We start from the raw sequence: 72,089 nt of genomic DNA, 5'->3' as shown, positions 1-72,089 counted from the left end.
GTATTAAAAGAATTTTAAAGTCGATTCTTAGGAATACCTCCATTCGGCATTTCCAATGTGCGAACTCCCCCTCGAACTTTGGTGGGATGAGGCTTGGTCTGGCCATTGATTTTTCTTCGGTTGACGATTAGTCCTTCGAAAGCATTCTCACTCTGATACCAATTATAGGGCTCCTAACGACCGGCTAGAGGGGGTGAATAACCCTACACAAGTAAACTCAAACCCTTCTCGATGTTTCAAAATAAATTAAGAAAATGCAAATTTAATAACAAAAAGTAAAAGCATATACTAAAAACAGAGGCAATAGAATTTACTAGGTTTGCAATCAGAGGATTACTAATTTTAGACAAATAAAGTTCACTCAAATTTCCTTTAGGAGGAGTAGCCTCTTTTACAATGTTGACAGCTTACAAAAGTATTAGAACAGAAAAAAGTCATTTGTGTAACGTCCGCCCTTCCCACCACTTAGAAAGGGGGAGAAGGACGGGGTTACTTGAAACATACATACGTGCATATATGGCAGCGGAAGTATATAAATCTTTTTGTACCTTTTTTTGAAACAAACTAGACTAACTAAAGCATATAATCATGTTATCATAGAAGCATGTCCATTATCATAGAGCATATATCCAAACATATCATGTGAACCATGTATTAGCATTCATAACTTGATCTAACATCTACTACTTACGTGATGCATGATGTTTTACTTGAATAAAGCATACTAACATGGAACATGAAAACATAAGTTCATAGTGGGTAACCACCAATAAGTATCATCCATCAAACGTTATATAGAAAAATAAGATCACACGTAAAATTTTAGAATATATAAGCAATAAGCAGATCTATTCCACCATGTCACTGCCACACACATTCTTGCCCTTCCTGCTGCTCCCTTTTAGTTCAACCATTCTTTTCCTTTATCTGTAGTACAAGGGAAATTAAACTATAAGCACATAGGTTTAGTGAGATTCTTTCCTACTCACAAAACATAAATCATGCATCTAAACATAAAGTGGTGACATGTTCATTTAACCAACATCCAGATATAAATTTGCATGCTAGCATAAAGTAGAGTCACTCATGTAAGTAAATCATAATATGGCATGTGAGAGCTCATACATAAAGTAGTAGCGTGATCATCTAGGCATCATAGACATATTTTTTCAAAAAAACATCTTACTAAAACATAAAGAAAACATTTAGCATGAATAGGTATATGCAAGATATCCTTTTGAAAACATGTATCATGAAATGAGAATATGCAAGATGTCCTTTGAAAACATATATATCATATAAATACTTAAACATAATCTCATCATAAGGGCCCGGCTTTGTATCACATACATGAATTTGCGCGCATCCTAAATAGATCTGAGATAGCTAATCCCGAACCTATTAGGAACTAGGCTCGTTTCCTTGACCATCGACCTAGGGGCACTTAGGAGCTCATCCCTTACTAGGCCCGTTTCCTTGACCATCGACCTAGGGGCACTTAGGAGCTCATCCCTTACTAGGCCCGTTTCCTTGACCATCGACCAAGGGGCAACATAGGAGCCCATCCCCGGTACAAGTTATACAGAGTAAAATAACATATCATGTTTCTTATCATATCATAGCATATCATGTTCTTGTCATATCATGTTCTTGTCATATCATGAAGAGTGCTCTTAATCCCAACTTAAGGAAAGCATCTCTTAGGCTTTCCATTATACATAAGCCTTGCATAACATAATGACATAAAGTGCTCATAACATATAGCATATCATAGAGAAAACATACATGATGGCATAAGTGCACATAACATTTAGCATATCATAGAGAAAACATATATGATGGCATAAGTGCACATAACATTTAGCATATCATAGAGAAAACGTAACATGATGGTACAAGTGCACATAACATACAACGTGGTGACATAAAATCCATATCACATCATAAGGAGTCATTATCATGCATGGTTGGGGTTTTGATCTTCCTACAAACTCTAAATCATAACTTGGCCGAAACTTGTAAGCATGATTCTAGTTTTCTTTTATCAACTTAAAGCATGAAACTTTCATACCATACTTAGTATAGCAAGAGAGACTCCTAATAGGCATAAATGAGGTTCTAACCCTAATGTTCAACCCTTGGCCAAAACCTCTAGAAGCATGATTCCAAATTTTAAATGCAACATAAGGCATGGAACTTAAACTAACAATATATATAAGATCATATATCATGAGGAAGCATAAACCAGCATAGTTAGGTTTCAAAACTTTTCCCTAAACCTTTTATCCATTATTGGCCGAAACCTAAAGGTAGGGTTCTAGGTTTTTAACCCAATCATGAAGCATGAAAACTTAAACTAGCCATATATCAAAGATCATACATCATGAGGAAGCATAAACAAGCATAGTTAGGTTTCAAACTTTACCTTAAGCCTTTCATCCATTCATGGCCGAAACTTAAAGGGTAGGGTTCTAGGTTTTTTAACCCAACATGAAGCATGAAAACTTAAACTAACCATATATCAAAGATCATACATCATGAGGAAACATAAACATGTTGGTTGCTACTCGAAAAGCCTAGAGGTTCCACTGTACAAAAATTTTGTACAAAGGTCTGAACCTTTTCCTAGCTACCATGTGTTCTTTTAAATTAAATTTTGGATCGCCTGCGGAACTTAACACGTTTGATCCAAAACTTAATCTATTTGTTCTTTTAGGTTTTGACTTGGATCTCCTGCGGAACTTAACACGTTCGACCCAAATCACCTTAAGTTATTAATTCCATTAAATATTAATTTCCATAATTGGTTCCCAGTACTGACGTGGCGAGGCACATGGCCTTCTTGGATATGGGAGCAACCACCACCGACTAGACAAAACCTTTTATAGAAATCTAATATTTAATTTCCTAAAATAACTTTAGGTTAACCGAAAAGAACAATCAAATCACAAGGAAAAATAAAACAAAAGAACACAACTTCGAAAAACATATTCGAAATACTAGAATCGTAAGCCTCTTGTATTTGGTATTATTTCCAAAAATAACTAGTATGATGCGGAAAGAAAAAATACTAGTTATACCTTTTAGAAAGACCTCTTGATCTTCTACCGTATTCCTCTTCTAACCTCGGACGTTGTGTGGGCAACGATCTTCCGAGATGAGAATCCACCAAAGCACCTTCTTCTCCTTTCTTCAAGTTTCGGCCAAGCACAAAGCTTCCAAAAGATGAAGATCTTTTTCCACCAACCAAGCTCCAAGGGATACAAGCTTTCTCTCCTTCTTCTTCTTCTTCTCCAAGTAGTATCCGGCCACCACAAGAGCTCCAAGCAAATAGAGAAGGTTCGGCCACCACAAAGAGGAAGAGAGGAAGAGAGGAAGAGAGGTTGGCCGGCCACAACACCAAGGAAAAGAGGGAGAGAAATAATAGAGGTTGTTCACCATGAAGCCTTCTCTACCCCCTCTTTTATAATCCTTGGTCTTGGCAAATAAGGAAATTTAATTAAAAACTTCCTTAATTCTTTTGTCATGAAAAGGAAAATTTTATTTAATTAAAAATAATTTTCCTTTTCTCAATTTACATGGCCGGCCACACCAAAGCTACAAACAAGGAGAGTTTTAATTAATTAAAACTTCCTAATTTGTCTCCAGAAATTTATAAAATTTCTCCAATAATTTAATCCCTTCATGATTGGTTTATAAAAAAGAAATAAATTAAAATATTTCTTTTAAACATGTGGATAAAAAGAAAGTTATCTCTAAAAATTAAAATCTCTTTTAATCTACAAATAAGGAAAGATATCAAATCTTTTCTCAATCTTTTGTAGAAACTAATAAAAGAGAATTATTAATTTTTAAACTTTTCTTTTAAATCATGAACATGGTTAAAAAGGAAAGTTTTCTTAAAACTTAAAATCCTCCTTTAATCAACAAATAAGAAAAGATTTCAAATTTTAAACTCTCTTTTAAACATGTAGATGATTTACAAATAAGGAAAATTTTTACCAAAAATTAAAACCATCCTTTTAAACTACAAATAAGGAAAGAGATTAATCTCTTCTCTTAATCTTTGTAGAAAACTATAAAGGAAATTTTAATTTTAAACTCTCTTTAAAATCATGATATCCACATAAGAAATAATTTTAATAAAATCCTTTTTAATATTCTAGTGGACGACCACCCAAGCTTGGGACCCAAGCTTGGCCGACCACCTACATGACTCATCCACTTGATCTTGGCGGCCTAGCTTGGGTTCCAAGCTAGCTTGGCCGCCCCATTGATGGGTAAGAAGGTGGGTATGTGGGTATAAATCTCTATATACTAGAGGCTACGATAGGGACCGAGAGGAGGAATTTATTTTGGTCTCCCGATGAATCCGTGTTCGCCCTAACACACAACTTAATTTCATCAATAATAATTCATTCCACTAAAGAACTATTATTGAACTACCGCACCAATCCCAAATTACATTTTGGGCTCCTTCTTATTATGAGTGTTAGTCCCTGTGTTTAAGATATCGAATGTCCACTAATTAAGTGAGTTCTTGACAACTCATTTAATTAATATCTAAGTCCAAGAGTAGTACCACTCAACCTTATTATCATGTCGGACTAAGTCCACCTGCAGGGTTTAACATGACAATCCTTATGAGCTCCTCTTGAGGACATTATCAACCTAGTATCTCTAGGACACAGTTTCTTTCTATAATCAACAACACACACTATAAGTGATACCATTTCCCAACTTATCGGGTTTATTGATTTATCGAACTAAATCTCACCCATTGATAAATTAAAGAAATAAATATCAAATATATGTGCTTGTTATTATATTAGGATTAAGAGCACACACTTCCATAATAACTGAGGTCTTTGTTCCTTTATAAAGTCAGTATAAAAGGAACGACCTCAAATGGTCCTACTCAATACACTCTAAGTGTACTAGTGTAATTATATAGTTAAGATAAACTAATACCTAATTACACTACGACCTTCCAATGGTTTGTTCCTTTCCATCTTGGTCGTGAGCTACTGTTTATAATTTATAAGGAACCGATAACATGATCTTCTGTGTGTGACACCACACACCATGTTATCTACAATATAAATTAATTGAGCAACTACATTTATCATAAATGTAGACATTTGACCAATGTGATTCTTATTTCTATATAAATGTTTATACCAAAAGCTAGGCTTTTAGTATACACTCTAACAATCTCCCACTTATACTAAAAGACTAAGCTGCCATATCTGCTGCCATACATCTGATTCCCAACCCTTCAACATGCCCATCAAAAGCTCTTGCCTTAAGGACCTTAGTGAAAAGATCTATAGGTTATCACCTGATGCAATCTAGGCAGCAACAACTTCTCCTCGTTTATACGATTTCTCGTATTGGGTGGTACTTGCGCTCTATTGTGTTTACTTGCCTTATAGACTTATGGTTTCTTCGAGTTTGATACTGCACCAATATTATTACATTAAATTGTAACAATCTTTGGACAAACCAGAAATCATATCTAAGTCTATCTTGAGGTTATTGAGTCATTCAGCTTTTATGGCTACCTCAGAGGCTTGCCATATACTAAGCTTCTATGGTGAAGTCCAGAAAAACACCTATGCTTATCACTCTTCCATAGTTATGACTATACCTCACAAAACCCCGAGGTTGACTTATTATTATCCCTATCCGATTGGAAGCCAAAATCCATGCAACCCACTAAGACCAAATTAACTGCCTTGTAAGATAGCATATAATCTCTAGCGCCTCTAAGGTACTTTAATATATGCTTTACTGCAGTCCAATGTCCTTGTCAAGGGTTACTTTGATATCTGCTAATTATGCCCTTGGCAAAACAAATTTCAGATCTTGTGCATAGCATACATTAGGTTGTCTAACTGCCGAAGCATAAAGAACTGCCTACATGTCCTCAATCTCCTTTAATGTCATCGGAGACATCTCTTTAGATAAAGACAATCCATGCTTAAAAGGTAAGAAACCTTTTGAGGAGTTTTGCATGCTTAAAACGAGCAAGGATTTTTCCGATGTATCAATCTTGGAATAAATATATTTTTTCTTGTGATCCCTTATTACTTTGATCTTAAAAATATATACATTCTCCCAAGTCCTTTATATCGAATTATTTGGACAACCATACCCCTACTTCTAACAACATTTTGATATTGTTTCCAACTACCAAAAATGTTATCTACGTATAGTACAAGAAATACCACCACGTTTCCATCACATCTTTTGTATACACAAAACTTTATCCGTTTACTCAATAAATCCATAGGTGTGGATTACTTTGATAAACTGGATGTTCCAAGACCTTTGTATCAGTCCATAGACTGATTGAGCTTGCACATAAGATGCTCTTAGCTCTTTGCAATGAACCCTTCTGGTTGCTTTATATGGATGCTTTCTTCAAGACTTCCATTAAGGAATGCTGTCTTGACATCCACTTGCCAAATAGATAAAAGAATCTGGATAGACTTAAGCATGGCTACCAGTGAAAAAGGTTTCCTTTTTCATCAAGCCTTGCTTTGAAGGTTTCTACCTTCCTGTCTATCCCTCTTTTTCTATTATAGACCTTTTACACACAAAAGCTTTTACACCACTTGGTGGTTCTATAAGCTTCCAGATTTTATTAGAATACATATATTCTAATTCTATTATTCTTTGCTTCATATTTATCTTGGAGTGCTTCGTCATATGTCTGGAGATCAGGTTCATGTCCTTCAGGGATCGAGTTCAAAAACTCTCCCAAAACATGAATCTTTTAAGGTTGCTTAACAACCCTCCCACTACGACAAGGTATTTTCTGCAATTTGTGTATCATTTGTGATACGTGTTGCAGTTTTCTTGTGGTATCTCATCTTGTACAGTTGGTACTAGATTAGACATGTCTTTTATTATTTTCTTAAGAACAAATTTACTTATGAGCACGTGGTTCATTATATAGTCCTTTTCTAAAAATCAGTCATTGATGTTATCAATGACCTTCTGATTTTTAAGACTATAAACCTACTTTTGTTTATCTAGGATAACTTACAAACAAGTGAACTCCTATCCAACTTATCATTATCTCTCTTTAACATATATGCTGGATTACCTGAATCCGAATATGCTTCAAAATAGGCTTACGCCTATTCAGCAATTCTATATGAGTAGAGAGTTATGACTTGGAAGGCACTATGTTCACTTTCATTTTCAGAGTTTATCCTTAAAACAAATTTGGTAATTTTCTTAATAACTCATCATCTATCTAATTATTCCATAAGAGTTCTTTTCCTTCTTTCTACTACACCATTCCATTGGGGTACCAGATGCAGTTAGTTAGGATTGAAATCCAACTTCTGATAAGTGACTCCTAAAATCTCTCAAGAGGTACTTGCCACTACGATCTTCCATAGTGACTTTGTACTTTATTCCTCCGCATCAACCTTGTACTCTTTGAACTAATCAAAGTACTTAGTCTTGCGGTACATTAAGTAAATTTATTTGTATCTTGAATAGTTGTCTATAAATTAGACAAAATATTCAATACTACCTCTTGTCTGGATAGTCATAGGATCACACAAACCGAATGAACCGATTTCAACATATCTTTGACTCCATACCCTTGGACTTAAAAGCTTCTTGGTTATTTTCCTTCCAAGTAAGACTCGCAGGTTGGAAAGATTTCCACTATCAATGAACCCAAAAGTTCATCAGCTACCAATGAATCCTACTCAAGTATAACCTAGCTTTAGATGCCAAAGATATAATTGGTTCATTTCGAAGGTTGCTTTCTCTTAAAATTAGAAGATGTGTTACTAATTTCCATTTGTTGCATTGTGGGAGTTATTGGATTATAAATTGTCAACCATCATACCAGAATAGATAACTTCCCTATTTTTCTTGATAACAACTTTGTTATCAAAATAGACACAATATCTATAATAGTTTAGAAACTAAAAACTAGTTCTTTCTAAACTTGGTACGTAAAGACAATTACTTAAAATCCATATTTTATTCTTATCAAAGGATAAACATCTCCCACTGCAATAGCTGCCACTTTTATAGCAGTGCCCATGTGGACGGTGTTTTTATTTTCATTTAGTTGTCGGGTTTCTTGGAACCCTGCAATGAATTGCGAACATGATTAATGGCATATGTATCTACACTCCAGGTTCTAGTAGATAACACCACTAAACATGTTTCAACTAATGAATTAAATATACCTATATTGTTCTTAGTTCTAAGAAGACAGTCTACCTTAATGTCCAAGTCCTATTTCCAATCATTACAATTGGGACTACTAAGTCTTTTCTATAGTATAACAACTAGGGAATTGACAAACATCCTAAGAATCTCAAAAATATTTGGTCAAGATCAACTCCTTAAAATCTCCATGAATTTTGTGTATACAAAATCGAAGGAGATTTTATTCATTAATTTTATTATCTCGTCAACTTTACTTTATGACGAATAAAATTAATAGTTGATCTGTCTTTGATCAAATATTTGGTCAAAACTCTTTGAATTTAAAATAACATTGATTCCTCAAACAATATTATTTAAATTCACCAACACCTCAAACACCGTGAATTTTGCATGCCACGTTAGTGTGGACGTATACAAATTCATCATTTGTAAGAGGAGGGTTTTACCCATTGACTATCTTGTCAATATAACTTTTGACAAATAAAATTACCTCAAACACCATGAATCTTGTATGCCACGTTAGTGTGGACGATACAAATTCAAACATTTGTAAGAGGGGTTTATTAATTTTATTATATTGCCAATCTAATTTTATGACAAATCAATAGTTGGTTTCCCTTTGGTCACACAAGTGATAGTAGTGACTCCGTTGGGGAGGATACTATTAAATGTGTCTAAGTGTATACCATTACTTGACACTAAGTCCATTAATAAGATTATGCCCCTTCCGTTGGGGAAGATCACACGCCTTTAATTAATTCCAGTCATCACAAAAAGGAAGTGAGGGAGATGATGATGATGATGGCCGAGCCACACCAAGCTTGTTTGCATCACTTACAAACCAGTAATGGAGACCATGGGATTTACTTAAAAATCCCTCTCCCACTTAGTTATTTATAAATGAGGAATTTTAACTATGCTAGCCTACTAAATATGTAAACCAACATGCACACACAGCACAATATAAAAGAAATAAATAGAAAATCTAATTTTCAACTATTATGGCTTTTATCTCTAGTTGTCCTCCGTGTGTTGTCATCCCAAGCTGCTGCCATATTTGGCCACTACCACCAGGTCTAGCTGTCGCATCCATCTTGCTCCTAGTTCCGCTGCGCCTCTGGTCCTTAGAAGGTTCCACGCTTTGCAAGATTCGATCCGCGACATAAATAGAATTTTACATTTTTGATCCTATATTCCATAAAAGGAATGTACATGTATCTAGATCAAAATAAAATCCTAATAAAACTAAATACAGCTCCTGCTGTATTTTATAATACAATCATGCACACACATATAAATGCCCTTGACATGTCCAAGGGTCCAATCACACACATAATAACTATAAGTCATAATAGTTGGATCTTGCATCCACAAAGTTAGCACATCCTACTATTAACCTGCCTAAATTATGTATGACATGTGCATAATTAAACTAATATCAAATATACAGAGGCAAAACCCTAGCTCTGATACCAATTGTTGGTTGCTACTCGAAAAGCCTAGAGGTTCCACTGTACAAAAATTTTGTACAAAGGTCTGAACCTTTTCCTAGCTACCATGTGTTCTTTTAAATTAAATTTTGGATCGCCTGCGGAACTTAACACGTTTGATCCAAAACTTAATCTATTTGTTCTTTTAGGTTTTGACTTGGATCTCCTGCGGAACTTAACACGTTCGACCCAAATCACCTTAAGTTATTAATTCCATTAAATATTAATTTCCATAATTGGTTCCCAGTACTGACGTGGCGAGGCACATGGCCTTCTTGGATATGGGAGCAACCACCACCGAGTAGACAAAACCTTTTATAGAAATCTAATATTTAATTTCCTAAAATAACTTTAGGTTAACCGAAAAGAACAATCAAATCACAAGGAAAAATAAAACAAAAGAACACAACTTCAAAAAACATATTCGAAATACTAGAATCGTAAGCCTCTTGTATTTGGTATTATTTCCAAAAATAACTAGTATGATGCGGAAAGAAAAAATACTAGTTATACCTTTTAGGAAGACCTCTTGATCTTCTACCGTATTCCTCTTCTAACCTCGGACGTTGTGTGGGCAACGATCTTCCGAGATGAGAATCCACCAAAGCACCTTCTTCTCCTTTCTTCAAGTTTCGGCCAAGCACAAAGCTTCCAAAAGATGAAGATCTTTTTCCACCAACCAAGCTCCAAGGGATACAAGCTTTCTCTCCTTCTTCTTCTTCTTCTCCAAGTAGTATCCGGCCACCACAAGAGCTCCAAGCAAATAGAGAAGGTTCGGCCACCACCAAGAGGAAGAGAGGAAGAGAGGTTGGCCGACCACAACACCAAGGAAAAGAGGGAGAGAAATAATAGAGGTTGTTCACCATGAAGCCTTCTCTACCCCCTCTTTTATAATCCTTGGTCTTGGCAAATAAGGAAATTTAATTAAAAACTTCCTTAATTCTTTTGCCATGAAAAGGAAAAATTTATTTAATTAAAAACAATTTTCCTTTTCTCAATTTACATGGCCGGCCACACCAAAGCTACAAACAAGGAGAGTTTTAATTAATTAAAACTTCCTAATTTGTCTCCAAAAATTTATAAAATTTCTCCAATAATTTAATCCCTTCATGATTGGTTTATAAAAAGGAAATAAATTAAAATCTTTCTTTTAAACATGTGGATAAAAAGAAAGTTATCTCTAAAAATTAAAATCTCTTTTAATCTACAAATAAGGAAAGATATCAAATCTTTTCTCAATCTTTTGTAGAAACTAATAAAAGAGAATTATTAATTTTTAAACTTTTCTTTTAAATCATGAACATGGTTAAAAAGGAAAGTTTTCTTAAAACTTAAAATCCTCCTTTAATCAACAAATAAGGAAAGATTTCAAATTTTAAACTCTCTTTTAAACATGTAGATGATTTACAAATAAGGAAAGTTTTTACCAAAAATTAAAACCATCCTTTTAAACTACAAATAAGGAAAGAGATTAATCTCTTCTCTTAATCTTTTGTAGAAAACTATAAAGGAAATTTTTAATTTTTAAACTCTCTTTAAAATCATGATATCCACATAAGAAATAATTTTAATAAAAATCCTTTTAATATTCTAGTGGTCGGCCACCTAAGCTTGGGACCCAAGCTTTGGCCGACCACCTACTTGATCTTGGCCGGCCCTAGCTTGGGTTCCAAGCTAGCTTGGCCGGCCCCATTGGATGGGTAAGAAGGTGGGTATGCGGTGGGTATAAATCTCTATATACTAGAGGCTACGATAGGGACCGAGAGGAGGAATTTATTTTGGTCTCCCGATGAAATTAAGCATCCCGTGTTCGCCCCGAACACACAACTTAATTTCATCAATAATAATTCATTCCACTAAAGAACTATTATTGAACTACCGCACCAATCCCAAATTACATTTTGGGCTCCTTCTTATTATGAGCGTGTTAGTCTCCCTGTGTTTAAGATATCGAATGTCCACTAATTAAGTGAGTTACTGACAACTCATTTAATTAATATCTAAGTCCAAGAGTAGTACCACTCAACCTTATTATCATGTCGGACTAAGTCCACCTGCAGGGTTTAACATGACAATCCTTATGAGCTCCTCTTGAGGACATTATCAACCTAGTATCTCTAGGACACGTTTCCTTCTATAATCAACAACACACACTATAAGTGATACCATTTCCCAACTTATCGGGTTTATTGATTTATCGAACTAAATCTCACCCATTGATAAATTAAAGAAATAAATATCAAATATATGTGCTTGTTATTATATTAGGATTAAGAGCACACACTTCCATAATAACTGAGGTCTTTATTCTTTTATAAAGTCAGTATAAAAGGAACGACCTCAAATGGTCCTACTCAATACACTCTAAGTGTACTAGTGTAATCATATAGTTAAGATAAACTAATACCTAATTACACTACGACCTTCCAATGGTTTGTTCCTTTCCATCTTGGTCGTGAGCTACTGTTTATAATTTATAAGGAACCGATAACATGATCTTCTATATGTGACACCACACACCATGTTATCTACAATATAAATTAATTGAGCAACTACATTTATCATAAATATAGACATTTGACCAATGCGATTCTTATTTCTAGATTAATGTTTATACCAAAAGCTAGGCTTTTAGTATACACTCTAACAAAACAAGCATAGTTAGGTTTCAAAACTTTGCTCTAAGCCTTATATTCCATCTTGGCCGAAACCTAAAGGTAAGGTTCTAAACTTTTTAATACAACATGTAGCATGAAAACTTAAACTAACAACATATAAGAGATCATACATCATGAAGAAGCATAAACAAGCATGGTTAGATTTCAAAACTTTGCTCTAAGCCTTATTCAATCTTGGCCGAAACCTAAAGGTAAGGTTCTAAACTTTTTAATACAACATGTAGCATGAAAACTTAAACTAACAACATGTAAGAGATCATACATCATGAAGAAGCATAAACAAGCATGGTTAGATTTCAAAACTTTGCTCTAAGCCTTATATTCAATCTTGGCCGAAACCTAAAGGTAAGGTTCTAAACTTTTTAATACAACATGTAGCATGAAAACTTAAACTAACAACATGTAAGAGATCATACATCATGAAGAAGCATAAACAAGCATGGTTAGATTTCAAAACTTTACTCTAAGCCTTATATTCAATCTTGGCCGAAACCTAAAGGTAAGGTTCTAAACTTTTTAATACAACATGTAGCATGAAAACTTAACAACCATAGTTAACCACAAATCCTTATCTTGGCCGAAACTTGCAAGGCAAATTCCTAGGTTTTTCAAACAACCTTTTAACATAAAGCATACGAGAGCTACTTATACTGCCGGTGAGGGAATACTTACATCCTTTCGCTAAGAAAAATACCCTTGTTTGAGAAGTTTGCCTAAGAAGAAGATCCCCTTTAGCTTGGTTTTGGCAAATGAAGGAAAATGGTTGGGAATTTCGGTGGAAGAAGAGAGGAGGAAATAGAGAGAAGACAAAATGAAATTTTCCCTTCCTTTCTCTTATTTATGCCAAAATGAAGGAAGAAGGCAAAACCATCTTCTCATTGGGAAGAAAGAAGGAAACTCAAACTTCTCCTTCTAAGTGAAGGGGCCTTCACCTTAACTACAATCTCCCTTCTTTTCCTAACAGCACACCCATGCTGGGGCCACTGGTTATCACTTGAAATCACTTACCAAGAGGTTCAAGGTTTAAACCTTGGTTATGCCTCTTTTTGGTTCTATTTCCTTTTTATTTTTGAAAAATCTACATAAAGTCTATTTTAATTATAGAAAAATTCATAAAATTACTATGGATCCTATGGGTGTTACAATTTGAAAGTGTTGTTCTCTAACTACTGAAATCATGGCTATATTTATAGCATTGATCCGTGTGCTTAAAAGTGTTCTGGGCACCTAAGGTGGATAAAATTTTATCCGCGATGCATCGGATTACGACATCTTGGCAAAAAATAAGTTTTCTAGTTCAAGTGCCTGGACCAGATCCAGGCGCCCAGATCGGGTTGAACCAGCCCTCGACCAGGGAGCACACCCGAGGCACCCTGGCTGCCTCGGGTGATCCAGGCCCTCGGACCCGGAGCAGAGTCAACTTCCAATTGACCTTCTATCCAGGTCTTCCGCTCTAGTTCCCCTAGCTTGGGTGATTTCGCCCATTCAAAATAAGGCTCACCCGAACCCATTTTCTGGCCTTCTCAAGCAACTTCCCACTCTAGCTTCTCGTCCCTCAAAAATGTCGTGTGCCTCCTTTTCGTCTGCCAGCATACTCTTCCGCATCACCTCATCCCTCAAATGCACCAAGCCCGTCGACTCTCTCCCATGCCGTCCTTCTCGTTAGCTGCATCATTCGCTCAACTTTCTGTGCTCCTAACTTCCTGTACACTTAGACATAAGGCATTAAAAGACAACAGGAGCTAACTCTGACTTTGTTGATCACATCAAAACTACCATGAGGTACTTACACATAGCATTAAAATGGATTAGAATGATAGTATGCAAAGAAATTTTTCTTGAAGGCATGTCTAGGCTAATTCATATGTGTTCTACCTGGTGCACTATACCTAGTGGATCTGATCGAAGCTACCCCAATCGAACATGAACTAGTTAGACCAAAACTTAGTATTAAGTTCTTTTAGTTGATCATTTTTGGGAAGTTATCTTAGATGTGATTTCTTTAATAATGTCAATTGTGACTCACCACAATCTAGAAACTTACCAACTTCTTTTTATGAACTAAAAACTATATTTGAATCTAACAAGGATCAAACAACCTTTTTTAGAATTTTTTAATAATTCAAAATAATTATTTTGAAATTGCAAATGATGAAGCAAAGATATTTTCGTTTATCTTTTGGATAGGATAATCCATTTCCCAACCTTCCTCCATGTCCATATGGGCAATCATCTATTCATCAAAAATATCTAGTTCAGCCGAATAAAAAGAAGTTGAAGAGTTATACCCACCACATTCCGTGAAGAATGGATTAATCCTTTAATCTTTAGACACATCCGTTGTGAGGATGTGTAATTGCTGATGACTACTTGAAGCTGAGGTGTCATTAATTTGTGCCTGTATTGTTGGTAGGATTTTGTTCATCAGGTTTTCCCATTCTGGGGTACCTACTTGGACCGTTGGAGGAATCGTAATAGGGGAGAATTAATCAACTTCAATTGACATAATCTTAATCAATACTCAAAATATTAATAAACTTTAATTAAAATTAGATAATTAATCAAAAAAATACATTAATTAATTAAATTTGAATCTAAGAAGTGACCCTAATTAATTAAACAAAATAATGATTAATTCCAATAATAATAAAATTATAAAATATTTATTTAATAAATTCAACTAATTTTAAGCATACAAAATATTTTTAAATTAATTAATTACATAAATTAACTTAATTTAAAATTAATTAATAAAATACTTAACATTAGCTTAAAATTAAATAATTAATTAATTTAATTTTAAATTAATTAATAATATTAAATTAATCAATCCTTAAACCATTCTCATTAACTCAAGATAATAATAAACTAATCAACTTTAAATAATTAAAACTAAAATTTTAATTTAATCTTTAATTCTTAATTAATTTAAATCTAATTAATTTTCACTTATTAATTAATCTTAAATTTTTTCATAATTATTTATTAAATTAATTTTAACTTTAAAAAATTTAATTAAATTAATTTTTAATTAACAATAATTCATAATCAAATAATCCTCAACTTATTAATTATGAAATCAACTATTAAAATAAAATTTGAACTTCAATTAACTCTAAATAAATTTTAAAATTAATCAATTTAACTTAATTAACTCTAATAATTAATATAAAAGTAATAAAATAATAACAAATCAACTGAATTAATTAAATAGTAATCATTTGAAATTAGTCACCTTAATTAATTAAATTTACTTTAATTAACTCAAAATTATGTTTAATCAGCTTATTAAAATTGATTTTAACTTAATAATCCATGTTCAACTAAAATTTAAACTCAATTTTAACTCAATTCAAATTACAACAAACTCAAAATTAATAAAGTCATCTCACACTACTATAGGATTACCATAGTTAAAAATTTTAAAAGGGTGAGATGCTAAGAAAAGTAAATTGAAAATATTTTTAAAAACTTATACATCTATTTTCTTAAATGTATTTTTAAAATTTTTATTGATGATTCATTGAGCATCTTATATATAAAAATAAATTTTGATCATGACCTAAATCTTTAGATTTTTAAGTTAACCATTACTCTTTAACACATATAAGAATATCTTTCTTATGGATAATAAGAATATCCAAAAGAATGTATGATTAAGAGAGAGACTTTACTGAAAGACATACTTTTAAAAGAGGTTCAAAATTAAATATTTTTGAAATACATCTTCAAAATGGGTTTTAAAAGTTTTGAGTTTAAAAATGCTCTTTTAAAAACAAATTTTCAATATTCTTTTAAAATATTCTTTAAAATCATACTTTAGAAAATATTCGGAAATATTATGTTTTCAAAAATATTTTTAAAATTCCTTTGAAAAACTATATTTGTTATATTAAAAAACTCATTGAAATGATGTTTGTTAAAATTACTTTGCAAATATTTTTTGAAATTTTAATTTTTGTCAAATATTTTTGAAAATCACTCTTACAAAATTACTTGAAAAATTATTTTGGAAGAACTAATTCTTCTGTGAAAAATATCTTGGTTTTACAAAAATCTTGAAAAATATTTTTAATAAATATTTTACTTCATAAATTCTTTGAAAATGTCTTGAAAATATTTTTGATAGTATCTTGGAAATATTTTTGAAAATCACATTGTAAAGTATCCTGAAAATATTTTAAAATAAATTTGCAGAATGTTCAAAAATTCCTTTAGAAATTCCTTCAAAAGAATTTTTGAAATTATGAAAATAGCATTTCTCATAATTTGATTCATGTTCATTTTGAAAACCCTAAATACATCTTATTATTGTCTTTAAGAGGGTAAGCAAAATGTGTATTAAATGATTGTTGGTGCAAAACCTAAGGAGTTCCTTAGGAATCAAAGCAATTAAGTTAGTAATCTTTTTGATATATGCTAAAAGGAGATAAGAAAGGTTTAAGTTAGAACCCTATTTATTTTTGGGCATAAGACTTGATAAGTTGGGTTAAGTAGCCTAACTTAAACATACTATCAAAATCAAAATGGGGTGATTGTTGATACAATCTGTTGGAATCCTAGAGTTGTTTTGATGTGATCAACAAGTTAAGTTAGACCCTGTGGTGTTTTAATCCTATGTCTAAGTGTGCAGGAACTTAGGAGCACAGGAAGTTGAGCGAAAAATGTGGCTAGTGGGAAGGACGGTACGGGGAGAGAACCGGCGGACTCGGTGCATCCAAGGGATGAGGTGCCGCAGAAGAGTACCATGACGGACGAGAAGGGAGTGTGCGCTGGTTCCGAGGGATGAGAAGTTGGAGCGGAAGACTGCTCGGGGAGCAAGAAACGCAGCTAGTAAGAAGGTTGCCACGAGAGAGAGCTGATGGGCTCTGTGTAACCGAGGGACGAAGAGCTGCAGATGAGTACGCTGGTAGACGACAAGGAAGCACGCTACAATTCCGAGGGACGAGAAGTCAGAGCGAAAGCCTGCTCGAAAAGGTCAGAAGTTGGGTTTAGGTGAGCCCTATTCCAGATGGCCGAGATCACCCAAGTGAGCGGAAGACCTGGACCGAGGCGAACTGAGCCGGAGTAGAAGACCCGGATTGAAAAAGTCAACGAGGTTGACTTTCCCCACCTGGGGTGCCCGGAACAGTTCGGGGCACCTGAAACCATTCCGGGCGCCCGGAATGCTGATTCTATTTATAATGACATGGACGCTTACCGTTGCCTCGAGGATAAAGTTTTTTCCCCTCCCAGGCACCTGAAACCCTTCCAAGCACCCCGACCAAGGCTATAAATATAGCTTTGGTTCAGAAGCTAGAGAACAGACAAGCAATTAGAATTTTCAACACTTGTGCGCTTCATTTGTAGTTTAGCTGCTTTATTTCCTGTGCTTAAATGCTGTAAGAGGCTTCTTTGCCTGAAGGAGATAGTTAGTGCGCTTCAACTTCCTTGGATTAACAACCTCCCCGGTTGTAACCAAGTAAACCCCTTTGCCTCTTCTTTCTTGTTATATTTATTTACTTTATTTATGCAAGTGTTTATTTGAAAGTTTGAGAAGGGTTTGTTTTTAATTTTTGTAGGGTTATTCAACCCCTCTTCTAGCCGGCCAACGCGGTCCAACACAATCGACTTCAGGGTTTTGATGTTTGGTTGACAATATGTTTAATGAAGTCTAATCAGGTCAAAATTGACTTAATAATTAGCAAGGGTAGGGTGAGAAGTCTACCGAGTGACTAGTCCTAATTGTGGTTAGGCAAGGAAAGTCCTAACTATGATTAGGCAATGAAAGTCTTAGACACAGCTAAGCAAGGGAAATCTCTGCAGATCATAGAAATTAGGTAGGATTTGATAGTTGAAGGATCCGATATTGAATTCCTAGAGGGTCGATTTGATGTTGAGTCCTGGTGAGTGAAGCTAGGTAGTGAAAACCCTAAAGGAAGGTAATCCTAGGTCTTGGTGAGTGAAGCTAGATGATGAAACCCCTAGGAGGAGGTAACCTTAGGTAACGAGAAGTTTTGGAGGAGTGAACTCCAAGAAAGGTTGATCGAAGCAGTCGTCCAAACCAACAGATCTTAGTAAATCTAAGTTTGGTTTTACCATAATATTTTGTATTATTATTATTGTTGTTGGCTAATTTAGTATTGCAGTAAAAGTCTTAGTGGATAAGGTGATCATACACTGAGCAAAGAAAGTCCAAACAGGTCTAGAGGACTAAATGTTTTGAAGGTAAGTTGAAGTAAGAAACCGGATTGCAGTGATGGGGAGGTCATGTCACAGGATGGGACAAACCCTAGGTCAGTGATCTAACTAAAAAAACTGGGAGGTTTCCAAGTTGAGATCAAGACAGATCTTACTGTTTTACTCATGCATCATTATACTATTGTGCTAACTTTATATTGTAGGGATATTAATTTTATACCGTCGAACTAACTCTGTTTTACAGAAATCAAAAGGATAAGTTAATCAAACATAGGGATTGGTCAACCGAACTAGGCTGACGTAGCATAAAGTTTAGATTAGGAAGAACAGACTTGGCAGGAAGGTAGATCAGTTGATCGAACGTATGGATCAGTTAACCAAACTAGATATAGCAAGCACAGTGGCAGATTCGATCTCGATAAAAGTTGGAAACTGTAAGGATCTATTGATCGATCAAGGTGATTAGTTGATCAATTAGTTAATGCTCTTAATTACGCGAAGATCGGATCTCGGTGAAGAAGGTTGGATGATTAGTCAACGGATAGGGTGATTGGTCAACCAAAAGTATCAGTCGACCGAAGCCATTTTTAGTTGATCGAATGTGTCTTATAAAAGAACCTCGAGATCAGCATCAACAATAACTTCTTCTATGCAATCCTCTAATTGTGCTTCGACTATTCTATGCTTCAAACTACACGTGCAAGCTGTTATGCCAAGAAGTGCCAACGAGCTTCATCTTTTACTCTTTGTCGGTATACTTTACATTTCAGTTTATATTATTTACAAGAAGATAGTAGTGTGTTACTATCATTCTTTTCATTATATGAATTTCTTCTTCTGAAGTTTTCAAAAAGAGGAATTATAGTGAATTGTCTAATAGTGTGATGAAGGATCACAATTCTTGGAGTAGGAGTCGATATAGGCTCCGAACCAAATGAGTCATTTACATTGCTTTTACTTTTCTATTGTGCTGCTTACTTTGAAAAAACAAAAGGTTTTTTAAATGAGCAATATTCATCCTCCCCCCTTCTATCGTGTTTTCAATCATTCAAAAGGTAGGCAAGTTTCTAATCCAACACGAGAAGGAAGAAGAAAACAAAGCCATTGAGAAAAATCTGAGACTTCAAGATCCAATCTCTTACTTTGGAGAGGATGGAGATGTAGAGCGTGGCTTCGGATCGCTGATAGATGGCCAGAAAAATGGTAGATCTAGACATCATGGGTCTCTTCCAAAAGAAGGGCCCTCCTCCTTCTTGAATTGTGGAAGAAGACCTCCTTTTATAGGATAAGGCACGGTCTGTCACACAGACCATGTCATATAGGCAATACCAAAGGGGGGCGGAGGATGAGAAGGAAAGAAATAAAAATGCAAGGGATTAGTTAGCAGCTTGAAATAGAAAAGATAAGGAACTTATTTCACAGACTTTTGCTACTTCAAACTATTACAATTTCTCCCCTGAGTAGAGCTCAAGTTTTGCTTGATGTCTCTACTGTAAGGATTTCGAGCCGCAAAAACCGCTTTTTCACGTTGCGGAAACCCCGAAAAACTTGCCACCGGATCCGTGCGAAATTAATAAAATAAACTTGTACATGATTTTATACTCGAGATCTACATTAGATCTAAATGATAGAGAAGTTACCCTTGAAGCGATGACCTTCACGTATCCCGCTCGTCCAAGGTCCTTCAGATCTCGAGTGTGTTCAAGCGTACACACCTCTAGTAGTATCCACACGAACAAGAAGTGTTCTCGAACACTCAAGGATGGAGAAGAGAGCACCACAAGTGTGCTAGCCCTCCCTAGGGCTCTCGAGTGGCATTGGAAGAAAGGTAGGAGAAAAGATAAAGATATAATCTCAAACGCTCCTCTTATTTTTTTTCTATATGACTATCACTCTACCTTTCTTCTTGGATAAACTCACTAACTATCTTGTCTTGATTGGAGCTCTCGGCAAAAAGAGGACAAGGAGCAAGAAAGAAGTAAGGAAGATGATACAAAAATGAATGAATTAATTCAATGCCTATGAATCTACCATTCATATGGCCGGCCACACTAGGAATGCAATTAATTACATTCAATGAATCTTAATGCATTCATTTGGGCGGCCAATGAATCTTCCATTCATATGGCTGGCCACACTTGGAATGCAATTAATTGCATTCAATGAATCTTAATGCATTCATTTGGGCGGCCAATGAATCTTCCATTCATATGGCCGGCCACACTAGGAATCTTGCTCTCCCTTGATGATTTGGCAAGGATGTGTTGGCTAGCCATGCCATGAAAGATAAGTTATCCTTCATGAGGTGGCATCAAGTCAAACTTGATATTTCCACTTCCATATGGTCAAGTCAAACTTGATCACTCATCTTCCTTAGTGAGTTAAATCCAACCTAATTGACTCTAACTCAAAATGCCTAAATTAGATTACTCTTAATATAATTTTTGATTCATCATATGAACCTAATCTCCATTCACTTGTTCTTTGTGTGTGACCCAATAGGTTCTTGCAATTTTGACAATGTTTCTAAATCTTATTTAGAAACATAAGCAATGAGCGGCATCTAGCAATACATCATTGCTACCCAAGTTGCAAGAATATTGAGATCCAACATTACCTTTGTGACTACTAATTGTGACTCTCACAATATGTGACAATGTCCTTCTATCCTTGACATCTAGATTGATCAATGTGAGGCATAGACCGTGTCATCCTCTAATCAATCTAAATCTTAAATCCCAAGTAGACTCACTCAATCAAATGAGCTCAACATCTCATATTGACTCATTTGGGCATGACCATGCACTTAGTGGTCTCACTCTATCAAGAATAATGATGTCACTCCCGTCATATAGGAGGGATAGATCCCATCTACATCACTCACATTCCTCCGCATAATTTGTTACATACCCAGTAATCGCCTTTATAGTCCACCCAATTACGGGTGACGTTTGACGAAGCCAAAGTATGCAACTCCTTATTTAGGGAACCATGGTGACTTCAGGTCCAAGGACTAATAGTCATACTAATAGCCACATGAGAAAGTATATGACACTCATATAATGATTGATCCATGATACTTTCTCATGGCGGGTCATTCAGTATACATTCTCCAATGCATACCCATGTGTCAACTTGATATCTCTATATCCATGACTTGTGAGATCAAGTCATCGAGTTGACCTACATGCTAGTCTCGTCACATTAACATTGTCCCTGAATATTAATACTTAACTAGGAATGATTAAGAGTAGTGTTCCCTATATCATCTCACTATCGATTCAACCAATCGATTGATATAGGTAAGAACCTTCTACTCAAGGACGCTATTATACTTAGTTATTTGGCACCAATACAAGTAAGCATAATAACCATAAACAAATGCCTTTATATACATAAGAATATGATACAATGAGTCAATACAACAATCATCTCATGATTGGGTGTAGGGCTCTAACTAACAATCTCCCACTAGCACTAGTGTCAATCAGTGTAGGCTCTAAGGTCCAATGACCTAGTGTGACCATCATGCTTTCTATGTGCCAAAGCCTTGGTCAAGGGATCAGCGATGTTAGCCTCTGTGGGTACTCTGCAAATATTCACATCTCCTCTATCGATGATCTCTCGAATGAGATGGAAGCGCCGTTGTATGTGTTTGGTCCGCTGGTGTGAGCGAGGTTCCTTAGCTTGTGCAATCGCTCCATTGTTGTCACAATAGAGCTCTATAGGATCGGCTATGCTAGGAACCACCCCAAGCTCAGTAATGAACTTGCAGATCCAAACTACCTCCTTTGTTACTTCTGATGCAGCAATATACTCGGCCTCTATTGTAGAATCAGCGACTGTGTCCTGCTTCGAACTCTTGCAGCTCACAGTACCACTATTCAAGCAAAACACGAACCAGACTGCGATCGATAATCATCCTGGTCAGTTTGGAAGCTGACATCACTATAACCCTTTATAGCTAGCTTGTCATCGCCTCCATATATCAAGAAATATTCTTTAGTCCTTCTCAAGTACTTAAGAATATTTTTGACCGTTATCTAGTGGCTTTCACCTGGATCTGACTCGTATCTGCTCATCACGCTCAAAGCATACGAGACATCAAGACGAGTACATAGCATGGTGTACATGATAGATCCTATGGCTGAAGCATAAGGGATATGATCCATGTGATCTCTCTCCTCTCTATAAGAGGGACTTTGAGTCTACGAAAAACTCACACCATGTGACATCTGCAGAAATCCCTTCTTGGAATTCTGCATGGCAAATCGTAGTAGTACTTTGTCAATATATGTACTCTGACTTAGGCCAAGCACTCTCTTAGATCTATCTCTGTAGATTTATATGCCTAGAATACGGGTTGCTTCACCTAAGTTCTTCATTGAGAAACAATTCCCTAGCCAAGTCTTTACAGACTGCAGCAAAGGGATGTCATTCCCAATGAGTAGTATGTTATCCACATACAATACAAGGAAGACAACTGTGCTCCCTACAATCTTCTTGTAGACACAAGGTTCATCTTCATTCTTGATGAAACCAAACTGTTTGATCGCATCATCAAATCAAAGATTTCAGCTCCGAGAAGCTTGCTTTAGTCCATAAATGGACTTATGCAGCTTGCACACTCTGCCAGTATGCTGTGGATCTACAAAACCCTCAGGTTGTGTCATGTACACATCCTCGAGCAGGTTTCCATTCAGAAACGCGATTTTGACATCCATCTGCCAGATCTCATAATCGTGGTATGTTGCAATAGCAAGCAAGATCCAAATGGACTTAAACATCGCTAATGGAGAAAAAGTTTCATCATAGTCAATACCATGAATTTGCTTGAAACCTTTAGCTACCAAGTGACCGTTATAGATAAGTCCATCCATGTCAGTCTTTCTCTTAAAGATCCACTTACACCCTATGGGTTTGACGCCCTCAGGTGGATCAACCAAAGTCCATACTTGGTTGGTGTACATGGATTCCATCTCGGATCTCATGCCCTCTAGCCATTTCTCAGAATCTGGTCTCATCACAGCTTCCTGATAGGTGGTAGGCTCATACTCAATGAGCATAGCGTCATCAGGGTTAGACAAGAGAAATGAGTATCTATCAGGCTGACGACGTACCCTATCAGATCTGCGAAGAGGTATGTCTACTTGAACTGGTTTTTGCTCAACTCCTTGTGCAATAATCTCGTCATCCACAACTCTTTGTGGTTCCAGTTCAACTTCCATCAAAGCCTCAGTGCTATCGTCCATATCTTGAACTTCTTCAAGATTGAACGTACTCCCACTAGTTTTTCTAGAAACAAAATCCCTTTCTAGAAAAACCCCAGTCTTAGCCATAAATACTTTGTGCTGACTGGGAATATAGAAGTAATATCCCTTCATTTCCTTGGGATATCCTACAAAATAGCACTTATCAGATTTGGGTCCTAGTTTGTCCGAGACTTGACGTCGAACGTAAGCCTCACAACCCCAAATCCACATAAAAGACATCTTAGGATTTCTCCCAGTCCATATCATATATGGTGTCTTTATCACAGCTTTAGATGGAACACGGTTAAGTGTAAAGGCAACTGTGTCTAGAGCATATCCCCAAAAGGATATAGGAAGATCTGTGTGACTCATCATAGATTGAACCATATCTAATAGGGTACGATTCCTCCTTTCAGATACACCATTCCACTGTGGTGTTCCAGGAGGAGTGAGTTGGGATAGAATCTCACACTCAGCTAGATAGTCACGAAACTCCTAGCTAAGGTATTCACCACCTCGATCTGATCGAAGTACCTTGATGCTCTTGCCAAGCTGGTTTTGTACTTCATTCTTGAATTCCTTGAACTTTTCAAAGGATTCTGATTTATGTGTCATCAGGTACACATAGCCATATCTACTGAAGTCATCAGTAAATGTAATGAAGTACCTATGACCACCTCTAGCAGCGACATTGAAAGGGCCACATACATCACTATGTATAAGTCCTAACAAGTCTGTCGCTCTTTCGTTGTGTCCACTAAAGGGAGTTTTAGTCATCTTACCTAGTAGGCATGACTCGTATGTCTCATATGATTCAAAATCAAATGAGTCCAGCAAACCATCTTTATGGAGCTAGGATAAGCGTTTGTCATTTATATGACCTAAGCGACAGTGCTAGAGATAGGTTTGGTTCATTTCATTTGATTTGAACCTTTTGGTATTTATGTTATAGATGGGGTTCTCTAAGTCTAGATTATAGAGTCCATTAATCAGAGGTGCACTACAATAGAACATATCATTTAAATAAACTGAACAACATTTGTTCTTTATTATAATTGAAAAACCTTTCTTGTCCAAACAAGAAACTGAAATTATGTTCTTAGTAAGAGCAGACACATAACAACATTCATCTAGTTCTAGTACAAGCCCAGAAGACAGAGATAGATAGTAAGTCCCTATAGCAACTGCAGCAACTCATGCTCTATTGCCTACTTGTAGGTCTATCTCGCCCTTCGTCAATGTCCTACTATTTCTCAGCGCCTGTACATTAGTACAAATGTGAGAAGCACATCTGGTATCTAATACCCACGATGAAGAAATAGAATGATTAACTTCTATAACATGTTTACCTGAAGTAGAAATCTTATTTCTCTTCTTCTTAAGATCTTCTAGGTATCCTTTGCAGTTCCTCTTCCAGTGCCCTTCTTGTCCTTGATATAGTTGATGAAGATGTTCAACCATATCATAACCACCCATCAACTCGTGTTGCTTCTGAAGCTCAGAGTTCATGGTTGGGAGCATAAGACAGGACACATCTAATGCGTCATCTTGATACTTCTTGTAAGCATCACGGTCAGCTCGCGTGGCAGTGGCAGGAGATGCCGCGGGAATGGGCTGCTCCAGGACGTACAGTTTTCGTTCATGTGTGAGAACAATTCTCAGGTTCCTGTATCAGTCCAGGAAGTTAGCTCCATTAAGCTTGTCCTTATTAAGGACATAACGCAGGGAGAAGGTGTTCGTGTTTGACGACATGGTAATCTACAATAGAAAATGCAGAAAATAAATAATCATATTCCACTAATCATTTAATTAGGCCTTTAACTAAATGATGTTCCCACTGAATTATACAACTTTTGTAGAATCAAGTCATGGACGTGGTCAAACCACACTTACTAGATTCTAGCTATAATTCGTGCGGGACAAGATCCACATTATACTACACCTTGAGTTAGATTTGACTAAATCGCCCAAGACTTAGTATGATCGGTAGGTAACTAATTACCAATTACATCTCTATGCAATTCTTGTTTATAGGATCAAAATCCGCATGTATATTAAAACTTGAGTTATCTTTGGCTAAATCGCCCAAGAGTTAATATAAACGTGATTTTGACCTATCTACCAACCATTGGAAAATGCCTATAGTTAAACCTGATCTAATTGAGGTTAACTAGTTTTACTCAATCTAATTGAGCTTGTACTCACCCATGCGTTGATAGGCGGGACCAAGATTGTCCCTCCGCACCCTACCAAGATAATATGCGTTGCTCTGCTTTGGCAGATTCAACAACAGCATGTGATCGAGGTAGTGATGGGTATCACGGTATGGTAGCCATTTTTCGAGTTGATTCGATTATGATCTAATCTAATCGAGAATGTGTATCAAATACACATAAAGGCACTAATTTCAATAAATTAGCATACATCACATACAAGAACAATGATATATATATATATTAATTAACTATTTAATTAAATTGTGATGAGATCATAGCCCTACTACGATCTTCTCAAGCCAATGAGAATATCGGATGGTCATCCTAGGGTTAGCTGCTTCATCAAGCGCCTTCTTTGACTACCATGTGTTGACTTCAGCCTCCTCGTAACTCCTCCTTGAGTAGACCTTCCACGGCTTCAATTTTGTACATTACAAATGTGAAACTCGAGTTACATTCGAGTCTAAAACTATTTTACAACCAGAATATAAAAGAGAGGGCACGACACGTAGGTCGCATAACAAATACAACATGCACAACACAAAGATGGCGCGCGGGCCATATTATGAATTACAACACATTATTAACCAATCGTATTGGGTCTTTTGGGCCATGATCATCACAACATCACACATAATTCTAAATTATGTATTTTATATAAATTTCTGTAATTTTACTACTATTTTATCTATTTTATGAGTTACAACTTCCCGGCGGTCCTGATTAGCGATTTTCGAGCACAATCGCGGAACAAAGCCCCTTGTGGGGTTAGGGGCAGCACCCCTACTTGTGTATAACCATCGCGAGTGTTCCTAAGCAATCCTACAGCGCCTTAAGTCACTGTCCCAAACAAAAATAAATTTGTTTGGGCGAGACCTTGCCGTTCGGAAGGTTTTTCTCGGTCATCGAAGCCTACAAGTGACCAAACACTTGTTGCTTCGCTTCTACGAGAAAAATACTCATAAAAACCATAAAATTAATAAAATCATAGAGACTTACAGAAATGAAACTTTTTCATAAAACAAAAACATGTACAAGTTCACACGTGGCTCTGGTACCACTGTAAGGATTTTGAGCCGCAAAAACCGCTTTTTCGCGTTGCGGAAACCCCAAAAAACTTGCCACCGGATCCGTGCGAAATTAATAAAATAAACTTGTACATGATTTTCTACTCGAGATCTACATTAGATCTAAATGATAAAGAAGTTACCCTTGAAGCGATGTCCTTCGCGTATCCCGCTAGTCCAAGGTCCTTCGGATCTCGAGTGTGTTCAAGCGTACACACCTCTAGTAGTATCCACACGAACAAGAAGTGTTCTCTAACACTCAAGGATGGAGAAGAGAGAACCACAAGTGTGCTAGCACTCCCTAGGGCTCTCGGGTGGGATTGGAAGAAAGGTAGGAGAAAAGAGAAAGATATAATCTCAAACGCTCCTCTTATTTTTTTTTTTTATGTGACTATCACTCTACCTTTCTTCTTGGATAAAGTCACTAACGATCTTGTCTTGCTTGGAGCTCTCGGCAAAAAGAGGAGAAAGAGCAAGAAAGAAGTAAGGAAGATGATACAAAAATGAATGAATTAATTCAATGCCTATGAATCTACCATTCATATGGCCGGCCACACTAGGAATGTAATTAATTGCATTCAATGAATCTTAATGCATTCATTTGGGAAGCCAATGAATCTTCCATTCATATGGCTAGCCACACTAGGAATGCAATTAATTGCATTCAATGAATCTTAATGTATTCATTTGGGCGGCCAATGAATCTTCCATTCATATGGCCGGCCACACTAGGAATCTTGCTCTCCCTTGATGATTTGGCAAGGATGTGTTGGCTAGCCATGCCATGTAGGATAAGTTATTCTTCATGAGGTGGCATCAAGTCAAACTTGATATTTCCACTTCCATATGGTCAAGTCAAACTTGATCACTCATCTTCCTTGGTGAGTTAAATCCAACCTAATTGAGTCTAACTCAAAAGACTTAAATTAGATTACTCTTATTTTAATTTTAGATTCATCACATGAACCTAATCCAATTGGTTCATCATATGAACCTAATCTCCATTCACTTGTTCTTTGTGTGTGACCCAATAGGTTTTTGCAATGTTGACAATGTTTCTAAATCTTATTTAGAAACATAAGCAATGAGTGACATCTAACAATACATCATTACTACCCAAGTTGCAAGAATGTTGAGATCCAACATTAGCTTTGTGACTATAAATTGTGACTCTCACAATATGTGACAATGTCCTTCTATCCTTGACATCTAGATTGATCAATGTGAGGCATAGACCGTGTCATCCTCTAATCAATTTAAATCTTGAATCCCAAGTAGACTCACTAAATCAAATGAGCTCAACATCTCATATTGACTCATTTAGGCATGGTCATGCACTTAGTGGTCTCACTCTATCAAGAATAATGATGTCACTCCCGTCATATAGTAGGGATAGATCCCATCTACATCACTCACATCCCTCTACATAATTTGTTACATACCCAGTAATCGCCTTTATAGTTCACTCAGTTACGGGTGACGTTTGACGAAGCAAAAGTATGCAACTCCTTATGTAGGGAACCATGGTGACTTCAAGTCCTAGGACTAATAGTCATACTAATAGCCACATGAGAAAGTATATGACACTCATATAACGATCCATGATACTTTCTCTTGGCGGGTCATTCAGTATACATTCTCCAATGCATACACATGTGTCAACTTGATATCTCTATATCCATGACTTGTGAGATCAAGTCATCGAGTTGACCTACATGCTAGTCTCGTCGCATTAACATTATCCCTGAATGTTAATACTTTATTAAGAATGATTCAGAGTAGTGTTTCCTATATCATCTCACTATCGATTCAACCAATCGATTGATATAGGTAAGAACCTTCTACTCAAGGACGTTATTATACTTAGTTATTTGGCACTAATACAAGTAAGCATAATAACCATAAACAAATGCCTTTATATACATAAGAATATAATACAATGAGTCCATACAACAATCATCTCATGATTGGCTCTAGGGCTCTAACTGACATCTACAAAGGGGTGAGTCCCTTCTTATATAGAGGGAGGGAAGAGAAGCTAGGTGCACTATGGGACCCATCATCACGTTCTCTTGCCATCTCTTGATAAGATGGAATCTTATCACGTGGCATCTGCCTGTATATGACAAGATATAAAGTGATGGCTTTACAAGTCATAACCTATCACTTTTGACTTTTAGTACAATAATGCATAACCTTTTCAGTCATCGCTCAATTATTGGCCTATTTTATTGTATAGACAGTAGGTAGTGACTAAGTCATTTGGTTCTTCATGGTGTTGGACCCCATGGTTATTTTCATGTGATCAACCAAGGTAGTTGGATCCTGCTTTGTGTTTGATCCCTATGTCTGAGTGTGCAGGAGTGCAGGAAGTCAAGTGGAAGACGTAACTAGCAAGAAGGACGGCACGGGAAGGGAGCCGATGGGCTCGGTGCATCCGAAGGACGAGAGAGCTGCGGAAGAGTACACCGGTGGGCGAGAAGATCGTGCACGACGTTCGAGGGATGTTAAGCCGGGGAAGAAGGTTAATCGAGGAAAAGGCCGGAAATTGGGTTCGGGTGAGCCCTATTTCGGTTGGCCGTAATCACCCAAAAGAACGGAGCTTCGGAAGTCAAAGAGAAGGAAAAAGTGAGCTGGAATTCAAGCTCAAGGCACCTTCATCAAAGCTTGAAGGTGCCTTCAATGCTTGTTGGAGGCGCCTCGGACCTGGCCAATGTGGTCGTTGAGCTTTCGGATAAAGTTTTATCCGCCCACTCGATGGAGGCGCCTTGGACCTCTATTGGAGGCACCTTGAACATCCGAGATAGAATTTCCAGAGGCTATATAAAGGCCCCTGGAGGTAGGAATTAATTATCAATTGTTCAATCAACTCTATATTCATTCCTAGTAATAGTTCTAAGCTGCTAGAGTGTAAAAGGCTTCTCCGCCTTCAGTAAAGGAGACTTTTTCTAGTGCGCTTTTCTTCGCCCTGGATTAACAACCTTCTTGGTTATAACCAGGTTAACTATTGAGTCTCTGTTTTATTTCTGTCTCTTTATTTCAGTTATTTTATTATTACTATTGTATTTTTGAGTTGAAAGCACGAGGAGGGTATAATTTTTTTTTCAAGCAATTCACCTCCCACTTGCCGACCTCCGCTGAACCAACAAGTGGTATCAGAGCCCGACAACTTCAGAAGGACTAACTGCCGACTGAAGCACAAAGATCAGGACAATGGTCGGCGCGAACATTCATCCCCCGAAGTTCGACGGAGACTTCGCTACTTGGAAGCGAAAAATGGAGGTATTTTTTAAAACTAAATTTGATATATTTTTAATAATGAAGTATGGATATGTAGCGCCAAAAGATAAAGAAGAGTGCAACTAGATGAACAAGGAGCAGGCCGATTGCGTGGCCAACGGAAAGGCCGAATTTCACCTGCTCAGTGTTCTGCGATCCCAGGAGGTAAGTCGGATCGAAAGTTATGACTCTGCCAAAGACCTCTGGGATAAATTCTTAGAGCTCCACTAAGGCACCTTAGAAGAAAAGCTAGCAAGGCGCGACATCCTCCAGACCCAGCTTACGAACCTCCGAATGAACAATGGCGAGAGGGTAGTGCAACTCCAAGCAAGTATCAAAGAACTGATCATGCAACTCACCAATCTCGGATAATCGGTAACAAACTGAGACTCAATCCGATACGCGCTCAACGCCTTCCCGAAAACTCCCGAGTGGGCCTCCTTAGTAGATGCGTACTACATCTCTAAGGACTTCGAGGTAAGTACTTTAGAAAATTTATTTTCAACTTTTGAACTTCATGAAACCCGGATTGCAGAAGCCAATGAAGTGGAGAAAACAAGTCAGAACATTGCCTTAAAGCCAAGAACAAACGATTCTGACTCCGAAGCCTCGATCGACCAATCAGAAGCGGCACTACTGGTAAAGCGTTTCAATAAGTTTTTTAATTCTAATAAATTTAGATCGAAAACAAAGAGGCATGAGTGAAAGAGAAGAATGGTTCGTTGCTACAACTGCAATGAAGAGGGGCACATCAAAGATGACTGCCCAAACTTGAGGAAAAAGGAAAAAGTAAAGGAAAAGCGACAATCTTTCTCCAAACACAAGAACCTGAAAGCCACATGGTCAGACTCATCCTCTGAATCAGACGTCGAAGAATTCTCGGGGTTAGCACTAATGGCTAACCATCAGCTGGAAGAAGAGTCAAGCTCAGAAATGAGCATAGATGAAGGGGGAGGAACATCAGAAGAGGAAAGCTGCAGTGAAGGGGAGCATCACCAAGTCAAGTAAGTCAGGTGTATAATCTTACCCCTACTCAGTCCTTTCACTTTATTAAAGCCCTTTCTAAAGAGTTAGATGAATTAGAAAAGGAAAATGAACATTTTAAATTAGAAAATGCAAAACTGAAAGATGAAATTGAAAAAATGAAGATTGATGCATGTTTTAAAACAAATATGTTTCAAAAATCAAAACTTAAGATTTGTGGAAGATTAAACTGGTATGTTAAACATCATCAAGGTCAACTTAGGAAAATTTCCAAGAATTATATACCCCCTAAGTTTCTTATTAATCCAGTAGAAAGGAACCTTTATTGGGTTCCAAAAGCCTTATTAGAATAAATTTCTTTTATTATTAAAACTTCCAGCAAGAAAATTAAATGTTAAAATTTCTTTATGAGGCTTTTTCTAAGGAAGTGGTTGTTGTTCCAATAACCAAGAAGGCCTAGTGCCTCGCCATGACCTAGAAGCTGAAATATTAAAATAAAATGTTTAATTTCTGAAAAAGCATTAAAACTAGAATTAAATCATGCTTTGAAAGTTTTTTTTGCTTAGAAATTTTTTTAGAATATTGTAAAAATTCATATTCTCTTATTATTACCCCGTTTTTGTTGTGATCAAAGGGGGAGAGATAGGTACAAGTTTAGGGGGAGAGAGAGTTTAAACTCTGAGTTTAAACATTTTTTAAAAATTTTGTTTAACTCTTAATTAAATAGTTGCAATTTTATTTATTACAAATTTATGCTTAACATGTTACTTAATTACCTTTTGTCTATTTTTACCCTAACTTGAACTTGGATTGATGCACATCAAAAAGGAGGAGATTGTTGGACCCTGTGGTTGTTTTGATATGATCAACCAAGTTGGTTGGGTCCTGCTTTATGTTTGATCCCTGTGTCTGAGTGTGTAGGAGCTTAGGAGCACAGGAAGTCGAGCAGAAGACGCAGCTAGCGAGAAGGACGGCACGGAAAGGGAGCCGACGGGCTCGGTGCGTCCGAAGGACGAGAGAGCTGCGAAAGAGTACACCGGTGGGCGAGAAGAACGTGCGCAATGTTCGAGGGATGTTAAGCCAGGGAGGAAGGCTGCTCGAGGAGAAGGTCAAAAATTGGGTTCGGGTGAACCCTATTTCGGTTGGCCATAATCACCCAAAAGAACGGAGCTTCGAAAGTCGAATCAAAGGAAAAAGTGAGCTGGAATTCAAGCTCAAGGTGCCTTCATCAAAGCTTGAAGGCACCGTCAATGCTTGTTGGAGGTGCCTCGGACCTGGCCAAAGTGGTCGTTGAGCTTTCGGATAATGTTTTATCCGCCCACTCGATGGAGGTGCCTTGGACCTCTATTGGAGGCACCTTGAACATCCGAGATAGAATTTCCAGAGGCTATATAAAGGCCCATGGAGTTAGGGATTAATTATCAATTGTTCAATCAACTCTGTATTCATTCCTAGCAATAGTTCTGAGCTGTTAGAGTGTAAAAGGCTTCTCTGCCTTCAGTAAAGGAGACTTTTTCTAGTGCGCTTTTCTTTGCCCTGGATTAACAACCTTCTTGGTTATAACCAAGTTAACTATTGAGTCTGTATTTTATCTTTGTTTCTTTATTTCAGTTATTTTATTATTGCTATTGCATTTTTGAGTTGAAAGCATGAGGAGGGTATAGTTTTTTTTTTCAGGCAATTCATGCCCCTCTTGCCGATCTCCGCTGAACCAACACATGGGTCCACCACTTCCGCAAAGTTCTCTAGAGTTGAAAGGAGTCAATTCGTCTGAAGGCATCGTGTAATACTTTTGCAGTTGCTTCCAGTTGTTCATCTATCTGTTTAATAGCAAGGTACCAGTCTGCCCACCAATTGTCGGAGGTGCTCCTTCACTATCACTCGGCTTTCTTTAAGCCATGTAGAGCCTAAGCTACTGGAGGGAATTGGTCGCTTGCACTACAGCCTGCTGCTGTAACTCGTGGAGTTGCAGGTCGATCCTTGTATAATCAGCAAGGGAGATTGAATGTTGTTGGAGGGACTGTAATAGTTGCTGCTATTGTCTAGCGAGGCTGATAGGGTTAAGAGGGCCTAGGCCAATTGGGCTTGAATTTTCGTGTTGGGCTTCTCCTTGACTTCCTGGAGGGCTGGGGCTACTAGTTCTAACTTGTTGAGAGCTTCTTCTCCTTGCCATTCTGAAATAAGATAATTAATTAAACGAGATAAAGCATCAGCTAATAAATTGTCCTTGCTGTCAATATGCTCAAAGTGAATGGGTATCCCGATGTCGGTTATGTAATCGGTGAAGGCGAGCCATCTAACTCGCGAAGGCTTGTTGTTGGCTGATTTGCCGAAGGATCTAATTATAGCTTGGCAGTCAGTTCTGATAATCAACTCCTCTTTATCCAAATAATAAATTTTTAGGGTTGTTAGGGAGTTCATAACCGCATGCATTTCGGCGTCTATAGTTGAATTGATTGGGGAAAATTTGCCACTGCATAAGCACAGATCTTTTCAGTGGACTTGGGGTCATACTTGCTCTTCTTCCATTTGCAAACCCTACCCCATCCTTCCATACATCTGTCAACTTAAAGGATAATAAAGCATTTTTCTGAAGGAATTTCAAGGTCTGGTAACTATTGAACTGTCTTCTTTATCTGCCTGACCAAAGACTAGTCTTGTGAATTCATTCGCTTATCTCCGGTGGGGCTGGTTTTTGCATATAGAGGACTTAATAATTTTTCCAGATTAGGGATATATGCCCTTGCGTAGTTAAGAGGGCAAGCCAAGAGTGAAGTTCTTGTTTTGTTTTCAGATCCTCCTCCTTGAAGTCCGAGATTTTTGAAATAATATAGGGTTGTAGTTTAGTTTTTCTGTTCCCCAGAACTGCTCCCAAAAATTCAATTTCAGGGACTGCTAGTTTCATTTTGGTTGGGGTCAGGATCAGTCCATTTTGCTGGCATATCTTTAGCATAGTATTCAAGTGTTGGATATGCTCCTCTTCAGTTTGAGAGAAGATCAGGATGTCATCTATGTATACGGCAATAAATTCTTCTATCCCACCGAAATAGTTATCCATCTTTCTTTGAAAAATAGCCGAGGCATTCTTTAAATAGAATGGCATAACTAGCCATTAATATAGGCTATCCAGAACCTAGAATGTTGCCCATCCTTCAGAGTCTAGATGCATGGCAACCTAGTGAAAGCCACTCTTTAGGTCAAACTTTGAATAAATGTTACTTTTACTTACCTTTTGTAGAATGGTATTGATCCCCGATAGGCTATACTGATCTTTATTGGTTATATTATTCAGGTTCTTGAAATTAAAAACCATACATTCCTTCCCTTTTACTTCCTTTTCGGTTTTAGAGTCGATGGTTGTGCTTGAATTGACAATAATAGTCGTTGTTCGGTGCCTGCTGGTGCTGGGCCTTATCACTCCCAATGCCAATAAGGCCTGTATATGGTCTGGTGAAGGCTTCCTTTTGTAGTGGAGTGAGATGCTTTAATTGTCGATCTTTAATAGTAAAGTCTGGATTTTTAATGTCCAACTGACATAAAATTTTGTTCTTCAACCAGTGTAGAAGAAGATTCTCCCCAATATACCCTTGGTTCTTTAATTCTTGAAGCAGGGGCTGAAACTCCTTTTTCAACCTTTGTGTTGATTGCCTTGCTGAGTAATATATCATTTCCTTGATCTCGATATATTCTTCTTCTTCCAGGTCTAATTCTTTAATTGCTGCAGCTGTAGTTACAAAGGGTAAAGTATTGATAATAATAAGATTTTTGTAGAAAGTTACCACATTGCCTTCTATTCGTACTCCTCCATGCATGGCTCATATAAAGTTGCAGCCAATAATCATCCTAATTTTATCCCCTAACACCATTGGGAAGTTGTAGGTGTATGGGATTCGGAAAATATTTTCTCTGATGAACATGCGCCCTTGTTTCAGTTTCATCCGGGCCATTTATTGTGAATTGATCCCAATAAAGTGGACTAAGAAAGTATTGGATTCAAGTGCTTCCTTTGAGACTGAGTTTTGGTCTACACCACACGTAGTCACACCAGTATCCAAGATTTCTTTTAGAGATAACTTCCTTACTCCAGGTATTTCCATTTCTACTTGAAGTTTATATAGCATATTCTTCACTAGTCTCGACCCTTGTAGTTCTTGTGCTGAGTTGTTTCTTTATATAGCATGTTAGCAGCTTCAACATCCTCAGCTTCTTCGCTTTCAATAATCATTTCTTTTCCCTTTTCCATGGTTGAGAAATCTTTTATTAAATCCCTTTTGAGTAGTAGTTCTTCATATTGAGCTTTGTAATATGCCACTTCTTTCCTTAATCTCTCAATTTCCCTGTTGCACCATGAGATGTAATATTGTTGTTCCTGCAGTAATTTATTAGGGAAAAACGGAGCAGGGGCAGATGGTGCTACTGGTACTCGTTTTGGAAATAGTCTGGGTCGCAGAGATTACATGTTGTTATGAGGCACTTAGGGCAATGAATCCTAACCCTTTTTATTGTAGTGCACTTGCAACACATACATTGTTCCGATTGAGGTGGGTAGGTGTCCTCGTTGAGATGCCAATCATCTTGGCAGTTGAATTGCTCATCAATGACTTTGATTTGAGGGCGATACCCTCTATCCACCTGTCCTAGCATAAAAATATTTTCATTAATAGAGAGGGTTTGAATAGACCTATATAGATTTTCAGTGCCCTTCTCTCCTTCAGATATACTGAAGATGGCGTCACTTTGTGCCTTGCCCTCTTGGACTAACAGGATATCACAATCATCTGGGATATCGAGTTGCCCGAATATTGCAACTCTCTTGATACTTCTTTTGTCGTTAGGGTACTCTCTGGTGAAGTGGCCTTCTTGTTCACAAAGATAGCATTTACACTTTTTATTCTTGACTAAGTGCTTTCTCTTCTCGATTCTTGTGTGGGAATTATGTGACTTTCCTTTATAAGTTTTACTTCACTGAACATCATATTTCTTCTGCCTTGAACTTGGATTTTTGTAGTAGCCTGGTAGGGGGATTTGGCTACAGAAAGATAGATCCTTTAATGATCTCTTGAAGGCCGCATCCTTGCATTCATTTTCTAGATATTTGTAGGCGAAGAGGATTCTTGGGATTATGCCTATGGTTAGTCCCGCATATTTTTCTCCAAAGGCAGCTTTGATTCTGCTGCCTAAGTATCCGGGCATTTTGAACCAGAATTTTTTAGAGGGTTATGGTCCTGTGAATAACCTTCTGGTCTTAGAGGCAAGCCTCATGTAGTCATTCATGTATAGTAGAATATTTTTGATATTTTCACATGATAATTTGTCAAGGTCCCTATATGCGTCATCCTGGATAACTGTTGATCCTTGAGTTGGGTCCTCCAATGAGAATACTCACCTCATTTGTGATAAAACATTTTGAGTAGCCCTCCTTCCCTCAGCTGTATTTATTAAGGCTTCATATTCTGTGGGGTATGTCATTCTCCATTGGATCCATATTAACTTCTCAATCTCCCTAAAAAGATTTTTCATATATTCAACTTTATCTCTTGGATTCGTGAATCCTTGGGCTGCAACGTGATTTAGGGTAATAGATTCCCATCTAGAGAATATGTTATGAAATAGGCTCAATTGTCACGCCCCAGAGGAGTCCCTGCCAGACAAAAATCCGGCAGCATCTCCCCTGTACCGGTGACAATATGAAGCAATAAATACATACACACAACATATAACATAATACAACAGCCCACACGGCTGGATATAAGCACAACCACGCAGTTAATAACAGCCCACACGACTGGAAACATGCACAGCGGAAAAACACAGAATAATACGAATGTAAGACCAACAACGACACTAACAAAATTACCTGTAATCACCAGACTTGACCCCAAAATTCACATCGACTTATTGAAAAGCAAAATACACATAATCAACATACCACCCAAGCAATAACAAAAGCAAACAGAAAACTATCCTCGAGTGTGACGTGGGGCTGACAGTCAGGACTCTTCGAGCAACTTCTCAATCATCTACCTGTCACCTGGCTAAAGAAAATCAATTTGCGAGGTGGTGAGTATTGGAACTCAGTGGGTATAGGAAAGATAGTGCATGAAAATAAAATACAACTAGAAAGTGAGCAAAGAGTATACAGTCTCATAAAAGAAATAGCAAATACTACAATAGAACCAAAATAAATGCTCATACCTGAAACCATATCCTAGGCTAGGTATTGTAGGTCAGAACTGGTACTAATCTGCTACACTACTGCTCATAACTACAGAGGTAATAAGCAAGGTATATATAAATTTCTAATGACTAAACATCTACAATGAGAATATATCTCAACATAAGTAAGCATATCAGCATATGTGAACAACAGCAGTAAGTAAGCAATAACAACATATATAAACAGCAGCAGCCAAAGCAAATATAATAACAACAACAGATGCGGATGGTCACTCACCTCTACACCCACTGAATCTTAGATGGTCGAGAGGCTGAAGACAAATCAGACACCACTCCAGCTACCACTCACACGAGTGGCCGATGGGACAGTTGGATAGTAGCTAACTAGCTACATGCTGACAAGGGTCCCATGTCAGACTACCACCATCGCCGAGGTGGCCGAGTGCGGCACGACTGACAGCAAGCATCGACTCCAGCCTACCTCTCTCGAGTGGCGAGGACGCGGTCGGCGACTCTCTCGACCGCGAGGAGAATTGTCGCGATACCACGCCACATACGACGCACCAAATGAAATAATCACCATACAAATATAAACAAAAATTAGGTTTGCTACATGAAGTCAGCATGCTCAATATAGTACATAATAAACAATAGTCAAAGCATACAAACATGGTATCTAGTATCTGCTACTGATCATAGACAACAACAAGAGACTGTATAGATATGGAAATGAATTTCTCAAAGATCGCGTGGAAGTATCAAGCGCAGGAAAATAAGAGTGGAGTTAAGGTAAAAATAATTTCTTATCTAAAATAGTTCATGCACCAAGGTCAAAGTACTAAAAAAAACAAAACAAGAAGTACCCGCCTTTGCTTGTCGATCGTGCTAGGCTATCTCCACTTCGGAACACTTGGCTCGTAGCAGTGTCCTGCAACAAATCATATGATTACAATCAAATCCCCTCATACCTCAATTAGTTACCTAAATCAAATTTAAACAGAAAACCCTAACCGAAACACGCCATTATACGCTCTACAACACACCATGAATCAACCCTACATAATTCATGCAAATGACTACTCACGACTAATCGTATAACAGAACTAATCAACTAACATGGATAACGAATTAATCAAGTTCCAAATAAGTCCTCTATAAATCTACAAATCTACCCAATGAGAAACCAGAATCACTAAAGGCAGAGATTGAATCACAGAATTTAAACTAGCATTTAAGGAAACTAACGTATACAAGCCTAACCCATGCTTTGCAAAGTAGAGAATGGATTACAGAAGTTGGAGAAATAACCTATCCCATAACAGAGCATCAATCAATACATATATTTTATTTAGCTAAATTCATATGAATTAAACAGCTAAATAAAATACCCAAACCTAATTAGGGAAAACCTTAATTGCCCGTAGACATTAACCTTAACTATATATAATCCACAGGTCAACTAAGGTTAGTTTCCTTAACCCTAATCATACCACCATTCAGATTTAAACCTATTAAACCCTAAACATCCTATACTCAAAATTAAATCTAGCTTGAAATCAAAATCTACCTCCACAACTTACCCACATCCAATCGTGGTATTGCTGACCTGAAATCGGAAAGTTTGACGCGGGAGATTAGTGGCCTTGGTCTTAGTTCCAAACCCTAGATTGTTGGCAGACCTTCTCATCAATGTGGTCAATTAGCAAGGAGCCTGGATCAGCATGTGAAGATGGCTACATGCAATAAATCAAAACCTACCCATACAAGAATTCGGATTGCTACCAAAATGAGATTAAGAGGTCTTACCTTAATTCAGATTTGTGGCTCCGTCTCTATCGAAAATCCAAATCGACACTGGGAGGGCCGCAATCAAAAGATGAGGCAACATCATCAAGCTAACAACGTCGCCTCCCACACCAGAGCTGGTTGCTGTGTTACCGGCGGTCTCGTGCAGATGGTCGACGATCGGGGCGTCGACATGGAAGCTAGGGCGTAACCCTCGACTTCTTAGGGCTGGGCGATTGGTGGAAACGGGAGGAAGAAAAGAAATTAACCGACGAGGAATGGCTAGGGCATGGGTGCCCGGGGTCGAAGGGAATCGAAGTAGAGATGACAATGGCCGACACTCCCGCGATCAGGGTCGGTGGCTCGACATCGTGCCGCGGCGATGTGTGGCACTGCGGCGAGACCGGGAGATGGGAGAGGAGGGTCGGCGATGCTAGTGCGAGGAAGGAGGAGAGGCCGGTGAGGGTAAGGGCTCGGGGACGAAGGAGAGGAGGCGCGTTGCGAGGTGAGGCTCGGGGGAAGAGGGAGCTCGGCGCCGTGGGGGGAGCTAGGGCACGGGCAATGCATCAAATTTATAAAATTCGAACTTAGGTTTAGGAAAAATCAAAACCTAAGTTTATTTCTCAATCAACTCCCGCTTTTGGATATTCCAAACAGACCTTTTCCAAAGCCTATAAGTGCATCCCTATTAAATACATCGTACGAGCTCCGATTAATTCCCAGAAAATTTTTAAAAATTCCTAAAAATTTTAATAAGATTATTTGTCAAATAACCCTATCTTTAATTATTATTTTGTTACCGTATTTTACATTCTCCCCCATTAATAAAAATTTGATCCCCAAATTTACTACTAACTCAGGAATCCTCATCGAAGGATAACAACCAAATAACACACTCATATACTAGTCCTTCATAATGTCAGGATCAAATCCTTAACCGAAAAGGATGTTTCCGTGGGCTATGGACTCATCTTGCTTCTACTGCGCCATTCTGATTTTATGGATTATGAGCTCATCTAGTTTCCTCCACTCACATACTCTACTACCTAGCCAGCTGTGGGTAATTTAATTACATCACTGTCACTAGATCTATTTAGAAAGTTTCCTTATGCAGTAAAACTGAAAAGCACATTATGGAATGGTGGATATCACACGTATAGCCATGCTTGCAAGTGGTTCTCATTTGGTTGGATTTTTGATATTACACCTACTTGTCTTCTCTCCAAAAAGGCTACCAGTATTACTTAATTTCAATTCTGTTATGAAATTCCAAAAATCACAAGGAGGTCACCATAGCTTCTAAGTCAATTAGATATTTTCCAAAGCTATCTCAAAATTCCAGCAATCACCGAAACAAGCATGCATCACCAATTCACAATTCTTCCATCCATTAAATTCCATAAACCAAAGGCCATTGCAAGAGTAAATGCTCAAAATAGAGAAACTCAAACACCCCAGAAATACTAAATACATCGAGTCCATAAAAATATCTAGGGCACTGTAAACCTAAATGGTAAAACCAAGGACTCATACTATCCGTGCAACAGACATTCTCAACTGTAAGATCACTGGCCATAGGTTTGTAATCGGATCACCAACCACAAATTACCAAATCCATAAATATCCCACCAATGATACTCCTCGTGTTGCTATCAACATCAAATATCAAACCATAGATCATCAAGTCATTTATCTACTAATAGATTATCAAGAGACAACCTATCACTACACTTGATCTAACCAACGAATGACATAACACAAGTCATACATGGTATAAACAACTAATCAAGTAATAACAAAAGTATATGATAACGGTATACCCCATACCTCCTATAGCTTGTAGATTCCTGTCGCTGCGTGGTCCCAAAACTCGAGAGTCACATCGAGGGATCAACTTACAAAGGTAAAATAAAACAATCGGAACACCAAAAATCATAAATCAAAACAAGATCGAAATCTCAAAACACAAAAATAGGCTTCGCAAAACCTAAGCTCTGATACCACTAAATTGGTATCAGATTAACTCGAAAATCCAAAACATAAAAACAAATCGCAAAATCTGAAACATAAAAATAGGCTTCACAACTTGGGTCTGATACCACTAAATTGGTATCAGATTAATTCAAAAATCCATAACACGGAAAATAAACAAACATCATATACTTGCTCTGATACCACTAAATTGGTATCAGATTAACTCAAAAACAAATCATAAAATTTGAAACATAAAAATAGGCTTCGCAACTTGGCTCTGATACCACTAAATTAGTATCAGGTCAACTTAAAAATCCAGATCACGAAACTTGGATCTGATACCATAAATTGTCACGCCCCAAAGGAGTCCTTGCCAGACAAAAATTCGACAACATCTCCCCTGTACCGGTGACAATATGAAGCAATAAATACATACACACAACATATAACATAATACAATAGCCCACACGGCTGGATATAAGCACAACCACGCAGTTAATAATAGCCCATACGGCTAGAAACATGCACAATGGAAAAACACAGAATAATACGAATGTAAGACCAAGAATGGCACTAACAAAATTACCTGTAATCACCAGACTTGACCCCAAAATTCACATCTACTTATTGAAAAGCAAAATACACAGAATCAACATACCACCCAAGCAATAACAAAATCAAACAGAAAACTATCCTCGAGTGTGACGTGGGAATGGCAGCCGGGACTCTTCAAGCAACTTCTCAATCATCTACCTGTCACCTAGCGAAAGAAAATCAATTTACGAGGTGGTGAGTATTGGAACTCAGCGGGTATATGAAAGATAGTGCATGAACATAAAATACAACTAGAAAGTGAACCAAGAGTATACAGTCTCATAAAAGATATAGCAGATACTACAATAGAAATAAAATAAATGCTCATACCTGAAACCATATCCTAGGCAAGGTATAGTAGTTCAGAACTGGTACTAATCTACTACACTACTGCTCATAATTACAGAGGTAATAAGCAAGGTATATACAAATTTCTAATGACTAAACATCAACAATGAGAATATATCTCAACATAAGTAAGCATATCAGCATATGTGAACAACAGCAGTAAGTAAGCAATAATAGTATATATAAATAGCTATACACCACTCCAGCTACCACTCTCACGAGTGGCCAAGGGGAAGTTGCATAGTGGTTAACTAGCTACATCTGCGACAGGGGTCCCTACTGCTCGTAACTCCAGCTACCACTGCCCATGAGTGGCCGAGTGCAGCACGACAGGACAAGCGCTATCAACTCCAACTACCACTCTCTCGAGTGGCCGAGGATGCGACCCTGGTCAATGACTCTCTTGACCGCAAGGGAGAATTGGTCGTTGACATGCATGCCATGACATGATGCGCCAAATGCAACAATCATCATACAAATATAAGCAAAAATTAGGTATGCTACATGAAGCCAGCATGCTCAATATAGTACATAATAAACAACAGTCAAAGCAGACAAACATGGTATCTAGTATCTGCTACTGATCATGGACAACAACAAGAGACTGTATAGATATGGAAACGAATTTCTCAAAGATCGAGTGGAAGTATCAAGCGCAGGAAAATAAGAGTGGAGTCAAGATAAAAATAATTTCTTATCCAAAATAGTTCATGCACCAAGGCCAAAGTACTAAAAGAAACAAAGCAAGAAGTACCCGCCTTTGCTTGTCGATCGTGCTAGGCGGTCTCCACTTCGGAACACTTGGCTCATATCAGTGTCCTGCAACAAATCCTATGATTACAACCAAATCCCCTCATACCTCAACTAGTTACCTAAATGCAATTCAAACACAAAACCCTAACTGAACCACGCCATTATACCCTCTACAACACACCCTGAATCAACCCTACATAATTCATGCAAATGACCACTCACGACTAATCGTATAACAGAACTAATCAACTAACATGGATAATGAATTAATCAAGTAAATCTCCATATAAGTCCTCCATAAATCTACAAATCTACCCAATGAGAAACCAGAATCACTAAAGGTAGAGATTGAATCATAGAATTTAAACTAGCATTTAAGGAAACTAACGTATACAAGCCTAACCCATGCTTAGCAAAGTAGATAATGAATTACAGAAGTTGGAGAAATAACCTATCCTATAACAAAGCATCAATCAATACATATATTTTATTTAGCTAAATTTATATGTATTAAACAGCTAAATTAAATACCCAAACCTAATTAGGGAAAACCCTAATTGTCCGTGGACATTAGCCTTAACTATATATAATCCACAGGTTAACTAAGGTTAATTTCCTTAACCCTAATTATTCCACCATTTGGATTTAAACCTATTAAACCCTAAACATCCTATACTCAAAATTAAATCTAGCTTGAAATCAAAATCTACCTCCACAACTTACCCACATCCAATCGTGGTATTGCTGACCTAAAATCGGAAAGTTTGACGCTGGAGATTGGTGGCCCTGGTCTTAGTTCCGGTCCCTGGACTGTTGGCAGACCTTCTCATCAATGTGGTAAATTAGCAAGGAGCCTGGATTAGCATGTGAAGATGGCTACATGCAATAAATCAAAACCTACCCATACAAGAATTCGGACTGCTACCAAAATGAGACTAATAGGTCTTACCTTAATTCAGATTTGTGGCTTCCTCTCTATCGAAAATCCAGATCGACACAGGGAGGGGTGCAATCAAAAGATGAGGCAACATCATCAAGATAACAACGTCGACTCCCATACCGGAGCTGGTTGCTGTGTTGCCGGCGGTCTCGTGCGAATGGTCGACGATCGGGGCGTCGGCATGGAAGCTAGGGCGCAACCCGCGACTTCGTAGGGCTGGGTGATTGGTGGAAACTGGAGGAAGAAAATAAATCAACCGGCGAGGAATGGCTAGGGCATGGGTGCTCGGGGTCGAAGGGAATCAGAAGTAGAGATGACAATGGCCGACACTCCCGCGATCAGCAGCCGGTGGCGCGATATCGGCCGGCGGCGACATGTGGCACTGCGACGAGACCGGGAGATTGGAGAGGAGGGTCGGCGATGCTCGTGCGAGGGAGGAGGAGAGGCTGGCGAGGGTAAGGGCTCGGGGACGAAGGAGAGGAGGCGCGTTGCGAGGTGAGGCTCGGGGGAAGAGGGAGCTCGGCGCCGTGGGGGGAGCTAGGGCACGGGCAATGCATCAAATTTATAAAATTCGAACTTAGGTTTAGGAAAAATCAAAACCTAAGTTTATTTCTCAATCAACTCCCACTTTTAGGTATTCCAGACAGACATTTTCCAGAGCCTATAAGTGCATCCCCACTAAATATGTCGTACGAGCTCCGATTAATTCCCAGAAAATTTCTAAAAATTCCTAAAAATTTCAATAAGATTATTTTTTAAATAACCTTATTTTTAATTATTATTTTGTTACTGTATTTTACACCAATTATTCTAGTATGATAAATAGAGCTCCTCCATGCTGCTGGGCTAAGGGGAGCGTCCATATTTCATTATTAAGTCCTTCTCAAAACTTTGCCCTTGTGTTGCCAAACGTGGGTTGCACCGGTTGAGGGGGCCCCGACCCATCTCTTATGGCCGGAGGATCGCCAGGTAGTTCCATAGTTGTATCTTATGGTGGGTTATATGGTGAAATTACTATGCTAGTGGAATATATTTGCTGCGGGCTTGGGCTTTGGTTCCCAATGGTGTCTTGGACCAGTGTTCTGAGATTTGGGTAGTCCATTTCAAAACCGGTGGCAAGTAACCTGTTTCCCCACACCACCTTCTGATGCAAAGGGATTGACCCAATCGGAGTCGTTTGCATAAGTGTCCCATATATGGTGCATCGGGCTTAGAGTGAGGTGTTGGTTGAGTACAGGCTGCCAAATATTGGATGTGCTCAAGGTAGTCATCCTCAGGCTCTGAAGTATCTAGGGATAGATTTGTGGACCGGAGTATAAAGGACCATGGGCTTGTAGTTCCTGCACGATTGCCATCTAGATCATCCAGAGGAGGTTCCTCCTCACAAAGCACTGTAGCAACCTCTCTTGGTAGTAACTTATCAAAAATTACAGGCGTTTTGCTTGTCGAGCCAAAACCACCTGTTCCTCTCTGAGTTTCTAATAGTCGTGGGACTGGAAAGATAACGCGGTAGTCAGAATCAATAACTCCCGCTCCTACATCAAGATCATATTTGAGAGTGGCACTAGATCGTGTGGTGATTCATCCATATGTTCCCCAGGAAATTTCTAGGCTAAGCCCTGTTGAGGCTAGGGCTCGCCCTCTAGGCTCTATGACACAAAATGTGTCAATCGCCAAATCAAAACTAGCTGCACTGGAAGAATTCCTAGTTATCATGGTGGCAATCTTAGAAAGCTAGTGCACCAAAATAAATGGATAGTCATCTTCTGATGGTGCAGATGTTCCGTCCTGCAGGTTATTTTCTTCTTCTGCATATACAAACACTCTTGGTTGTTGTTCAATTAACACGACCAGTGTATGGAAAGACTTAATTTCTTCTTCATCACTTTGTATTTCCTCATCCTTATCATTATACTGAGGCGGGCAACTTGTTGATGCTGCATCATAGTTAGTGAAACTAATAGATACTTGTCCATCCAAAAGGTTTTTGCTATTTACCTAGGATGGTTGCATAGGTAATGTGACCTCTGTTAGTTTGACAAACCAGTTCAGTCCTTCTAGGGAGGGCTCTTACCCCATGACTGGTATGAAAATCAACAACTCCCTCGACTTCGTAGGCAAATCCTATGTTAGGAGTGTTGGAAAGCCTCCCAACCATGCTTCTTGTGATAAGGAGGTTGGCTTCACTGTTCCTCCACTGTTCATATCCTCTTGTCAGAAATGAAACCTATATATTATGGTAGAAATCTCCAATAGTAAGCATAATATCTGGAATAATATAAAAAAGTTGGCTTCCTTTGGTAAGGTCAACTTCCATGGTGGCCAGGATTGCTTGGTCACCGAGCCAACGGTTGTCCCGAAATACAATTAGAGCCATAACTTCTTCCTCTTGCCAGTGGAGTGTTTGGATGCGAACTTGGAGAATACCGAGGTGTAGGTACTGCATCCTACTTCTTTGAAGATGATTAAAGCTTTCTTTTTGGATGAAGCTTCGGTCTACTTGGTACCCTTCTATTACCAACAAGGGTTCTTCAGATCTATGGGCATAAACCCTATGGTGGGCATCATCCCTTCTAGAATGACATAGAACTTTAGTTGGGACAATAGATGCTCTTTCTTGCATTGAGAGCCTGAGCTGAGCTTGGGGATCTATTTGTTGTTCCAGTGTTTGTACTGGTGATGATGCCCCAGTAATCCTTTGTCCCAAGCATTGAGCAGCTCGCTGAGCGGTATGTAGCCTTCTTTGGTTTCTTTGATATTCTCTAATCTAGTCTTCGAACAATGGGGTTGTGGAAGTAGAAGGCTGCTCAATTGTTGTTCTGATATTCGCCATTAGGTCTTCAGCTTCTCTTCTTCTTCCTTTAGGATTTCGTATGGATTTTTGAAGATCCTCAGGGTGCCTTTGCCTTCTTTTAGCCCTAATGACAGATTCTGTAGTTTAGAAATTAGCTCCTTAGGAATAGTGGTTGGAGAAATACCTCCTTTTGTTTGCTCAAGAAGGGTTTTAAGTCCTCCTGGATATCCTTTAAGCTTTCAGCTATCTGAATTAATATTTGTATCTGTGTATTGTTTTGCTTGAGGATAATTGTATTTCCTGATGTCAGACCTTGATAATCACTTGGCTTTGCAAAGCCAACGGCTGGGGATTCTATAGGATCTGTTGCTTGAACCGCTTCTTGATATGACTGTGTATTTCTGGTGATGACATAGTTGCTCTTGAAATAGTCCAACCTTCGAGATGGCGGAGCAGAATCTTTACTCGTTCAAGCTTGTTTAGCCCTTTAACTAGTGTGAGGACTTCCTTCTCCATGAGTTCGGGTTGTCTTGAGATTTCTGCAACTAGACTACAGACTTCTTGCCTTGTTAGAGGTTTGTTTTGGTATAGAATATGGTCAAGTTTCTTACTACTATTTTTAGGCTTCTAACCTCTTATTCTTGGCTTTGACACCTTACAAGGTTTTATTTATGGCGCTAACTTAAACTACTAGGATAAGGTATTCTCGAAAAAGCAATTTAGAGTAATTTTACCTTCCTGTTAAGCCAATCCTTACCTTACCTTCCAATTAGAAGAAGTTGTTGGTATTATGCAAACCACTAAGAAGCAAAAGAACAAGTCCTTAACTTGGTAAAAGGCAGGAGGCCGTGTAAATCTAAGGGAGCACTTGTGTGAGCTTACCTGGAGATGAACTGCCCCACTCCTTCTAATTGTATGTCAGAAGTTTGGGAAAAGTCAATACAAGAGTGGTATAAGAACTCTAGAATGCCTGACCTAGAATACATTAACCTTACCTCATCATCCGAAATTTCCAATACCCAAATAGTCCATAACCTTGCAGTAATCCATGATAGAATTTGTCAGCCATCATGAGTACACCTCCAAAACTATGACACTGCTGTGTAAATCTCTAAAAGGAGGCACGGGTCGTGCCACTAGGGCACGACATGGCCATATGTTCCCTCGGTGAAGGATACATGGCACGATCATGTCTAGTGCACATGGGTTGTGCCTCAAAACAATGAGCTCTAGAATTCTTGTCTTTCTTCTTGTCCGAAGCCGCTTCAATGGATTTTCTATCCATTTAAGCTCCCAGACCTGCCCTAAAAGTGAAAACCAAGAAAGAGCATATCTTCTAATAAACAAGAGTAATTATGTCGATAAATGATTTAAAGGAGTGAAGTAACATAAGTCATACACAAGAAATGCATGTGAATGTGCGTCAAATATTATTTAGAAACACATATAACCTAGCTCATCAGTACAACCTTTCTCCAGCCAACAGCAAGTCTGGCATCTTCCCAGCAACCTCCCTTCCTCAATTCCAGCACCAAAAAAGTATAAAATTTCTACAATATAAATAATTGCTTCCATCTTCATTATCAACGACCACGATTCAAATTGAGTTTGTCATGAACTTTGTTTAAAACAAAATGTCTAATATGTCTTCCTCAAATCTATAGAGATCTTTTCTACATCCCAGAATACTTCTTTCCCATTTCATACAATTCTTTTCTGTATCCGTTAAACTTGATCAGGATAAGTATTTACCTTGGAAATTATAATTTCTTCCTTTGCTATGTGTTCATGACTTACTTGATAATGTTGATGGTACTTCATCTCAACCTCAAAAAGATGGTCCATCTTATGCTATGTGATTTAGGAAGGATTAATTAATATTAACTTAGTTAATCTCATCAATTAGTTAGTTTATACTCCCTATGCTCGTGGGGCTCAACACCTCTTGTTAAGTTTGGGAATCTTTGGAACACTCTTTTGCATCCCACTCTCAAGCACAAGTTCTTCACCTTCGTCTACAATTACAATTTGTGTAATGATGAGATATCTCAATTAATAATTATATGCAATCAGTCAAGACTATTGCCAATAACTTAGCGACAATTTATTCGATCTTCGATCCATAACTATTAATGCATGTTCTTGTAGGTTCGGCTCTCAATATGATAATTTTCTTTCTAGTGTCACGACTCACATGGATCAAGTGTCACTTGAAACACTTCACAGTATGCTATCTGTTAGGATCGTTCGTACTCGGCTAGAGAGGGGGGTGTGAATAGCCACCCCAAATCGCTCGTTTCTTCCTACGATTCGTTAGCGCAGCGGAAAAATAAACTAGAAACGAAAGGAAGAATACAAACCTCAAACAAACCGATGTAACGAGGTTCGGAGATTAGGGCTCCTACTCCTCGGCGTGTCCGTAAGGTGGACGAGTCCAGTCAATCCGTCGGTGGATGAGTCCCCGGAGAACCGGCTAATACAAACTCCTTATGGGTGGAGAAACCTCGCCACAACACACTCTTGCAGCAGCAAGTAAGGAGAGTACAGAAATACAAAGAAAGACAGCAAGAAATACAACAGTAAGAAAACTCTTGCTTGCCTTCTCTTCGACTGGAAGAAGCAGCAGCTCCAAGCGCCTACAACAGCAGGTGACCCAGCCAAAAGGAAGCTCACGCAAAGCTTCAACGCTTCAAGAACTCAGCAGAGCTCAGCAGCCGAAAGAAGAGGAAGAAAGAGAGAGCGACGCGCAGATGCCCTCGATCCTTTATACTGCAAGAAGAAGAAAGCGGTGAAGAAACTGGCGTTGCGTCGGCAGCTAGACCAATCGGTCCGCGCCGATCGGAAGATGGATCGGTCCACGGCCGATCCCTTCCTTCCTTCTCGCGATGCTGCGTCTCGATCGGTCCAATGCGGGCCGATCGGGACGTCGATGCGGGACCGATCAGTACTCTTTCGCCTCTGTTTTCTTCGATCGGCCACCGATCGACAAGAATCGAACAGAGCTGTCGATCGGTCACGGACCGATCGAGAAAACAGTATCCTGGATCGTGTCGGTGACCGATCCGAGCTTGGTTTTGCCCAAACCAAGTCCCAAGACTTTCAAACCAATATCCGGTCAACCTTGACCTATTGGTACTTCATCCCTAGCATCCGGTCACTCCTTGACTGCTAGAACTCCCACCAAGTGTCCGGTCAATCCCTTAGACCTACTTGGACTTTCCAACACCAAGTCCGATCATCCCCGATCCATTTGGATTTTCCTTGCAGCTTCACTCACGGGACTTTCACCGCGGCTTCACTGATTTTCACCTGCCCGCCAGTTAGGACTTTCTCCTGGCTTCACTCACCGGGACTTTCCACCGCCCGCTTCACTCACCAGGACTTTCCACACCGCCTAACATCCCAGTTAGGACTTTCCACTGCCTGGCTTCACTTACCAGGACTTTCCAACTGCCTAACATCCCAGTTAGGACTTTCTTAGTGCCAAGTCTCCATACTTGGACTTTTCCAGTGCCAAGTCTTCATACTTGGACTTTTCGCGTGCCAAGCTCCCTGCTTGGACTTTTCCGTGCCAAGTCTCCATACTTGGACTTTTCCAGTGCCAAGCTCCCTGCTTGGGCTTTTCCGTGCGCAGTCTCCATACTTGGACTTTTCCCGAATCAGGTCAACCTTGACCTACGGTTGCACCAATAATCTCCCAAACATCTATTCTTGTCCCACATCAAGAATAGAACTCTCTCACGAGTGTCAAACATCAACATGCAACACAACTAGGTCAACCTTGACCTAAGGTTGCACCGACAATCTTCCCAGGTCAAACATCAAAATACAACTCGAGTCACGTCAACTCGAGTCGGGTCAACCAGGTCAACCTTGACCTAAGGTTGCACCAACAATCTCCCCCTTTTTGATGTTTGACAAAACCATAATCAAGTTAGGTTAAACCGATAACCTTAACTCAGGTTTTCCAATGTTCTTCCTTGAACATTCTTTCCAAACTCCAATATTCTCCCTTGAACGTTTCTCCCCCAAACTTAGGTTAACCCGATAACCTAACTTGGGTTCCCCAATAATTCTCCCCCTTTTTGACACACATCAAAAAGAAAAAGGAGGGTATCAAGGTCAAGAGTTTCTTCCTAATGAAAGTCCCATACCTTTCATTTGAAACTCTTAATTTCCCCCTTGATACTAAACTCAACAATCAACTTAGTGATAATCCCATATCACTAATCCTTAAAAGTCTTTTGGAGTAAAAACTCCCCCTAAAAGTCAACTCCCCCTTGACAATTAGGTAAAACTTCCCCTAAAGGTCAACTCCCCCTTGACCATTGCACCAACAATGTCTTGGCGAGTTTCAAACCTTTAGAAATCCACAAAACCCAACTTCCAGCTGAAATTTCAGACCAACAGCTGAAAATCAGAAACTTGCACGCACTGATCGGTCCCCAGACCGATCAGAATCCCCCTGGATCGGTCCCCAGACCGATCCACGCTTCACTGATCGCACTGGATCGTCACTGATCGGTCACCAGACCGATCAGAACTTCCCTGGATCGGTCCGGTGACCGATCCACACTCTGAAATCAGAGATTTCTGATTTCCCTTCCCGGAAATTCAGAAACTCCTAATAAATTCCAGAAAATTCCAAAAATCGTAAAATTTTGAGGATACACTCCTCATACCATATACTATCACGGAAAAATAATTTTCTATGAAAATAGTTTCCATTTTTCAATCTTGATACAAAGTTCAAAAACTTTGAAATAGTTCAAGTTTAACTCAACTTTGTATCATAATATTCAATGATGAATGCTATCAATAGGAAAGCTTCATCAAGGTTTTTCAAATCAATTTTAAAATGCTTTTAAAATCATTTGAATTTAGGACCATAATCTTGGGGCTAGATGTACATGACTTGTACACAAGCTTTCCCTATGATCCTCCATTTCTTGAATTAGGCTCATCTAGGTACAAGAACTATGCACCTTGATCCTAACTCATGATCCTAATATCTCACACACATCTAAGGTGCATCAAACCACATTCAAGTCAATTTGATGTGAGATATGGGTTAAGGTCAACTTAGGCTAAGGTCTCATGCATTTTCTAAACACAAATTTGATCTCAATATCAAGATGTGTTCTTCATCCTTAAATCAATTCAATTGATTATTAATGCAAGAGATGATGACATGGCATAAATGATATCATAAATGGAAAACATGTGCCAATGTCATGATGTCATGGCATAAAGTATGAAAACTTAAATAGAGCATGACATATAAACTAGCCTAAGCACTATCATGACATTTCAAATGATGATAAAACTAAACATGATGTCATGACATGTCATATGGCAAACAACCATGGTAAGTTAACACAAATAAAATACCTAGATTACCTATCTAAGTATCCTTAATCACTTAGTTAACTTAAATTCTAATCCTAGATTGCCCAAAGTGCTCCAAGAAAATGTCAAAACCCAAATTGGCATTTCTTGATCTCTTGTTTGATTTATACCATTTCATTTTCAAAGGTTCCCAAAAACCTTGAAAATGCTCCTTGAGTGTCAATTTCCTCGAAGTTGGGTTAACTACCCTTCTTATTGGAGTTGACACTCTCTAACCCATCTATGGGGTAGAGAAAATGCTCCTAGGAACCCAATACCTACTTGAGCTCATTGGGTTCACTAAAAATTCACTAGGGATGACTTCCCTAGCAACCCTCCTAATGACCCTCTTAGGCTTTAAAGCCTTGGTCATTTGGGTCTCATCAAGGTCAACTATAGGGGTGACTCCCCTTGTGACCTTGGTAATGGTCTTCCTAGCCTTAGGTTTTGTTCCATAATCGAATGGAACATTATGATAGGTGGGCTTACCATTTGGGACTTAGGTTTGTGACCCAAACCCTTTTTGTCCTTGGACTTGAGATTTTGACTCTTAAACCCTAGAGATGACTTCTCCATGTTTTTAAGAGCCTTTTCTAGATTATCAAGTCTTGACCTCAAGACTTGATTTTCTCTCTCTAATACCTCAAGTTTTAATTTGTCATTTTCTCTTGAGATATTCCTAGGCATGTGTCTAGTCTTCTTGGGATTTCTACCTAGGTTTTCCTTAACTTTAGAGGCGTTAATCCTAGGGTTGATATTTCTAGTGTTATCCTTACCTAGGCTAACATGTTTAGCTCCTAAGCACATGTATTGGTTCCTAAAGTTAACATGCTTATCATTATTAACAATTGCAACAAAACTACTAGCATGAGTTTTATTAGAATTGCAATAATGAACCTTAGAAGATACCTTAGGGTTTGCCTTAGCTCCCCCTATCGATGTGCCCGGTCTCTTGCCCTTGTGAGGTTGCCTCCCCCTCGGACAATGGCTCCTATAGTGTCCCCGTTGCTTGCATTGAAAGCACACCACGTGCTTCTTGCCTTTGCGTGTTGGGACTCCGGCTACCTTGACCTTTGGCGCCGGTGGAGCCTTCCTAACTCTCTTTGGACATTTGCTCTTGTAATGTCCATACTCCCTACACTCAAAGCATAATATATATAATTTATTTGAAACTAAAATGCTTGAGTTACCTAGGGTTTGGGATGGATGACTCTCTCCTTCATCCCTTCCGGAGGTAGAATCTTCTTCTTGCTCCGATCTTGAACAAGAGGAACTCTCCTCCTCTTCTTCCTTGGATGTTGAGTAGCCCTCAACTCCTAATTCGCTCCTTCCATGATGTGAGCTACTTGGCTCACTAGGCTCCTCTTCATGGCTTGAAGTGGAGCTCTCCTCATGGTACTTGGCCAAGTTATCCCATAATTCCTTGGCATTGTTGTAACCTATCTTACACAAGATGTTAGTAGGCAATGAAAATTCAATTATTCTCGTTACCTCTTCGTTGATTTCGGATTTGTGAATTTGTTCTCTTGTCCACTCCTTCTTCTCAAGTGGTTTTCCTTCCTTATCCACCGGAGGAGTAAAACCTTCTTGTACACAAAACCAATTCATTATGTTAGTCATAAGAAAGTACTTCATCCTTACCTTCCAATACGCGAAGTCACCGCATTCGTAGAAGGGTGGAATGGTGACATCTTCTCCGAGTAGATCCATCCTCTAGCCCGTGCTCCCCGGGTGTTGATCCGATGAAGAGCGGCCTCGCTCTGATACCACTTGTTAGGATCGTTCGTACTCGGCTAGAGAGGGGTGTGAATAGCCGCCCCAAATCCTCGTTCTTCCTACAGTTAGGGTTAGTCGAAGCCTCAAACAAACCGATGTAACGAGGTTCGGAGATTAGGGCTCCTACTCCTCGGCGTGTCCGTAAGGTGGACGAGTCCGGTCAATCCGTCGGTGGATGAGTCCCGGAGAACCGGCTAATACAAACTCCTTATTGCAACAGCAAGTAAGGAGAGTACAGAAATACAAAGAAAGACAGCAAGAAATACAACAGTAAGAAAACTCTTGCTTGCCTTCTCTTCGACTGGAAGAAGCAGCAGCTCCAAGCGCCTACAACAGCAGGTGACCCAGCCAAAAGGAAGCTCACGCAAAGCTTCAACGCTTCAAGAACTCAGCAGAGCTCAGCAGCCGAAAGAAGAGGAAGAAAGAGAGAGCGACGCACAGCAGATGCCCTCGATCCTTTATACCTGCGAAGAAGAAACAGTGAAGAAACTAGCCGTTGCGTCGCAACGGCTAGAACCCTGATCGGTCTGCAGACCGATCAGCCTAGGCGCGTGAAGCTTCTGTTTGTCACCTGATCGGTCCCCAGACCGATCAGGTGTCGCGATCGAAGCCCTGAGAGAAAACAAGGTATCACCGGATCGGTCCGGTGACCGATCCGAGCTTGGTTTTTGCCCAAACCAAGTCCCAAGACTTTCAAACCAATATCCGGTCAACCTTGACCTATTGGTACTTCATCCCTAGCATCCGGTCACTCCCTTGACTGCTAGAACTCCCCGCCAAGTGTCCGGTCAATCCCTTAGACCTACTTGGACTTTCCAACACAAGTCCGATCATCCCCGATCCATTTGGATTTTCCTTGCGGCTTCACTCACGGGACTTTCACCGGCTTCACTCACCAGATTTTCACTGCCTAACATCCGTTAGGACTTTCTCCTCACTCACCTTTCCCACCGCCTTTCACTCACCAGGGACTTTCCACTAACATCCAGTTAGGACTTTCCATCTCTGGCTTCACTTACAGGACTTTCAACCGCCTAACATCCCAGTTAGGACTTTCTTAGTGCCAAGTCTCCATACTTGGACTTTTCCAGTGCCAAGTCTTCATACTTGGACTTTTCGTGCCAAGCTCCCTGCTTGGACTTTTCCAAGTCTCCATACTTGGACTTTTCCAGTGCCAAGCTCCCTGCTTGGACTTTTCCGTGCCAAGTCTCCATACTTGGACTTTTCCCGAATCAGGTCAACCTTGACCTACGGTTGCACCAATAATCTCCCAAACATCTATTCTTGTCCCACATCAAGAATAGAACTCTCTCACGAGTGTCAAACATCAACATGCAACACAACTAGGTCAACCTTGACCTAAGGTTGCACCGACAATCTTCCCAGGTCAAACATCAAAATACAACTCGAGTCACGTCAACTCGAGTCGGGTCAACCAGGTCAACCTTGACCTAAGGTTGCACCAACACTATCCTCTCATGAAAGACTTCTGTAGATACAATCTCAAAGGATGTCAGATTCTCTTTCATTTTTGGCACACATGACTAGCAAAACTCCATAATATGATCATCACAATCAGTCTTATCCGCAACATGATTATCAATATCATAATGGAGGAGGTAGAGGGCGTTGCCAGATTTACTTCGACTATAGTCAATATCATAATGGAGGAGGTAGAGGGCGCTGCCAGATTTACTTCGACTATAGTCATTATGCTTAAAAGTGTTATAAGAGATTTGATTGAAATTTTCCAAGAGGTTCTACATTATCAAATCAATCTTCACCCTCCTCATGGTAATCTACATTCCAATCATCTCAATCAGAAGCATTCTCTCTTTCCATTCCCCCTAATACAATTTCATCTATTTTTGGAACCCTAGGATGGCACCTGGACTCTAGAGTGATTGATCATATTTTACCAAAATATGATATTTGCATGGAAGATTCATCAAATCATGGACCTAAAATGGTGCAAAACAACAATAGCTCGGGATCCCATTCTACATCGAGTAAATATTAAAGTCAGATCCTTCTTATCTCTTGTTTTGTTTTCCCCTTTTCTTTTTTTAAAAAAAAAGGTCGACCCTTCAATTATATCCTTTCCTCTATGATGGTCTCTTCTCTTTCTCAGAGAAGCTCCCTCAAGAAGAGCAGAGCACTTTCTTCTCAAGAGAAGCACCTTGCTATTTTTGTTTCCCTTCCTTTGTTGTTTTAGCTTCTGGTAATTATTTCTCTTTCCTTTCCTCATTCCCCTTCTCCATCCCTGCTCTCTTATTTTCTTCCTTCACCTTTTATTCTCCTATTTTTCTAGACATCTTTTTCTTCTAACCAAGAGAAGTACCTCTTCTTCTTCAACATTGCCAACGTTCGTCTCCCTCCAAATCAATTAAATTTGCTTCTTCATCAACGAAAAGCTTCAATCCATGGTTTCTTTTCCCTCTCTAAACCTTCACCATTCTCTCTCTTTGTTTTTACGAAAATCTTCTACTAGAAAATTTCTTCTTAATATCTTTCTCTCAAAATTAGCAACAAGTTTTTCATCTCATTCTTCTCTCCTCTCCTCTTTATCTCCCTTTTTTCTCCCTCTCATTCTTCTCCTATCCTATTTTACAATAGCAGGTTCATTATGGCTACCTTTCCTCCTTAACTAATCTTTCTTTTTAGCCCTCTTTTGACGGCTAAATAACAAGTGTTTTCTAGATTTTGCTCAGTGCTATTTTGCTCAATACACAATAGCAAATTTTATTCCTCTGCTTTAACATATTCAGTCACCAAAATATAGCCTTCTCTCTCTGCTACTCTTATTCCGATGACAGATCAAATTTCAGCCTTCAAACAACAACTTCTCATCCCCTAGTCGTTGTCTTCTTTCATCAAAGGTAAAGTTCAACAAATCTATTAAATAGTTGATTGTACTAGTGGGTTTTGCTCTAGAAGATTTGATTAGCTATTGACAATTAAACACAATGTTCAATGATCTTGTCCGAGCGCTAAGTCGATGGACACTGGGGATGTGGCGCTCTCCGCTGTCTTCGACTGGTGATGTGGATCTCCGACGAACCTGCAAAGAAGCCGAGCCAGGTGGGGTTTCCCGACGACAACCCTTCGATGCTCAAGTCAAGCAGCAAAGAAGAAGAGCAAAGTAACGCTACTGTGGCTACAGTGATGAAAATTGCATACCTCCGTCGAAGTCTGGGGGTCCTTATATAGGACCGCAGGGAGGCGCGGGCACCCTTCTCGATGCGTGCACGTTTCCCCAAACATACCTCAGTAGGGTTGTGTCAGAAAAGTATGTCTGATGTCATTCCACAATCATCCGAGCATATCCCTGATGTGACGGTGGAAACTTCCACCGTACGATACTCTGTCCTCTCCGGCCGCCGACCATGCTGTTTGTCGGCGGCAAATGTCTCGAGGATGAAGTTACCAGCTACCCCTTTTTGTCTCTTTGCGCTCTTACTTGTTCCCGGGCCAAGCGAACCAGCCACTCGGCGCTCCTGGCCTTCGGGAATACTCCGGTACCTCGGACCGGGCGGGGAAGCCTTGCTTAAGTGTTCGGATGGGATTGCGCCTTATTGTCCTGTGGCTCGGCCGAGCGGCCTATCCGCTCGGCCCAGAGACTCTTTTACGAGCATCGAAAACCCGATCCCTGGTCGGGCTGTCTTTCATCCGGCCTGGGGGACCCATGGCTGGATGTTCGGTCGGCCGGATGCTTGGTTGGCCCGCCAGTCCGCTCGGCACGACCTTGGTGTTGACCCTCTTGACCGTTGACCTCCACGTGTCGTTGACCCCTCGCCAACGAGGGTCCCCCGTCCTTACCACCGGATCACATGCCTCCCCTTCAAGTCTAGTCGAATGAGGCGCTAAGTCCGACTGATTGGACTGCGTCTGGGTGGCATGTCTGCCGCTCACCCACCGAGATTAATGTCCGGCCGTCCGGGGACTGTGCAAGTAGGTAACGCCGCTCGGCGTGTCCCCGGTTGATACTTGGATAGTTTCGTTTGCCTGCCATTGTACCGCCGCTCTGGCATCTGTTACACTGATTATCCCTAGAAAACTCCTCGGCCTTTGTGTAAATCACCGTCATTAATGCAGAGCACGTGGCCACGCTCGCATGATGGTGCTCATTAAATGCTACCTGTGAGCGAGCGCCACGTGGTCGCGCATTCGTCACCGTTCACTCGGGTCATCAGGTCTGATGTGACCTTTAGCTTTTTCGAATTTGACGGTCAGATTTCCTCCTTGGATCCAGTAACCTGGATCGGACGACTCCGGTTGATCGAGCCCAATGTTTATAAGCATATCTCCTCTTCGGCCGCTTCACGATATCGCGCGCGCATCCGAAAGCTTCTACTTCTTTTCGTCCAACGCTCCGGCGAGCTCGTTGCTTTGGTTTCTGGTGATCCCCCACCGCCTCCTTCGGTACTATCTTTCGTAAGGCTCCTTCGCCCTTTCCCTTTTTAGTTTTTCTGTGTTTTTCTCCGCACCTTCGCCGTATTCATGCCTTCTTAGACACTGTTCCGGCCATCCTTTTCCTTAACCTCTGTCATCTCTTTCTTTGGCCCTTATCATCAATGGCCAGTTCTTCTCGTTAGTCCGACCTCGCTCCAGACCTCTGGTATACTACTACAGAGAGCCATTTCGACGAGAGGGATGCACTGAGCCTTACCCGAACCTTTGAACTTCCTTCTGACCACGAACTGATATTAGCCACACCTTTCGATCGGCCACATGACCCTCCGACCGGCACTATTTGTTTTTTTCGAGACCAGTTCATGGCCAGTCTGTGCTTTCCTATTCATCCATTCATCCTTGAGGTGTCTAACTATTTCTGCCTCCCGCTCGGCCAACTCGTCCCTAATTCCTTTAGGTTGCTATGCGGGGTGGTTGTCCTCTTTAGGCTGCACGGCATCCCCTTAGTCCCTAAGACCTTCCATTACTTCTACTACCCCAAACAGTCCGAGTGGAGAACCTTTCTCTTCCAATCGCGGATCGGTCTAGTCTTCTTCAACAAGATGCCGACCTCGAACAAGCATTGGAAGGAAAACTATTTCTATCTTCGTTTTCCCAAGCGACTGTCCTTTTGCACTAAATGGCAAACCACTGTGCCGAGCCAGCCGGATCTCGGTAAATATAAGAGCCAGCCAGACTACCTTCATGCAGCCAATCTGCTAGCTGGGCAAAGATTCAACATCAACAAGCTGCTCTACGAGGGGGTGCTATATATATTTGGACTGAGCCCGATCAGAACGAAGCTTCCGAGCAGCCAATCTCAGAACGAAGCTTCCGAGCAACATTTTCCTCATCCCCTTCCTTTTGGTCTAACTGATTTATTCTTCTTTTATGCAGCTGACATCATGTGGCGCGCCAAGGTTGCTAACCGGCTGAAGTTGAAAGCTACCGAGGTGGAGGCGGCGGCCGCGAAGGAGATGGCCGATCGGGGCATTGCCCCGGTTGGCTCGTACGAGGGAGAGAGCGAAGAAGATTCTCCTGCGGTTGGAGAGTCGGCTGTTCGGATCCCTGCAACTGCACCGGTCGGTGATGCTATCTCGTCTGCTGGACAACCAGCATCGGAAGAAGAGGGGCACTCGACCGAGGACTCCCCACTGATAATATGCAAATGGCGCCGGACGGATCTTCACACCCAATCAGCTACATCTGTGGAGCTAGTGACTGAGCCGACCAGCGCCCCTCCTGTAGCAATTGCCCCGTCCCCTGCTCCAGTAGAGGCCATTTCTTCGGACCGAACTCCTTCCAAGCTTGATCTACCGTTGGCTTCCCTTGGAGCGTCGCCTGTAAGTTCCCAGCCACAAGCTCCCGTTCGTCTTAGGCTCTCTGGTAAAGTATCCGCCCTGCTCGATGAGTCATCCGGGCGCCCAACCTCGGCTCAATCTGATCCGAGTGGCCGTCGAGTGGTTAAGGTCGTCCTCCACCTCCCAACGGAAGAATTTCTTCTAGCGACTGATCGACCAGTCACCCCTGAGCACCAGATTACTATCCACGAACCGCTCGCCAGGATATGGGAGGATGCGAGAGCCCGCGTCGCCTTGATGACTCCTGGTCAGCTCGTCGACAACCATATGCAGCAAGCTACCGGAGTATGCTTCTTAACACACTACATGACTATTTGACTTAGTTCGTGATATTATTTCCTCTGTATGCAGAATTGGGTTGAGAACATCGCGGTCAGCAACCGCCTGGCTGCACTGGAGGAAGAATTAAAAAAGCTTCAAATTTTCGGAGGGGCGCCAGCTCAAGGGCCCTCATATGCCACGCTTCGGGCTGAGCTGAGCAAATCGGAGAAATTACTGGCGGTCGAACGACACAAGTCCTCTGGCTTGGAGACCAGGGTAGCTGGCCTTGAAGCCCAGGTCAAGTCTCACGACCGGGAGATGAAGCTGGCGACCAATAGAAAAAATACAGCCATCTCTGATTTAGAGGCCAAGAATGTGCAGGCCCGAGCGTTGGAGCAGCATGTCAAGGAGTTAGCCGATCTGCTTTCTGCTGAGCAGGAGGGCCGATCGGCCTCCGAAGCTAAACTGCAAGGAGATAAGAAAGATCTCCAAGACGCTCTTGATGCTTCCCGAGCTACGCTAAAGGAATATCAAGATGGTGAATCAGGCCGCTTCGAGGTGATGAAGAAAAACTATCTCCTGTCGGACGAATTTGGCGAAAAGTTTAGTGATCGGCTAGTTATAGCCTTCGAGGAAGCCAGTCGGGCAACAACGATTTATCTGAAAGCTAAGGGCCACCTCCCGGAGACAGCCTTTATACCTCCCAAAGACATGGCCGACCTTTTAGAGACCATTCCCGAGCTCATATTTGATGCACTAGAGTGAGGAGCGTCTTTCACTTGTCTCTATCTATGTATTGAAGTTTTGTCTGTATGCTCGCCATTCTGCGAGTTAACATTATCGTCTTTCAATTTGACTTTTAACTTACTTATCTGCGTATTTTTTGACGATGGGTCAATAAAACTCCGCTTCTGTTAACGTTACTTCTTTGACTGCATTCTTTCCAAGCGGCTTTCGGTATTCTTCGGGCCGGCGCGTTTATAGTCGTCGGTTTTAACTCAGGGATTTAACATCGCCGCTCGACGGTCTTTAAGCAGGGAAATTTATAGTCGCCAGTCCGACTCCAGAGTTTAACGTCGCCGCTCGATGATCTTCAAGCCGGGGATTTATAGTCACCGGTCCGACTCTAGAGTTTAACGTCACCGCTTTACGGTCTTCAATCCGGGGATTTATAGTCGCCGGTCCGACTCTAGAGTTTAACGTCGCCGCTCGACGGTCTTCGAGCGGGGTATTTATGGTCGCCGCTTCGACCCTAGAGTTTAATGTCGTCGCTCGACGGTCTTCCGGCCGGGTGGTTTATAGTCGTCGGTTCGACTCTAGAGTTTAACGTCGCCGCTCGACGGTCTTCGGGCCGGGGGTTTATAGTCGCCGGTCTGACTCTAGAGTTTAACGTCACCGCTCGACGGTCTTCAGGCCGGGGGGTTTATAGTCACCGGTCCGACTCTAGAGTTTAACGTCGCCGCTCGACAGTCTTCAGGCTGGGGGGTTTATAGTCGCCAGTCCGACTCTAGAGTTTAACGTCGCCGCTCGACGGTCTTCGAGCGGGGTATTTATGATCGTCGCTTCGACCCTAGAGTTTAACGTCGCCGCTCGATGGTCTTTAGGCCGGGGGGTTTATAATCGTCGGTCCGACTCTAGAGTTTAACGTCGCCGCTCGACGGTCTTCATATAGCTTGTCGTTCGACTAATAATGCTCATACCCTTCACAATTTTTCTTATCTTCACTCCTGCAACCTAAGGATATAGACGAACGGAACATACATGAAGTGAATTACACTAGCAGACCTTACATCCAGCACGATACGGCTGGAGGTGGTTTGCGCTCCATGGTCGATCTAGCCGCCGTCCATCCTCATCTTCCAGGTAGTAGGCACCCGATCGGAGGTTATCAACGACTTTTAAGGGCCCCGCCCAGGGAGCTTCCATCTTGCTTACATCGCCGACCGGCTTCACCTTCTTCCACACAAGATCTCCGACCTGGAATGCTCTAGGAATTACACGCCTGTTGTAATTCTGCTTCATTCTCTGCCTGTACGCCGGCTGCCTTAGCTCTTACTTCGTCAACTAGGTCCAACTCCAACTGCCTCCGCTCGGCATTGCCCCCATCGTAGCTTTGGATCCGATCAGCCTCTACTCCGACTTTAACTGGGACGACCGCCTCGCCTCCGTACACCAAGTGGAACGGTGTTACCCCCGTTCCCTCCTTTGGGGTTGTGCGAATGGCCCATAGTACGCTCGGCAGCTCGTCCACCCAGCTTCTTCCCACGTGGTCGAGCCGAACCCGAAGTATCTGCAGGATCTCCCGATTGGCCACTTCGGCTTGGCCATTGCTTTGAGGGTACGCCACGGAGGTGAAGTGTTGTTCGATGCCATACCCCTTGCACTATTCTCTGAGCTACTGACCGACGAACTGCCGGCCATTATCCGAAATGAGCCGACGAGGAATGCCAAACCGACAAAATATATGCTGCCAAATGAACTTCTTAACCATCTGCTTGGTTATCTTGGCCAGTGGTTTGACTTCGACCCACTTGGAGAAGTAGTCGACTGCCACCAGTAGAAACCTCCGCTGACCGGTCGCCATGGGGAAAGGCCCTACGATATCCATGCCCCATTGGTTGAATAGACAGGATACTGTGGACGCCTTCATTTCCTTCGTAGGCCTATGGGAGAAGTTGTGGTACCTCTAACAAGAAAGGCAAGTAGAGACGGTTCGAGTGGCATCTTCCTGTAGGGTTGGCCAAAAGTATCCAGCCAACAAGATCTTCCTAGCCAAAGACCGGCCGCCCGGATGACCTCCGCAAGATCCTTGGTGTACCTCTTGGAGAATGTACTCTGCGTCTTCCGAGCTGACGCACTTTAGCAGCGGTCGGGAGAATGCCTTCTTGTAAAGTTGATCCCTGATGAGTGTGAACCGGCCGGCTCTCCTCCTCAATAGCTGGGCTTCCTCCCGATCGGACGGCGTGGCTTCCGATCGCAAAAATTCTATTATGGTGTTCTCCAATCACTCGGGAATGTGAGGCCTTCCATCCGGTCGATGTGCGCCACCAGGGACACTTGCTAGATTGGTTGCTGGATGACGACCGGCGATATCGAACTAGCGAGCTTGGCTAGCTCGTCCGTAGACTGGTTCTCAGCCCAGGGGACCTTTTGTATGACAACTTCGACAAAGTTGGCCCTGAGCTTTTCAAATGCCTCCGCGTAGAGCCTGAGCCTCGCGTTGTTTATCTCGAAGGACCCTGAGAGTTGCTGAGCAGCCAACTGGAAGTCTGAGAATAGCGTCACCCGACTGGCTCCCACGTGTCGCGTGGTCTGCAGGCCGGCTATGAGGGCCTCATACTCCGCTTCATTATTGGTTGCTCAGTAGTCCAGCCGGACGGACAGGTGCATCCGCTCTTCTTGAGGGGAAAGTAACAAGATACCAATTCCGCTTCCGAGCCGAGTGGACGATCCGTCCACAAATACTTTCCACATAGCTTTTGGCTCAGGATTCTCCACCTCGGTCATAAAATCTACCAAGGACTGCGCCTTAATCGTCGAGCGGGGTTGATACTGAATGTCGAATTCACTCAGCTCTGTTGTCCACTTGATGAGCCGCCCGAATGCTTCTGGATTCAGGAGCACCCTTCCCAGCGGGCTGTTCGTCATCACGATGATTGTATGCGCCAAAAAATAAGGGCGCAATCTCCGCGTGGCGAGGATCAAGGCAAAAGCCAATTTCTCGAGAGATGCTTATGGATTTAGGAGCACCCTTCCCAGCGGCCTGTTCGTCATCACGATGATTGTATGTGCCAAAAAATAAGGGCGCAATCTCCGTGTGGCGAGGATCAAGGAAAAAGACAATTTCTCGAGACTAGTGTAGCGAGGTTCAGCATCCTTTAGAATGTGGCTTAAGAAGTACACGGGCTGCTCTTCGCTGTTCGGCCTCACTAATGCCGAGCCCACAACATGCTCGGTCGAAGACAAGTAAATACGGAGTGGCTCTCCTACAACCGGTTTGGCCAGCACGGGCAAAGAATTGAGATAAGTCTTCAGCTCCTCGAATGCCCGATCACATTCCTCGTCCTATTGAAACTTGGTGGCTTTGCGTAGAATCTTGAAGAAACGGAGGCTTCGGTCGTCCGTTCGGGAGATGAATCATGATAGCGCCATTATCCGACCGGTGAGGCGCTGTACTTCTCGAAGATTTCTGGGAGGAGGCATATCTTGCAATGCTTTCACCTTGTTGGGGTTCGCCTCTATGCCCCGCTCGGTCACAATATAGCCAAAGAAACGCCCGCCTTTTGCTCCGAACAAGCACTTCTGGGGGTTCATCTTGACCCCATATCTCCTCAGTGTCTGGAAAGTTTCTTCCAAATCCGCATAAAGGTCCACCACTCGGAAGGATTTGATAAGTATATCATCTACATATACTTCCAAGTTACGCCCGATCTACTCCCGGAATACTTTGTTCATCAGTCGTTGGTAGGTAGCCCCAGCGTTCTTGAGTCCGAACGGCATTACGTTGTAACAGTAAGTGTTGTCTATGGTGACGAAACTGACCTTCTCTTGGTCTCCTCGGGCAAGCGACACTTGATGGTAGCCCTGATAAGCATCCAACATGCATATCAGCTCGCACCCGGCTATGGAGTCTACTAGTTGATCGATCCAGGGCAGAGGGTAGAAATCCTTTGGGCAGGCTTTGTTCAGATCCTGGAAGTCAATGCAGACTCTTCATTTATTGCCAGGTTTGGAGACCAGCACCACGTTTGCGAGCCAGCTCGAGAACTGCACCTCCCTTATGTGGTCGGCCTCCAAGAGCTTCTCCACCTCCGCTCGGATGATGATATTCTGTTCAGCACTGAAGTCCCTCTTCCTTTGCTTTACCGGCCGAGCATCCGGTCGGACGTGAAGCTCGTGCTGCGCTATGCTCGGCGAGACTCCTGGCAGCTCGTGGGTCGACCAAGCGAAAACGTCACAATTTTTCTGGAGGCATGTGATCAGCTTCTCTTTCTAGCTTGCTTCCAGATCGGATGCTATGAAAGTCGTGGCCTTCGGTCGGGCAGGGTGGATCTGTACCGCCTCCTTTTCTTCATAAACTAGATAAGGTAGCTTTTCGGTTATAGCGTTTATCTCGACTTGTGGCACTTTCCGAGCGGATTTAGCCTCGACCCGGACCATCTCTATGTAGCATCGCCGAGCGGCAAGCTGATCTCCTCGGACCTCCCCAACTTGGTCTTCCACCGGGAACTTAATCTTCTGGTAGAAGGTGGAGACGATCGCTCGGAACTCGTTGAGAGCCGGTCGTCCCAGGATAACATTGTATGCGGAGGAAGCGTCGACCACGATGAAGTTGGCAGTCCACGTTCTTCTGAGCGGCTCCTCTCCCAGTGAGATAGCCAGCCGGACTTGTCCGACTGGCAACACTTCGTTGCTGGTGAACCCGTAGAGGGGGGTTGTCATCGGCAGTAGCTCGGCTCGGTCGATTTGCAATTGGTTGAAAGCCTTCTTGAAAATTAAATTGACCGAACTACCTGTATCAATAAAGACGCGGTGAATAGTGTAGTTAGCTATTACTGCTCAGATGATGAGGGTGTCATCATGGGAGATCTCGACTTCATCGAGGTTCTTAGGCCCAAAGCTAATCTCGGGCCCGCTCGCCCGCTCCTGACTGCAGCCAACCGCAAGGATCGTCAGCTGCCTTGCCCTGTTGGAGTCACCTCCGGTCGGCCCTCCGGCGATGATGTTAATTTCACCCCTCGACACATTGCCTCTATTCTCCTCTTCCCGAGCGGCTAGTCAGGGTCCATCATGCGATGCCCGAGCAATGACCCTGTGCTGCTGGTTATGCTGTCGCTCAAGTGATCTCCTTTCTGTACGTCGGGCGGGACTTTGGTGTTGTTGTCATCGATTCGGCGAAGGTTATCGACGGCGATAGCTCCTTGGTGTAGGATGAGTGATTGGGGGGAGGCTCCGACAGTCACGGGTGTTGTGAGTAGCTGACTGATGAAGCGAACAAAACATGGGAGTCCATACCTTCCCTTTCGGTTTAGGCCGATCGGCCGCTACTTATTGGACGGCGTGCAACCTTGCTTGCTGATGAGGCCGGGCAACTTCTGCGCGGGGTCCTCTCGGTGGTTGATAATTGGAAGGTGGCTTCCGTTCGGCTTGAGCTGGTGGCTCGGATGGTGCTTCCTTTTTCCTTGCCATCTGCGCTTCCTCCACGTTGATGTACTCATTGGCCTTGTTCAACATGTGGTTGTAGCTGCGAGGTGACTTTCTGATGAGCGAACGGAAGAACTCACCGTCCACAAGCCCTGTGTGAACGCGTTCATCATAGTTTCCAAAGTGACCGTCGGGATATCCATGGCCACCTGGTTGAAGCGTTGGATGTAAGCTCGGAGCGACTCTCTCGATTCTTGCTTGATGGCGAATAGACTGACGCTGGTTTTCTGATAGCGTCTGTTGCTCGCGAAGTGGTGGAGAAAGGTCGTGCGGAACTCTTTGAAGCTTGTTATCGATCCGTCCGGCAACCTCCGGAACAATCGTTGCGCCGACCAGAAAGGGTGGTGAGGAACACTCGTCACTTCACCCCATCTGTATATTAATTGATGTAAAGTGGCGGTGTTGTCGAACTTACCCAGATGGTCATCCGGGTCAGTGGTCCCGTTGTATTCCCCGATCGCCGGGGACGCGTAATGCCTTGGTAGTGGGTCGCGCAGGATGGCCTCGGAGAACTGTCTATTGATTCGCTCGGGGGACGAGTCTGTCCGAAACGCCTTGCCTTTTCTGTTGTCCCGCGCGGAGGCTTCGTCTGACGAAGATCCTCGGTCGAGGTTGGCCTGAGCGACTTCTGACGACGTTTGGAAAAAGCCCGATGGAATGGTATCGGGGCGGGCGGAGCTTCCACCTGAGTGCCGGTCGGACCTTTGTTCTGGCCCCATATTGAGAGCTGCTCCGGCCGGTCGCCTGGTGTCGCCCGACCGCCTGATGTCGACGTTGCCTATTGCGCTATCCGCTCGGCTTGAGTCTTTTGCTGTTGCTCGACTATCTTGGCCGCCCGCGCTTGGATGAGCGCGTCTAGTTCTTCAGGAGAGAGTGTCACCGTGAGTTGGCGTCCAGCTTCTTCCATCGTCTTTGCTCGGATTCAGGTACGTTCCCACAGAAGGCGCCAATTTGATCCTGTCCGAGCGCTGAGTCGATGGACACTAGGGATGTGGTGCTCTCCGCTGTCTTCGACTGGTGATGTGGATCTTCGGCGAACCTGCAAAGAAGCCGAGCCGGGAGGGGTTTCCCGGCGACGACCCTCCGACGCTCAAGTCAGGCAGCGAAGAAGAAGAGCAAAGTAACGCTATTGTGGCTACAGTGATGAAAATTACATACCTCCGTCGAAGTCTGGGGGTCCTTATATAGGACCCAAGGGAGGTGCGGACACGCTTCTCGATGCGTGCACGCTTCCACAAACATACCTCGGTAGGGTTGTGTCAGAAAAGCATGCCTGACGTAATTCCGCAATCGTTCGAGCATATACCTGATGTGACGGTGGAAACTTCCACCGTACGATACTCTGTCCTCTCCGGCCGCCGACCATACTGTTTGTCGGCGGCAGGTGTCTCGAGGATGAAGTTACCAGCTGCCCCTTTTTGTTTCTTTGCCCTCTTACTTGTTCCCGGCCCGAGCGGACCAGCCGCTCGGCGCTCCTGGCATTCGGGAATGCTCTAGTACCTCGGACCGAGCGGGGAAGCCTTGCTCATGTGCTCGGATGGGATTGCGCCTTGTTGTCCTGTGGCTCGGTCGAGCGGTCTGTCCGCTCGGCCCAGAGACTCTTTTACAAGCATCGGAAACTCGATCCCTGGTCGGGTTGTCTTTCGTCCGGCCTGGGGACCCATGGCTGGATGTTCGGTCGGCCGGATGCTTGGTCGGCCCGTCAGTCCGCTCGGCACGACCTCTGTCCGCTCGACACGACCTTGGTGTTGACTCTCTTGACCGTTGACCTCCACGTGTCGTTGACCTCTCGCCAACGAGGGTCCACCGTCCTTACCACCGGATCATTCAATATCTCCCATTAAGTTTGTTAGGGGTAATGACTATAAAAATAGCAGTTCAAGAGATTTAGAGATTAATTTTAATTATTAATAATTTATTATATTTAGGCTACAATCCAAATCATATTTATCATTATTTTCATAATTATTGTTACCATGATTTGTCATTATTTTCATAATTATTGTTACCATAATTATCGTAATATATTATCATATTTATCATAATATTTTGTATATATTATTTTAACTATCTGTATAAATAAACTACTTAATTTAGTAGTTTATGATAATTAATCAATAATAATAAAAATAATTATCTTTTATTTATTCATTTCTCTATTCTTTCTTATGTTTAGCTATTTTCACATTATGTAATTCAACATTAGTATGAAAATACTCAATACTATAGAAAACTGTTTCTCAAATGTGTATTAATTAAAAAAGGAAAATAACATAAATCATTAAAAAAAACTAATTAATATCAAATCAAAACATATAGAATATCTGAAACATAAAACTTTTTTTTTTGTTTGTGGGTACTCCAAGTACGACACACATATCCATGGTATGCCTAGTAAATTTAATGTGCATGCACGGGTTTTGTCAACCGACCACGTAACCTCCTCCTTGTCATTTTCTCTTACCAAAACTGGATCATTTTTTTTTTCAGCTGTCCGTGACTGTCACAGTCACAGACAATTCATTTTCTCCTCCGTTAATATTTCACAATTCCAACTCTATTCCCATTGACCCAATGCCAAAAATTTCATCCAAAACCTTATTCTCTTTCTTACTTAAGAATGAAGTGATCCAGTGACCTCAATATATACAGTCCTATTGAAGTGCATGCATCTGTTGAAAAAGGACCACTTTTATACCTTCTCATTACAAAAATTCTTCTCCTTCCTTCCAAAAAAATGTTTATGTTTTGTTAAAGAAAAGGCCAGAAAAAAGGAAGAAATCTTACCTGTTCTCGCTTGGTTTATTCATCTATTTGGCAACCTAGGAAGACTGAACCAGCACTCAACTCTTCCTCACCACTCCAGATGTGTCTGTAAAAGCTTCCTTGTCTCCGGCATCCCTGCAACAAGCTCTAAAGATTTCAATCTCTCCGAAAGGATTGCGATCTTCAGCAGTAAAATTTGGTATATTGTTTGGATCTCAAGAGAAGAGATCAAGAAGATACCTCGTGTGGTGATAAATGGCTGCTTCGTGGAGCTTCTCTGAGGACAAGGAGTTTGAGAACATGATTGCGGTGCTGGACCATGATGGCGAGAATTGGCTCGAGGAGCTCGCCGCAGGTGTCCCGACTAAAAGCGTCGAGGAGGTGCGAGACCACTACCTTGACCTCGTCTCGGACGTCGACCTCATTGACTCCGGCCTCTGCGAGGGTCATCACTACTTTGCGGAGGGGGAATTAGGGTTTCCCAAAGATGTTAATAGCAATAGCTCGGCTTCAGCGGAGGTGGTGGCGGCGGAGGAGGAAGTGATGATTGACGTCGAGACTGGGTTGACGCTGGCGGAGTTGAAAGAGGTGATGGCGCTGCTGGGAGATGAAGAAGAAGGTGCAGAGAAGGAGGTAGGAGGGACGTCATCATCAGAGGCAGCACCGGATGCGGCGGCTGTGGCAGAGGTGGAGGCAAGGAAGAGGGTGGTTAAGGCGGCGGCGTCCGTGACCAAGGGGAAGAGTTGGACTGAGGAAGAGCACAGGTTGGTTGAATTTGCCTGGTGCAACTTTTTTTTATATATTTTAGGATCTATACAAAAAATTAGTGTTTATATCGATTGATCTTTTGTGGATCTGCTTGCTTATTTTTGCTAATTTTGGAAGGCAGCAGCGCTAAATCTGCTCAAGATCTTCCTCCTGCTTTCCTTTTAAGGATACCTTACATGAACTCATCTATATTTAACCATGATTCTTAAATTTAATTTAGTTTATCTTTAAATTAATTGTTCAGAAACTTTTTTTTTCAATTATGCGATTGATAATCATGCATGCAAATATCTACCTACTAATTAGGAATTCACTAAAAATAATATCCACATGCCTGAATTAAATAGAAAATCTCTAATAGATTTACCAAGCTGTTTTTTCTAAGACATGATGCAACTACCTGATTAATTATATTTCTTTTTATTAACTCTGGTAGCAAATAGTGAATACGTTAACCGTCACAGAGCCAACACGGAGGAGGTAAATCACGGGTGACTACTAGCCTTTGGAATAATGACTAGCACATAAGTGAGACATTTATCACGACTTTGTCAAGATTCAAACTTCAGACCTCAAGGTGTCAAGACCTCATGTAATAGTCACTAGACCGTCCCGAAGAGACACTCTTTGTTAATTCTGGCTACAACAATTTGTTGTCTAGACATGTAGAGAAATTAAGAGAGATAGTTATGCTTCATTTGTTTTGGAAGCAAAAAGGATTGGTTGAATCACTCTAGTATTTAGCTTAATTCTTGTTCAAATAGTGAAAAGCGACAACACAGAGATTAGTTTATAGATGACAATTATTTGTCTATCTTATGATCTCGGTTGATATTCTTCAAAGATTAGTTTGTAAATGACAATTTTATTTGTTTATCTTCAATTTGATCTTTCAATATTCTTCCATTGATGAGGTTAGAAGTTTTAATTTTAGTCTACACGAGTACATTTCTTCAATGTTGAGTTGCTTTAGCTTATAGTAATTTACTCCATTTCATGAATTAGTTTATATTCTACTTCAAAGGCAACAATACAAAGATTTTCTTCCCTTTATAAGAGCACTTGATGATGTTCATATATGATAATTTATCTGATTAACTTTTGTGATCATAGAAGATTAGCATCCTAAATCTAGCTGCTTGTTTAAATACATTTCATATGTTTTTCATAACATCAAAATACTCATTCTATAATTTTTCCCCATAATTTATGGTCAAAATAAAGGATAGGTAAACAAAAATATGGGTATAATAATACTAAATCTTAAAACTTCAGAAAAATAAAATATAAAAAATAAAGTAAAACATTTGAAAAGTGTATGGGTAGATATTTTTGATCATTTTTTTTTTACTTAATTGTTGTTTTGGAATGCATTTAGTATAGAATTAGAGCAAGTTTCTAGTTGTTATTTTTCCCTTTTTTATCACCGATAATTCATTTATTGTCAACCCTTCTTGTAAACTAAGGTGTTAAATGGGGCAATCCCCTATGATTCTGCTTGATATTGTACAATATGGGTCATGCTTGGTACAACTCATCAAAAATTCGATTGTATTCAGTTCGACCTTATACAATTTGTTCATTTAGCTTTTGATATATGATTCAGTTTCTTCCATTCATATATGATGCTACACAAGCTTAAGATCATAAATATCTACTTGCTCAAGCATATTTTAGTAGTTTTTCATAACATAAAAAATATGGTTTCATATGTATACAACTCATAGTGCAACAATAAATTAAATTTGACATCCTTCTCTTTCAAGAATGTTCCTGATGGGTCTAAGTGTCTACGGGCGTGGAGATTGGCGGAACATTGCCAAGTACTTTGTCACCACAAGAACTCCAACTCAAGTGGCTAGTCATGCTCAAAAGTACTACAACCGAATGGAACGCAGCTCCAAGGGGATCAAGCGCCGAGCAAGCATACACGACATCAGGAGCATCACACCTCTACAGAAGTTAGCACATATGAGGAGCCTATTCTCGGCAATGAAAAGGAACAAACTTTGCAATAAGACCAACAATGTTCTAGATCAGGCAAGTGCATACAACTTACAGGAGAGTAGGGAAGGTGCTTCTTCATCTCTAGCCAATGCTGAAGAGGCATCATCAGCATGAATCACTGCAACCTGACATATACTAATTACAAAGAAACATGTGAGAGGGCGGCAGTAGAGTTTGACATTAAAATAGTTGTCTGCATGTAAAATACTCTATGTATTGAGGACAATAGTATAATTTGGCATGTAACATATCGATATATAATGAACATAGTGCTGGTAGTTTTATTAGTTTGGTGTGGTACTCAGTATGCCCACATACGGTTTAAAGAGAAGCTCCAACTAAGAGGATACTGTAGTTGAATATTTGCAGCCATTTCACAGTGAAGAA

General features: G+C 40.7%; 1 protein-coding gene and 2 long non-coding RNA genes across 3 annotated transcripts; 1 reads left to right on the top strand and 2 right to left on the bottom strand.

The window, feature by feature from the left end:
* Nucleotides 1-37,076: 37,076 nt before the first annotated feature.
* Nucleotides 37,077-37,613, bottom strand: LOC122034456. The gene is made up of 2 exons (XR_006126711.1): nt 37,550-37,613; nt 37,077-37,389 (listed from the first exon to the last, which is right to left on the bottom strand). It is a non-coding gene; the product is annotated as an uncharacterized LOC122034456 (long non-coding RNA).
* A 702-nt stretch (nt 37,614-38,315) lies between these two features.
* On the bottom strand, nt 38,316-39,898 carry LOC122034455. Its single transcript, XR_006126710.1, has 3 exons — nt 39,338-39,898; nt 39,138-39,264; nt 38,316-38,459 (listed from the first exon to the last, which is right to left on the bottom strand). It is a non-coding gene; the product is annotated as an uncharacterized LOC122034455 (long non-coding RNA).
* A 29,054-nt stretch (nt 39,899-68,952) lies between these two features.
* Nucleotides 68,953-71,950, top strand: LOC122035219 (transcription factor SRM1-like). Its single transcript, XM_042594634.1, has 2 exons — nt 68,953-69,691; nt 71,462-71,950. The coding sequence occupies exons 1-2, from the start codon at nt 69,183-69,185 to the stop codon at nt 71,814-71,816; spliced, it is 864 nt and encodes a 287-aa protein (XP_042450568.1). The 5' UTR covers nt 68,953-69,182; the 3' UTR covers nt 71,817-71,950.
* Nucleotides 71,951-72,089: the final 139 nt, after the last annotated feature.

The sequence above is a fragment of the Zingiber officinale genome, chromosome 11B (assembly GCF_018446385.1).
Source record: "Zingiber officinale cultivar Zhangliang chromosome 11B, Zo_v1.1, whole genome shotgun sequence".
Taxonomy (NCBI): Eukaryota; Viridiplantae; Streptophyta; class Magnoliopsida; order Zingiberales; family Zingiberaceae; genus Zingiber; species Zingiber officinale.
The sequence above is the reverse complement of the archived record's forward strand: the minus strand, read 5'-3'. Positions and strand labels throughout refer to the sequence as shown.

Bases quoted from the DNA above. Each gene is read 5' to 3' on its own strand.
- LOC122035219 (XM_042594634.1), top strand. From the start codon at position 69,183: ATGGCTGCTTCGTGGAGCTTCTCTGAGGACAAGGAGTTTGAGAACATG. The intron at 69,692-71,461 runs GTTGGTTGAATT...TTCTCTTTCAAG, and splicing joins TGGACTGAGGAAGAGCACAG to AATGTTCCTGATGGGTCTAA.